The 51,174-nt window shown below is 41.1% G+C and overlaps 1 protein-coding gene across 1 annotated transcript; it reads left to right on the forward strand.

Annotated features, from left to right (window-relative positions):
• The first annotated feature begins 2,258 nt into the window (after window positions 1-2,258).
• On the forward strand, window positions 2,259-49,156 carry LOC135250263 (delta-sarcoglycan-like). The gene is made up of 8 exons (XM_064326373.1): window positions 2,259-3,307; window positions 29,411-29,596; window positions 38,025-38,126; window positions 38,600-38,687; window positions 39,110-39,229; window positions 41,505-41,577; window positions 43,738-43,861; window positions 44,995-49,156. Exons 2-8 carry the CDS (start codon window positions 29,411-29,413, stop codon window positions 45,166-45,168), a joined length of 867 nt encoding a protein of 288 aa, XP_064182443.1. The 5' UTR covers window positions 2,259-3,307; the 3' UTR covers window positions 45,169-49,156.
• The last annotated feature ends 2,018 nt before the right edge of the window (window positions 49,157-51,174 follow it).

Below are 51,174 nucleotides of genomic sequence, written 5' to 3' on the forward strand. Positions count from 1 at the left end.
CTTACTTCACGATGAAAGACAAATGTTGATTGAATCCAGTCTTTGTGTGCTAAATATCTCTCATAGGCAAAAAGGGGAGGCATAGAAACAAATAGCCCAAAAACCCAAAGCAAAGCCTAGTTTATCAATAAATAACTGCAACCAGGGTAGCAGAAGTTCCATTAAGCCCCCATTATGCATGAGGTCTCATGACTAAGACTGTAAGTATGTGCATAAGTAAACTGCTCTTGCGAGTTGCACAGACAAACGGATACCTGTCTATCCATGAGAGCCAGGAAATGTGCACCAGCTCATGCTAGTGCATCCAGTTCTGTCTACAGCCTGATCTTGAAACTCGTGTCTCAAGGTCAAAAGGCTGCAGTAAAACACAAGGAGTGGAGTAAAATGGTCGATTAAAAAACTTTATATCAACTCAAGTCTACATTGTACACATCTCTGGCTCACATTAGTGATTACAGTAGAAAAAGGTGGCCAGATATGACATGACACAATGAGCTAATAGTTGTAGACACTCTAATGGAAACAAGGTCTTATGTACAAGAGGTTGTGATATGTCACATGTAATACTACCTATTAGTTTACACACATAAGGATAATATTTTTGATACCAAAATTTTGTGGCGTTCATTTAGTGATATTTCATTTAATGATATTTTGAGTCTATGAGTTCGTAGCAAGCAGCCATACCACCCTGAACCTTTCTCTTTCCTGATGTATCTAAGCAGAGCTGGGCTTAATTAGTTCTTGGAAGGAAGTAGAGTTGGTGGGCCACAAGGGGGCAGTCTTCTTTCTGGATCAGTGACAGGAACAACCTTGAAGGAGAAGTGTATTCTACTGATGGTATGGGAATGAACTTACCACCCTGAGTGCTGTGGATATAAAAATCTCTCAAAGAATTTGTCTTCATATGCCCGGGTCTCGGCTAATTCACTTTCTTTCATAGATCTTCTGTGAGCCAGCAGTGTTATGGGAGTTTATGAAAGGAATAATGCATACTTGAGCGTGGAGAATCGTTTGTGATTGCAGTAACTTTAGTGTTTGTGTATTTAGTCCCGATCACACCTGGGGATAAAGAAAGTATACAAGCAGTGGAGATTGCTGGGATTTAATTAAATCACGGAGATGCTACTTGGCTTCCTTAATTCTAGAAAACTGTAATGGTTTAAGATTATCACCCTGGTTTAGATACCATTTTATTTTCAGTACCAGTTCTGCAAACTGTTGTTTATTAAAGAATGTTAGGTGCTTTAAATAGTTTTGCTCTGGTTTCAAAAGAAACCTTGATGAAAACTGCCAGATGCCATTTTTGCCAACAGATGGATGACTTTCTGTTTGCCTGCAGGCTTTGTAGCATTTTTATAACAGAGTTGCATTAGGGGGCTAAACTTATGACACAGAGGAGCAATCTGTAGTGTATTTACTATATTTTATTATGTCCTTGCTTGGCACAGTCCCTCAAAAGGGGTGCTATGTCTGCATTCTCCCCCACATGTAATAGTGAATGGATGAAGCATAAACACAAACATGACAGAACATGGCACTTTATTTCTTTAAAGAAGCGCCAACACATACACACACACACAGGCACACACACACACACATGAATGGACACACACAGACACACACACGCATGCATGCATGCAGACTCAAAGAGACAAAATTCTGCATCTCTGAGCGCACTGTGTCTGCATTGGAAGTTCAGGGAAGAGCATTGGGCAGTTACACTGTTGCTGCAGTCATCCAAGCCTGCCAGGAAGCTGTTGAACAGCCCCGATGAAGGCAACCAGCCACAGCAGGGCCCAGTATCAGTCAGCCTCTGCCGTGTATGCTTTTAGCTGAGGCTGAGGCTGCTGCTGTCCATGGTCCTGAGGGCTTCCCCGGCGACAGGAGCTCTCACTGTGGCCAAAGAGGAGATGCAGCTCAAGGGCCTCATACTAACATAGTTAATATTTTATATATGATCTATTTATAGAGCATGATATTTGCTGTGTCTCAGTGTGTGAAGCAATGACAGCGTCCAGCTGGGGTTTCTCGCTTGTAATCTTTGGGCTACATGCCCAGCCCAGAAAATGTTTTTTGTTGTGCCTAATCTTCATTTAATATTTCTGTGCACTTCTTATGCTGATGGAGACATATGCTAAAATCCAATCTTGAATCTACTACTGAATACATGCATGTAATCAATTACTACCTTCCACTGATCAGGAGTTGGATCTGGGAGCAGTGATGTTGCATTTTCATAACATGCACACATATGGTCTGGCAAATTATCACTGTTGTTTTTCCTTCATGAGAAATTGCAACTACAGAAAAAAAAAAAAAACTAAACAAAAAAATAACTTCCCCCTTTTGATCATCCTGATGAAATGGGCACCGTGCCTTTAAATTTCTGAGTCAAAATATTTGCCGCCTCCTGTGGGATTCAGCTTGTCAATCTGCCAACTTCATGGCAGCTGCAGACACTCGACTGATTGTCTCTGCTTTTTCTCCTTCCTCCTCCACCCGTCTTCCCCGCTCTCATCCATCCTCTCTCTATGCTGCCCTCTCTCCCTCATCCCTGTTTCCCCCTGTCCTTCTCTCTCTTCTTCAAGCCATGACTCTTTCTGCTGCAAAGAAGAAGACTCTTCAGTCCTGTGAGCTGCTGATGTGGTTCAGTCCTGCCAAAGCCGACCACTTTCTCTTTTTCTTTCCCACCGTCTCCATCTCCTTCCCTCTGTCTTCCTTGCTCCTCTCATATTCCTTCACTCCTTCTCCCTCCCTCCCTCCCATTCTCCTACCCTCCCTCCCTTGCTCCCCCTTGATCTCCTTCCATCTCTCTCACCCTCGCTCTCCCTCTCTCACTCAGATGAGCCTGGAAGGCGGAGAGCCACAGAGGTGCGAGGGGGAAGAGAGACTCAGACTCAGGAAAATTAGCAGCTCCCACCTCTTTCTTTACTCCCTGTCTTCTTCATTTATCTCTCTCTCTCTCTCTTTCTCTCTCTTTCTCTCTCTCTCACACACAAACACACACACATACACACGCAAGCACACGCCAGAGGATTAAAGAAACTTTGCTGGAGGATGCGCTCCTCTCTCTCCTCTCTCCTGCCGAGTAAGGGAGAGCGGGAGCGGCTGGCGGAGCGATCTCCGGCGTGGGGACCGTGAGACTCAGCACCTCCCCCCCCCCCCCCCGGAGCCTCATGGAGCGCGCCTCTCCTGTGGACCGCTCCGACTCGCAGCCCAGCACATCGCCCGATACAACTCACTGAAGGAGGGAGAGAACCGCTCACCCCTGTCATCTCCTGACCTGCTGGCATCTGAAAAAGAGGTAGGGCTCCTTCCTTTCGCTGCTGAAAGAGTTTGCTGGTGACACTGAGAGAGAAATATGAACGATCTCTGAGCGTTTCGTTTGAATGCTGAAGCGTTTGGCTTTGACTATCGCCCTCTTTAACTTTCTGGAGAAGATTTTTAAAAATATATATATATTTGCACTGCTGCATGCTCAATGAAAGGCTTAGACTGGAAAACAGAACAAAAAATAACATTGTTGCAATTTCAGTAGCTGCATTGCAAGTTATAACTATGGGACTGAAGTGTATCCTGTCAATTACCAAGTGAGAAAGTGAGAGCGCAATAGTTATAGCACCTTCTGAAAATGCATTGGATATAATTAATCTATAAAAATAGCATGAGAAAGAGAGAGAGAGAAAGGAAGAAAGATGTGGTGAAGTTTCCATGTGAATAGAGATGACACCTGTCTGTGAGTATGTGAATATAAAAGTTAATTTGGTGCTTCTGGGATATTCGGTTTTCAATTCCTCTCTCTTCTCTTTCTTTCATTCTCTCTCCCACTCTCTTTTTCTTTTTCACTGCATGAATATTAAAGCACAGTGATAAGTAATACTTTAATAATTTTCTGAGCTCTGCTGAACCTGCTCTAGATTAGCCCACTGAGAGCTATATTGGCTACATTCATTAAACCCCTGACTTTCAGCATTATCTACACCATTGCTGCTCACTGGCTTGACACTTGGCAGGAAAATGAATGTGTTTGGTCTCTCTCACGAGGGTGAGCATGTTTGGTTTCTAATGAAGGTGAACCTGTTTGGTCTCTCATGAAGCTTGAACGTGTTTGCTCTGTCAGGAAGGTAAGAACACGTTTGGATTCTCAGGAAGGTTAATGTATTTGCTTACTTAATGAAAACCTAGCCAAGTCCTTGTTTCAGCAACATTCACTGCAAGGATATGCTTCTGCCTACAGATTCTGCAGTGAGACTGATTGGAGGTGTGCAGGTGTACTTAATATGTGCAATTTTGTGCGGTATGTGCTGGTATCTGTTCTACAGTATGTGCAGACATACATTATATATGCATTTTTTATGAGCTGAATGTATCCACATTATTCCAGCCTGTTCAGGCTGTCATAGCATCAGAAAATATTAGTTATGTATGAGTGCAAGAGACATACATTTAAACAGAACTGATAATGAGAGAGAGAGAGAGAGAGAGAGAGAGAGATGGACAGACACACTGGTAACAAAGGTTAATGTGGCAATGGTACCTAATATCAGTAAATCATTATGACCAGGTGAAAAAATGCATAAGATAAAATTAGTACCAGAGAGAAGTCTAATGCAGAGTTGTAGCTGCAGGAAGCTGTCAGATAAAGGTTAACAGACTGGAAATACTGACCACTCTTTAGTCTCACATAGTGCCTATACCAAAGGAGTCTCTCTCTCTGTCTCTCTCAGCATTTTTACTGTGCTAATTTCTCTATATCTGTTTCATAGAAGTATTTACTGAACTACTCTTTCTGTATCAGCATTTTTTAAACTATGGCCTGTGTGTGTCTTTACTGAGCTAATGTCGATGTATCAGTTAAACATAACTCCCTATATCACTTACGTACAGTCGCCTGCACTCAACGTTTGTCCATAACTTTGACTTATGATTAGACAGAAGTGTTCTTTTCATTCTTCACAAACGGCTTGATAAATTAATTTTGTTAATTAACTAAACTCACCCAATCTGTGTCTCTGAAGAATTAAATGAATGCTTGCATTTAGTTGCAACTCATAGCTAAGGATAAATACTGAATCTGACTGAATCTAGGCCGTTGTGTTTACTGAGTTGCTTTTCTGTACCAGTGTTTTAGCTGAGCTGCTCCTAATCCCTCCCCTCTCTCCGCTGTCGCTTTAAGGCCCAGCTGGAAGGCGGGCCTGCAGCAGGGGCCCAGACCAGTGAAGGGAGTTCATTCATTATTTGATTTCCAACTCCCGGAGTTGCGGGTCTCCCAGAGTCCCAGAGACTCTACTGGTAGGGTTGCCAGATTTTAAATTCGTCAAAACCGGACACCATGCGCACGCACACATCGGTGGAGTCTGGGTTCACTGGCCAGGGGTCCAGTTTGATGCGAGATTGCTTTCCGGTACAAAACCGGAATCTGGCAACCTTATCAGTAGGAGGGACTGCTAGCCTGGCTCATCATATTCACACCCAGCTTTGAAGTGGGAGTGAAGGTCAGCCGTTGCTGTGGATTATCCCACCTGCACTCCTGTGTGCAGTGATTAATGTGCAAACAATCGGCCCAGAAACAAGGCCAGCACCGTCCGTGTGACGGACACTTCGCTAAAGTACCTCTGCAGTCAGAGAAGTTTGTTCAAAAGTAAACTTTAGCAGAAGCAGCAGTCCATACTAAAGTGAGCACTATGCATCTGCCGGATGAGCATATCTTAACAGGATGAGCATGTCTACCTAGTGCTGTTGTATTCACTGCTGCACAACCAGTTGCCCCTCTGGGGACAAATAAAGTTCGACTAAAATAAGCACTGCATTTAACATTAAGTAAAACATTCTGTACTAAAGTATTGTATATTTACTGTAAGAAAGTGCAGTTGGAACAAACATGAGTATGGTATGCTTACAGTAAGGGTAGTCTGTACTAAAGAGAGTGTTGTACATAAGCACTGAGAGCAGCCCAGACTGTACAGCCCAAGTGTGTGCTGTACAGAAGCACAACAAGCAGTCTGAACCATAACTACTGTACTTTAAACCTGCATTACAACCTTTAAACCCTAGTAGAGCTAGATCGGTTGTAGATATCTATAGTGGAGTTTCAGGATTGAGCTGAGCTGTTCCCAGGGAAGAGTTGTAATGATTTTCTCATATATTTAAATGATACCAGCCCCCCCACCCCAAGATGATTTTTCTCAAAGTAAAATATACTTCCCAATAATCCCCCAAGACCCCCCAAGCTCTGATAGTTCAACTCCAGATTCCTACTGTCAGTTTTAAGTAGCTTTGTTGTTGAGAGTGATTTTTCCAGAGCAAATCCATGTCTGACACATTCATAAAAATACTTTGACAAGTATGAGTTTGTGGGTGCTAAAATGCAGTGATATCTGATAGTCTCAGCCAGCTCTTCTGTCATAATGGAGCTCCAGGATTTGCTTTAGCTGAAGGGAATTGAAATATCCACAGTGACAAGAAAAAATACATTAATTAGCACAAGAAAAATGATAAATGACATTTAAGAATTTCACAACAGTTTTTCCTTCTTTCCTTCTAGAATTAATTTATGCATCCATGCGTTCATGTGTATGTGTGTGCGCGCATGCGCGCGTGCATGTGTATGTTTGTGTATGTGTCCATGCGTGTGTATGTGTGTGCGTGTGCACGTTCGTGTGTGTGTGTGTGTGTGTGTATATGTATGTGTGTGTGTGTGTGCATGAGTGAATGTGTGTGTGTTTGTGTGCATGCGTATGTGTGTGTGTGTAACTTTTTATACACTGTTTCTAGTAACATCCAGCAGGGGGCAGACTGGAGACAGCACTCAGATCCTCAGGTGTAATAACGGAGCAGCGATTATTGGTTCTCCTCTCACCACCCTTGTTTACTCAGGGGAAGATCCCCTCCAGAGAGATTTTCCTGTTTGCTGTCCATTGTCCTGCTGCCAGCTCATACAGCTCTCATCCAGGATGAGTGGGTCTGATTAGCCAACCTGAACCTCCATAAGTCGGATGCTCTGCACGTTATGAACTGAAATCACTTGTGTCCAGCAGGAGTTGAACCTCCTTAGCCGAATTTTCATCTCTTCATTAATGCTTCTAACTGCTTTCTATGGAGCCCTTTGCATGAAAATCAACCTTATGCTTTCTAGAAAGACTTTAAAGTTTCTGGGAACTGGGCTGTAAAAATGTTTGCATCTATTGAGTGGTTCTCCTCATTGAGACTATTGGCTGACCCCTAGCCTTGGCATTGTGGGCTCAACCCAATGGGCATGTCTGCAGAGGAGAGACAGAAATTCATTTCCTCCCACCAAGACTAGGATTTGATTCAGTGCTTTAATCAGATTTAAGCCCCCCCCCCCCCCCCCTCCGAACCCATATAGTATGTATATGATCATTCTGCTGATTATTATTTTTATTATTACATTTCCTCCTTTACAAGGTTTCAAGTGGCATAGGTAATCATGAGACATTCCGTGATTCCATTCTGAAGTCTTTTAGAATACAAAAATGCATTTCATCATTATTATATTTCATCAGAGAGGACACATGGTCTCATGCTTTTTTAGAAAAGTATTTTCCCTGCACCCTTGTGCTAAAACAGAAGGCTGTGAGTGGTGATTTGAAAAATAACGTCAGAAAAAAACAAAAAAACAAACTCAAATCTGGCCACATACTTATTTTTAATGTAAAAATAATTTCAAACTTAGAAGCATAATTACGCGCCATGTTCCACTCATTAACTCGTTACCTCATTTACTCTCTCGCTCACTCACACAAACATATACACTTACTCAATCACACTCAATCATTCAGACACTCATTCGCTCACTCACACACATTCACACACTGCATTTGGCATGTCTCCTTGTCACAGTAAGAAACAGAAGTACACAACATGACAGCATATCACAGCTTGCAACAGGTGTAATAATACCATCTGAATGTATACAGAAACTATTTGTACCAGTTATTGTGAATCTGTAAAAAATTCTGTGTACATTATGATCATACCAGTGTCCTGGCATTGTCTTGAGCTGTGATTTGCTATCATGTATATCTGGTTATGGCAATGTCATGCAGGTATATGGTATATAGTTGAAGTGTCACCTTAGTGTCTTTTTTTGGGTAACGGATCATTTCACAGGGTGTGATCCCGAAAGAACTGCCTCGTTATTTCAGCTGCCCAGAAAGCCTGAACTTGGGAGTTTAACTCTCTGTGGGTCCATGGTAGGGTGAGATGTAGAATGTGGTGATTTGAGAGGAAATACTGTGGTTTCGCAAACAGGTACAGTATGGGTCATCATGAAGCTGAAAGTTTCCTTTCTCCATTTTTGTATTTGGATTTAATTTATTCACAATGATTTAATTTATTCATAAAGCTTTAATTTATTCATGAGTGTGCTTATGCGTGACCTTTCCATGTACCTCACATATCAGGCTTTTTGACAGAGCAAAGTACCTCAGTGGGTATGCTGCTTAAATCCTAATGTCCCCAAAGTTATTATCTGAGATCGTAATTTGGTTTGAGACTCTCGCTTTGTAATGTGATCTGAAATTAACGAACAATGCCTTCGAGCCCAATTAAGGAGTCTGGAGCATTTCTCTGTGAAATAATTACAGTGAACACAAGTTTTCTACAGGCACTGTACAGTACAAAGCAGTCAGAACCTGAACGCAACTGGTTTCAGGAGAAGGCCACTGGAGCAGAACAGCAGAATTTTAAAGACTTGTCAATATTCCATGAGGAATTCAGCGCATGATCCATTGTGAAAAATAATTATTATTTTATTTATATTTTAATACTACATAGTTGAATGAGTGCATATTTTTGTTTCATATTCTATTGGGTTTGATTTTTTCTATCCAGACGAAGAGCTACACATATTGAAATATTCATGGCGTTTGTGTTTTGAGTTTCCAGCAGGCTCTATCTGGAACACCTAGTGGAGTATTGGTTGGATGGGAGAAGCCTGGCAGAGGATTGAATTGATAGAATACTGGGAAAGAATTGAATGGGTGGGAGGAGCATGGCAGAAAATTTGTTTGATGGGAGGAGCCTGTGAGAGAATGTATTGCTTGGGAGGAGTATGGTAGAAGATTTTCTGAGTGGGTGGAGCCTGGCAGAAGATCAGTAGCTTAGTACTGCAAAAATTGCACTCAGATTTTCATCAGGTGAAATTAGCTAAGCAACATTTGGATTAATGGCCAACTCCCTTGTCTCTATCATTTACAATGAGGAAAACAAGTAACTTAATAATTGAGAAGCTACAACTGAACTCACATAAGTTCTTCATGGTGTAGCTCGCCAACATTAAAAATGCTTAATTTACTGTGAGTTAAAGCCTTCCCTCTCGCCGCATCCAGAGTTAACCATCAACAACTATGCCAGTTGTGGTTTTTCATGAGCCAAGGAACTGGTTAAAACTCAAGAAGCAAGAAGCTTTAATAATTGAATTAGACCATAGTGCCATTGCAGGACAAAAACTTAAATTTAATTATTTTTTTAAAAGATCATTATTAAGGAAATCATTATGATTCTGTCCTCCAGCAGCTCTGTGGATTAGGGGTCCAAAGAGCGAATGGAAAACCCTGCTAGAATGGCATTCTCTTTGACTGCCTTTCAGTTGTGATTTTAATGCCAACATGAAATATCCATGGCAACAGACATTACCTTTCATTTCAAGCGAACAGAAGCTATTATATGTCAAGCCTAATGAGACTACTCAGCCACTTAACAGTCCTCCAATAGTGTCAGTGCATGTACTGAATGGGGTTGATTGCTGTTGTGTGATTTAGATATAATTCCACTGTAATTACCCTACAGTGAGCTTTACATTTCATATTACATTAACATCTTGTATGTGTATGTGCTCCACTTAAGGGCTATCTTGATACAGGTGGTGCACACACACACACACACACACATACTGTATATATACATAATCACCCACCCATGCATACACATCACACTCACCCACGCACACGCACACACACACACACACACACACACACATACTGTATATATATATGTATATATATATAATCACCCACTCATGCATAGGCCAATCACACTCACCCATGCACACACACATGCACGCACAAATACCTGCAATCCTCAGAGAGAAATCTTCCATGTCCTGTTTGCCATGCAGCTCTGAAGAAGTGGCATCTCCATGGAGATGTGTTGTCAAAAGGGATCCTTTCTCCCTCATGCGATCATGCCGCTTTTGACTTCTCAGCACACAGAATGATGTGTTATGTTCATCCCCCTGAGGGGGGGGGGGGGTGTGAGAGGGCAGAACAGAGCACAGAGGCACAGGTCTTCACAGGCACTGACAGAGATGCCTCCACAGTCATAATCAGGACCCCTCACTGTCCGCTGCGGTCATTCTTTTCAAAGGAAAGTGCCCGTCAACTGCAGAGGGGGGTGAAAAAGCACAAGGAAATCAATGGATTTTGGGTAAAAGTGCAGTGTATTCAGGAAAACAAAGTGATTCTCTCTGCTCCGTTGAAGCTTACTGGGAGATGTTAAAGGTGCTTTTGTAAGGCCTGGCAGTTTGACAACGGCAAAAAAATGATGACACTTGGCATGTCTAGCTGTTTATTTAGGGATAATATCACAGGTTAGGTGGTAAGTCGACTTTAGAGCTGACAGAACTCAAGTTTAAATCACATCTGTAATCCATTTTATTAATCCTTTTGAATTTTAAAAACCTCAAACAAACCCCCACCCATTAGTCTTCTTTTGCCAAGCATGGGGGATTAAGTGTCTTAAATCTTACTGCAAAACTTAAGTTTGATATCTGGAACCAGTCTTGTTTCATACCATGTTAATGATAGCTTAAAAACTGGTATAATGTTGGCTGCTTGTAAATTCCATGATTAATGTGACACAACTCATCCTTCTCACCCTTCTCAATTCTACAATTAACTTCAAATGCAGAGAGATCTTATATTGCGCTCAGTAGACCCCACTGCCTGTGTGGTTGATGTATGGATCGATGTTAATATCTGAACTCCTCATGACTTGATTCTCGTCTCTGCAATACGCTATGCGATGCAGAGCATAACCTCTACCTTGACTCCAGGAATATGTATCCACTAGCCTGGTCATAAAATAAATTAACTTGCACCCGTCCCACTAATTGACTCACATAGGCACTGGGCATGGCGAATGAATCTTTGCATCTTTATGACCAGAAGCGAGGAGAGCACAGCTTGTATCGTGCAGCGTGCAACGCAGGTGGAAAATGGGCTGGATTAGCCAGAATATATAATCAATCGATGTGTTACAGCTGGATTCTCACACATGCCATGTGCGGGCCAAAAAATAGAGCCCTATGACTTAACAGACAATCAATCTGTCTCTGACTTAATGGGTTTTCATGGTCTGCCACTGTCATTCTGGCACTGTCATATCCACTTTTACTTTTAAATCACTGTGATTATAGAAATAGGGCAGCTTTTTACATTTATACGTGTAGTTTACTTTTATTCATACATGAGCAGTTTTGCAGGCAGGTCAGGGTTGTTATGGGTGTCCGAAGCTCTTGCTATGCACATATTTCCATACTGTGAGACTTTTTTTTAACTGTGACCATGACTTCATTTTAAAACCAACCCAGATTGTCATGACAACCATGCAGACCTTTTTGACACTGAGGAAGAGGAAGAAGTGGGGTGTGAGAGGTTCTGTTTGACTGGAGGGGTTTTATGGCTGTACTCACCAGAGCTAGCCAGGCCCGGTCCAAGGCAATGACTATACAAATCCATTTGAAGTCAAACCAAGGACACAGAACTTTGCGTTAGTACCCAGCAGATCGTGCCCACTTGAAAAAGAGAAGAAAAAATCAAGCTCAAATACAAGGCAACATCAGTTCTTTGGGACATGCAATAAAGGAACAACTACAATGTGGTCTTTTTTTTTTTGCCTGTGTGTGCATCTGAGGCCTGCCCTGACTTGCACAAGTTCAGCCCAGCCAGGTCTCCAGTTTCCCTGTGAATTCCCCCCCAGGTTAGCTCTGACGGTTGGTCGATACTCCCGTGCACCGTGACCCGGCGTGGAGGAGGTTTTTGATTAGCAGGGTTCACTGGCAGGGCCGGAGCAGTGACTACCCGTGCTGCTCTCTGCGCTCGTCCCATGGGTAGGGAATAACTCTCCTACTCCTGCAGGGTAGCCAGCAGGCATGTCTGTATTTTTAATGTGACTTCCTTCTGCCTCAGCTGCACATAAACTGCTGGAAAACAACTATTTGCAAAATGCATCTAAACAGTAGGGAATATAAGCCAAGCTCTGACTTTCCTGGTAAAAGCTTAAACATGGCAGCATAGCAGAGCATGGCACAGCATGGCACTACTTATCATGGCAGAGCCTGGCACTGTATAGCACTGCACAGGTGTCTGTGTTATTTACCCCCTAGTGGTTGGCTCTATTGTGATGTGAATAATTGGTGTTGAACGCTATTGCATTGTTCATGATCGTGCCTGTGCCAGCTGTGGGCAGCAGCCAATGCCAATCCACACAACATCATTCATTTTTATTCCAGCGTCATGCATTCCAATAGTGTAGTTAACACAGACTATGAAAACAGATGCAATAATTTGCATGTATTTCTGTACCAATTCTGCAGGTGCTTTTGTTTTAATACTTGATCAGATGGATCAATAAGCATCATGGGAGTCATGCTGTCTCACCTGTATAACCTGTTCACCTGTCCACCTGTACACATGTTGTCACACACACTGAAACCAAACGAGAGAGGATCAACATCATTTAGAACTGTAACAGTACTTCAAGCTGGCTCAAAATGAGATGACCTGAAACTCTTCCTTGATCATTTATGCTCAATAACTTACTATATTTAGAGAGTGCCCTTAACCGTGAATGTTGCAGCTTTCATAAATTTTGCCCTGGAGACATTCTGAGCTGAAATGGGATTAATAGTGGATGCAGGACCCTTTGTGCTAGACTCCAGCAAGATGGATTCATTTACGCTGCTCTGTCAGACTGGGAATCAGCTTATTTGTTGATCTATGTCCTTTGGGTAAATGCAGGTGTCACTCTTCACACCGGAGGACAGTCAGTCTTTGTGAAATCTTTGGTCGGCATTTGAGTCAGTCTTTCCGACACGGCTGCGTGACATTTTGTTTGTGAGTCTGAATGCTAAAAAAAGGGACACTTTTATGTATTATGTCATCATAATAAAAGAAGTGATAATGAGCTTTGTGTTCAGTTAGGGCTGGAGAGTATAGAAGAGAGTGAAATGGTAGAAATCAGCAGCGATTCTGTAGTGAGAGATCTGACCTCTGAGTGTTGGCAGAACGACTGATAATGTTTTCATTATAAGGTCTAGCTCCACTCATTAACAATGCAGTGGTAGAGAAGTCCAGACACAGAACTTTCAAAGGCATATAAATCTTCCTCTGTAATGGTCATTAGCACACCACAGTAGCAACTAATTCTCACCTGTCTGCTACTGAGTAGCAAACCAATCACCCACATTTACAGGTATGTGTTATTATGCTATGACTACAATTCAAATACTGTACGTGCTATTGGGCAATGAATACTTTTTACATTACATTAAATTTATTTAGCAGACGCTTTTATCCAAAGCAACATACAAAAGTGCATATCAAGGTCATTGGAGAAACTGAAAAGCTAATTTCTTATAGTGAAGAATACATATTTCTAAAGTATGTGCTATTGAATAAGGAATAATTATCAGAAATGTGCTATTGAATTGTGTGCTATTAAGTAACAGATGTGTTACTTATGTACAACTGAATAATGACAATTGCTTACAAATGTACTACTGAGTAAGAGCTACATCTCCCTTACATGCTACTTCAGTGTTGCTTGACTTTGTGAATTTATTGCAATCTGGTCACTGCCTGACTTTCCAATTTTCCATTGTTCAGACTGTTGCGGTATTGGCTTGCTTTCATATGCAAATCAGGGTTCGGTCTTTAGCTTGGCACATATCTATGGAAACTCCAGCAGATGGAGGGTTAGGTTGTAGGGCATGTGGATTTGGCCTTGGGGTTGGGGGTTTCTGTCCACGACTGGAACATGACGATAAAATTATGAGCTGTAAAAATGATTTATTTCCTTCGCATTTACTTCAGAAACACTGCTTTCCAGTTTCAAAATGCTTTAATCTCAGTGTTACAACCTAACATGGTCCTTACAGGTAAACTGAAATATGTTTCATGTGTGCACTGGTAAATGCTGGACATATGGAATGCTCAAGGTGAAATAATGAACTTGTACAAAAGAAAAATAATGGTTTCAGTAGCATGAAATGTGGTCCTGCTGTGAAGCAGACATACAGCAAGGATTATACAAAATATATGTATTGAGAAAACATGCAAAGTTTTGTATGCACGTGATCTATAAAACACTTAAAATGACAGCAGGTGGATGGATAGATTAAAGAAGGTTTTGGTGTGAAATGTATTGAGAAAACTCTGTATGGATTCTGCGCTGTATTATTGGATAATTGGATAATAATGCAGTGGAAATAATTCCAAGGTTAAAGCAGTTTTGATCATTTTGTAGCTGTTAATAATGAGAAATCCTATGCAGGGTTTACAAAGGAGGAAGGATAGTGGATAATGAAGTGTGTGTGTGTGTGTGTGTGTGTGTGTGTGTGTGTGTGTGTGTGTGTGTGTGCGTGTGCGCGCGGATGTGTGTTGGCTTATGGATGCAATAAATGCATGGGGCTTTTCTGGCCATAGCAGCAGCACACGTTGTGTTCACGGGGGAATTTACATTGGTAGATTCATTATCCACCATATCTGCCAACACTCCAGCACTGTAGACATCAAAGGTCAGTTTAAAGCTTTCATTAACATTAGACTAGTATTAGTATTTAAACTACACGTGGCATTAATCACCCTGCCCCACTGCTGGGAGGTCTTTCTGGTCTCCCTCTACACTGTGATACACTTGGACAACACCTAAACTGAGACTGTACACTCATTTTTATTCCAAAAGCATATGTGTATCATTTTAAAAACAATGTTTTGACACAAAAGTTTTGTGCCTTCGCCAAAGAGTCTGTGACACAGGAAAGTGTGAGACCTCAGTTTTTGAAGAAGGTTTTTTTGTCAGCCTGCCTGATGAGCCGCGCACAGTGTCCGTTTTCCATTTCTTTCACTCGACAAACACGGAACAACTTCCACAGTTCGCTGTGCATAACTGACTGACAGGCTGGTGTAGCTGATATAGCTGTGTGGAGAGAGGGTGGGTATATATCTACCCCCTCTCCAGACATGGGTGTTGTGTGACAGGCGAGAGTGACCTATCAGTGGCCCAATTAATGGGTCAGATTATTAACGTTCATGGCTTGGTTCTGTTAGATCACAGGTGTTAAACTCCAGTCCTGGAGCGCCGCAGTGTCTGATGGTTTTTGGGGTGTTCTCAGCGCAGGTGTTTCATTTAAATGGTAAATGGACTGCATTTATATAGCACTTTCTTATATATCCTAAGGGCTTTACAGTTGATGCCTCTCATTCACCCATTCACACACACACTCACACACCAACAGGGAAAGGCTGCCATGCAAGGCGCCAATCAGCTCGTTGGGAGCAATTAGGGGTTAGGTGTCTTGCTCAGGGACACTTCGACACACCCAGGGCGGGGGATCGAACCGGCAACCCTCCAACTGCCGGACAACCGCTCTTACCTCCTGAGCTATGTTGCTAAGTCGTTGATTGGCTAAGGAATCCACACACCTTTCTCTCAAAACCTTTATTGGCAGATGATTGAAAGGAAAACACAAAAACCCGCAGCCCCCATGGGATTCACTTTTACACCCCTGTGTTAGCTGAACTGGATGTATGTGTGACAGAAGTCTTTTTTTATTTTTTGTAAAAAAATAAAGACTGATCTGATCTACAGTGCAGCCCAGCTCAAGGAAACAATATCCAATGTGCAACAGGGATAATGAATGCACATCCTTTGTCTCCACAGGGCATTAAGCTCTATTCTGAACCCCATGTGGACATTGAAAGCCCACCCCCCTCCCCTCCCCCCAACCGCCATACTGTTTGATGTTTATTTTCTTCTGTCGTGTTATTATTCCGTCTGCTTTATGAGCTGCCATGTTTCTGCACCTCACCTGGAAGATTAAAACCTGTGATTGGAATTGATCTCATTAGCAATATTGTCACTTCCTATTCTAATCATATTGAGGAATGAGGAAAATTAAATCAACAACTGCACTGTTTTAAAGGCACAGCCTTGCCCTCCCTGTGTTTAATGACTCTGTGTTTAATACCCTCTGTCTCTGATTGTGTTACTTCTCAGCTCCTCCCTCTCACTGGGCCTCATTCCCAAAACTTTTCTTAAATCATTCTTACTTTTGTTCTAAAAATGTTCCTATGAAAAAAACAATATTGAATTCATGACACATGTTCAGACTTTTGTTTTGTGTGCATATCCCAAGTGTATGAGATGATGAATGCTGACTGTTTGTAAATTTTATGTGAAATCCTGTTTATGTGATTAGCATAAGGAAACCGACAGATAAGAAAAAAATGATGAATGTCGAAATGTTCATGGAAATGTTTTTACACACAGTTTATGATCAAATATGATCGTACACATGTTTCATGAATGAGACCCATGCTCTCTCTATGTGTAATGAATCAGCCACACCCTTTTTTGCAGTGTGTATGACTCCTTAAAGTGTTTGTCCTAAAAGTGTACAGCAACACCAGCTTTTGGCCTGCCTCCACCCACTTCACAATATTAAAAGATTTGAAATGGAGTGAAGAGTGTGAGCGCATAGAATAGTGGGAAGAAGGGAGAGGTGAAAACACCAGTAATTGCTAATTTATTATAATGTCACAAATATTTTTCTTTTTTTTATTGTTGTTTTCAGCAAAGCAAAGGTATTTTCGAACAGAGCAAGACTCGAGTGCTGTCCCTGCGTGGCTACAGAACAGACAAATGATCCAACCGTATCGTTATCTGGCGTTATCTTCTATCTTATTTACTCCTCGGTAATGAACTACATCAACTACATTATGATCCATGACCGCGAGAATTAAACTAGCATTAGCTAGCTGAGCATAATGCATATGCATATGTCAATTATATAATAGGGTTATTTGCTCATAAGGATCTCTGCTGTGGCAGGCAGCAGGTGACTTGCAGAAGTGAAGTGCCCTTAAGACAAAGGCGAGTCTCAATGTGTCGCACGTTTAATGCGCAATTCCGGAGTGACAATCCGTGGAGCGCTTCGCTTTGCTAATGATCTCAGCTTTCAGCCTCCTCTCTGCCGGCTTTCCCAAGAGCTGTCGGAGGGTATCATTCCCCCCCGCATTCAACGTAAGAGCAAACAAACACTGGGGGAGACAAACAGACCAGACACCAAACCCTCGCTGAGCACCGCCGAGCACTAACTCACAATACCGTGCGCAGGGATGAGAAAATGTAACTGCCGAAAAGGGAACATAAACACTGTTTGTCTATCTACAAAAGCCACATAGTGAGCAGCCATTGTTCTTTGCTTAATATAGTGCAGTAATTTGTCAGTGAGGCAGTATGTGAAGATTTTGTAAGATTTAAAACAGTTTTTGTAAATGCTAAAAGTTGTTAAATGTAGATGAACTACTATTATGTAAATATGGATACATTAACACTATGGGTAGATTTTCACAGAACATGGAACCATTTGAATAAAGCCGCGTTTCCACCAAAAGTACCCAGAACTTTTAGTCCCAGGAACTACTTTTCAAGGAACTAAAAGGTTCCTTCAGCCCATTGTCGTCTGCGTTTCCACCGCGGTCTAAAGTCCCGCAAAGATTAGGAAAATTAGCCCACTGACGTATGAAAAAGCGACGTTGTCGTCGGTCCATCTGTCCTATGATTTCTTCTGTAACCCCATACTACCACCGAAGTAGCCTACATTATTTTCTAATAACCGGGACGTTATTCCACTTATATACAACGGGTTACCAACAATGACTATATATGGTTATTTTTGTATTTATTGATTTTTATCGATTTAATCACCCAGAATTGAAAAATTATTCTGCAGCCGTTGTCAAGCAAAACTATCGTTGGTAGTTGAACTTGGACCGTTGTTATGCAACGACATGGCTCAGGAGGTAAGACCGATTGTCTGGCAATCGGAGGGTTGTCGGTTCAAACCCCGCCCTGGGCATGTCGAAGTGTCCTTGAGCAAGACACCTAACCCCTAACCCCTAACTGCTCTGGCGAATGAGAGGCATCAATTGTAAAGCGCTTTGGATAAAAGCGCTATATAAATGCAGTCCATTTACCATTTACCAAATAGGATATAACAGGCCAATAGTCAGATTGTAACTGTTTTATATATCCTCTCAAACACACTCATTATGTTTTTATGCAAACATTCCCTTTCATGTCTTGACATCCGAGGCGACAGAATGCATTCACATTTCCAATATAACTGGCAACAACAGCAGAAAACATGCACACGTTGTAAACAATTTGCTGTTTGATTACTTTCTCATCGTCAATTCCATATAGGCTATCGCCTATATTTCCTATAAATGAAAACTCGGACTTGCGTGAAAATTTAAATTAGCAGTGGTACAGCCACCGTTTGCTTTCCTTCGAAGTTACTGCTAGCCGAGCAGCAAAGTGTGCCCTCCAGATGCGAACCATGCACCATAAATTAGTCCATAGTCTTCCTGGTCTTTTTGTGGAATTGGAGAATGGCAGAGTAAAATTATGGCAGTCTGAAAAAGCTAAATAGAATTAACCTGTTATTTTACCCTGACAAAAAGTGCGGAAGGTGATTTCCAGTTTGCTTTTACTGTATCACCAATGTGAATTACGCAGAAGTACCGCATACCTCACATAACTGTATCAAACGTTTTGAGTCAATTACAACGAGCTAACAAAGAAAATCCGGAAGAAAATATTCAGCAACTGAATTAATCCGTTTGAATGTTTTGGTACGTAATATGCTGTCCCAGCACGAATGCTTAGCATTTTATAAAACGAATACTAAAGCAAGAAAAGAACAGAAGAGCACACGTTATAATTCCAAGACGTTGGCAGGCTATAACCAAAACTAGGCTACTGTTTGACATACAAGTTTGATTTGAAGTTATTATGAAAATAAATCGCTTTGCGGCTGCGGTTTTAAACATGGCGGTTGAAATAAAACACTGCAAGTAGTCAACCAATCAGCGCTTGCGCCCCTCCCCAAAGGTTCCGGTACTTTTGAAAAGTACTACCCCCCGAGCAGCTGGGGGTAAAATAAAGCCCCCAGAACTAAATTTAGACCCTAGTTCCTGCGGTCGAAACGCACGGAGTTCCTCAAAAGGTTCCTAGTTCCGGGGTAAAGTTCCTGCAGTGGAAACGCGGCTTAAATGTTTGCAGAGTGAGAAGTATATTGGTTCATACAAGCACATATTTAAATATATAACTTTTTTTTGGTAGGTTGGAAATTGTGGGTACTTTAGAAAATGTAGAACTATTTTATTGCAGTAGATTTGAGACTACATGTGCCAGTTTTCCAGAGATTTGACATTTTATCCTTTTAAAGCATTTTTTGTTTTCTTTGCTTAGTGATTTGAGCTAGCTGTGCATGTTCAGAGCCTTGAGCAAAATGCTGATTTTATTCTGTGAGTTGCATGCCCTGTTTGCTAAACAGATAAACCAGCCCTAAAGGCAACCAGATACAATCAGCTCTTAAAAGCCTCTGTAGACTAATGATGGCAGTTTCTTTTCTGTCTCTGAAAATATATAAGGAAAGACATCTTTTAAAACAAGCCGAGACCTATAACCGCATACACATACAATTCTTAGGTTGTGAAAATTATGTGAAAATTAAACCTGCATTTACACACACATTTTTATTTTATTTCTTTGAAAATTGTCATTCATTAATACACAATGTTGTTTAATTGCATGATATAAAATAGTAAAACCCATGCCATTGCTTTCATGTCAGTCTATAAATTACTACAATGAAAATATAGTCATTTCTAATCTGTTTTGACAGCTTTACATGTTAGCTAAATTAAGCAATTAAGGAGTGAAATGTAGACATCAAATGGTAATGCTGCTCTGCCATGCAGAATGATTCATGTCTTTATTTCTGTTTGTGACAACATGAGAAATTCCACCAGGCTGAACACAGACATACACAGTTGCAGAGTTTTTGCACAAGTTTAAAGTTTAATGCAATTTTCCCAAAGTTGCTTTTGTAGATGTGAAAATAAAAAAGTGAACACAATCACACTATCAGCAAAGGTCAGAATAAAAAAAATCTCACTATCTCACTTCTCATTATGTTGCATATCCAGGTAACCTTACAGGTTATAAGCCTCATGTACTGACATTTAACACAGAGCACAGAGGTACCTGTATTCCCCTTTAGAGAGACAAAGCATAATGGAGGGAGAGAGAAAGAGAGATGATAATGATGATTATGAAATGATGATGATCATGAAGAGGAAAAGGAGGAGGAAGAGGAGGAGGACATAGATGTTTTTAACACTGTTACTGCACTGCTCTGGTGTTTAGGACATGAAGCTGTAAACAGCGACTGTGCCACGGTTTAGAATCAGTAGGAGCGGCATTCTCCCAGCTTCCTAATCACAGATAATGGACTTGAAGTCTGGAAACATCTCCACCTTATAAATCCATTTATTAGCACCGCGACGCCCTGGAGACACCTGTGACTCCTGCCGTCTGTCAGCGTTTATTGTTATTGTTTCCCTTACGCCCATAACGTCTGAGGGGAATATCAATAACTCCGATCCCTGCATCAGTAAAAGAGTTAATGCTGAGGGAGATCTAGGCTCTGAGAATTGTTGTCGGAAATGCAGGGATTTTAGCATCACACTGGTGCACTAATATGCTTTCTCAAGAATTTATTTTTACTTTCTGAGCAATGTATGGTAAACAAACTAAATTAAAACCTTTAAAGGTTGCTTGGGCATTTTTTATTTGTTTCCATACACAACACTGCAGTAGAATTATATATTATCAGCTAGTTGGTTGCGGTATAGTGGTGTTTGTAACGTAATGTGTGCTGTTGTGGTTACAGTATAATGTATGGTGTTCAGTCACTCTAGCCTTTGGAGAATTGCATGGAGGCTGATTTTTGTTATTTTCATCTTAAAATCAAAATCAATTCAAACTCAAAGAATGGTGTGTTCAAAATAATTTATTTAAATTGATCAAATTAGTGTCAAATAACATAAAACACAGATCCTGCAAATATTAAAGGGGAAGATGGTTTAATGTATAGTGTCATGGTGTAGCCTGCAGTGAATACTGCATGTGCTAAATATGGCCTTGAACGGCAGTTCCAAAGTACCTCGTTAGCCTATGTGGATGATAGGCTGGACGGGTACTGGGCATTATGCTGGCAATAGTTAATTGGGACTGCTGCTGAGCTAGCTTTATGGGACAATGTACCCTCTTTCAGTTCCCTGCTGATTGCTAGGCTCAAAGCCAATCATTTGATGGTAGGACTATCAGTTTTTTTCTTGAAGCAAGATTAAGGAGTTGACTGACTAACTTATGGAAACATTTTCAATTGGATGGATTCTAAATAGAATAAAACCTTTGTTATTTCAACACATTTAGACACTGATATTCTCCCAGGATTAAAATTGACACAAATATATGGGAAAATTAAGGAAGCAACAAATACCTGCACATAAGTCTCCATAAATATTATAACTCAAGGAAAGCAGCTTGGCATAAACTATCATGTTATTTCAGTTATATCTTTCCCACTGCTTCTAAATGTAACTGACAAGGACATCAACAGACCAATCTGATTGTTCCATCTATCCATTATCTATACCCGCTCATCCTGCTCACGGTCACAGGGGGTGCTGGAGCTTATCACAGTGTGCATTGGGTGAGAGGCAGGAATACACCATGAACAGGTCGCCAATCTATCACGGGGCACACACATACCATTCACTCACCATTCACTCACACACTCATACCTATGAGCAATTTAGAGTCTCCAATTAGCCTACCTGCATGTCTTTGGACTGTGGGAGGAAACCGGAGTACCCAGAGGAAACCTATGCGGACATGGGGAGAACATGCAAACTCTACACAGACGTGCCGCCCCTCCAGTCTGGTTGTGAGAGAACCAATAGACGAGTTTGATTGTGAAATCATTAAATGTTATTGCAACATTTCCTTGCCAAAACATGACCGCACAGGGGGGTGGGGACTTTGCTTATGAAATTGGTCGCTCTGCTTGCATGGGGCCTAGGAGACCACACCTTGCCCTAAATTGCATTTTATTTCTGGTCTCTCGGAGCTGGTGTTTGTTTAGAAGTTCATTAGGTCAGTGGAGATGGCTGATTCTATTTTTATTACGACTTTGGAGCTTTTCTGCTGAACAACATCAAATTGTCCTTGGAGATATGCATAAATTATGGGGAATTTTTATGGTCTGTGATTCATTACTTCAGAGGAGCTTATTATGCGCTTATATTGTAATGCATTTATTTAGCAAGTTTATTTATATGAAACGCTTATCCTTGATTTAACTTTGTAAAATCATTATGTTTCTCATTCAGTGTGTTTATGTGCTGAATACCGGGGTTTGAAATAAGCGATCATTAAGAAGTGAAATATCTACAGGATGTTCAGATACTCCTACATTGTTGATCATCGTGGGTTCACTGTATTTGCTACTATTTTGCTTTTTAATCATTTAATTAATTGCTGAATGTTTAGTATGCATCCGTTCTATATTCAGTGTATCGAAAACCCTCAATAAATCAGACCTGACATGTACTTTAGGATGCATTCTACTTCAAGATGAGTGACTCAACCAGTTTGTGTGAGCGTGGTTTTGATCTTGAATTTCTCCAGAACTTTCTTTCCTCACAGACGCTAATGTATCTTCACGTGTTAAGGCTTATGTTTACATTTTTAATGAGGTCATTGAGCAGAGAGAGGTCAAGTTAAACTCAGAGGATCGAGTTAAACTCAGAGAAAAACAACTCAATTAAATAATTATTTTTAAAAGCTTTCAAAGAATCTACAAATTTTTACTCATTCTATAGTAGTGGATTCTATACAATTGCATCTTATGATAGTAGATCTTACAGTTCTGAGAGTAGATTTGAATAGAGTGGATTATTTGTGGATTATTTGAATGGAATCCTGTTGTAATGTATCTGTGAGATTGCATCATAATAGAGTAGTTTCTGTGTGATTGTATCTGTGCGAGTGCATCATATTATGTGGTTCTTATGTTGTTGTATGTGCGAGAGTATATCGTATGAGAGTAGATTGTTGAGAGTGGAACCTGTGAGTGGGTTATGTGATCCTGTTTAAGTGGATTCTCTCTCCCACTCCTCTCTCAATCACTGTCCCTTCTCTCTCTCACTCACTCCACCATCTCTCTCTCTCTCTCACTGCCCCCTTCTCTCTCTCTTTCTCTCTCTCTCTCCCTGGACATACGTCTTTTCATCCCTCCATCCCACTTTGTGGTCTGGCACAATGGCTAAGTGAGGATGAGAATATTGGCTTGAGGCACAGGAGCAGAAAGGCCGTTTGAAGCCATGTAGCCTCGGAGGCCGGCGGATTCATTTCCTGGATTTGTCACGCCTCCTTCAGAAACGGGGGAGGCTGTATCCCTGTCATCGATCTGCGCAAAGTCGCTCCACTGTAAGATTGAATATTAGAAATCATTACATAATGCCTCTCACTCCTTTAATAACTTTCAGAGTTCATTAGCGAAGGAAATTTTTAATTAAACGGCCTGACAGCTGCCATAAGACAGGGAAATTTAATTATTAAAGTGAGCGCATCATTAGTATAAGAAATAATTTGGTGCAGGCACACTTAATCTTGCCCCTGTATTTTTCACAGATCTCTCCGTAAAGCAGGGTCAGATGGCTGTTCCTGGAAATGTATTAGCGCTGCACTTTGTACTTCAAATGTCTCAGAGCTACAGGAATACCCAGCCTTCCTTTTACATGTTATTTATCATAATTGTAATTAAAATCTGCTCAGCCTCCCTGTGGAGAGGGGGGGCTGGTTTTATGTGTGCCCCAGTGTCACATCAGGTTTTCCATGGAGGATTTTTAAAATAATTATTTTATGTGTCTCCTGCTTCTCTCAAGAACTCAGAAGCCTTGCCAATCTGTAGACCTGAGCCAAGTACTCCCTTGAAATGCTTCTACCCTTTCGACGCCAGTAAAATTCCTGCAGATTACTGACCATTTTTAAAACAGTCTGTTTTCAGAAGGAAATGTGTCTGTCCTTTAAATTGTATGCTCTGGTTAGTAATGCATTTCAGCGACAGCAGGAGTCTGTTCAAATTTTACTGGCAGATAGCAACCCAGGTCTGCTGTCTGCATGATAAGAATACAGTCTATGCTATGTGATCTCTGAGAAACTCATATCACCCTCTCCATTCATTTTATGAAGAAAATATTAATGTGTGTTATGAGAGATGGTTATATAGTAGTCAAAAGCTAACTAATGATGACACATGACTGCACAGATTTGTTACTCTATAGGTACTATATGGTAGAGTAACAATGTGTCGATATGTGATGGATCCAAAACTAATTACAAACTGACATAAGGTAAACATAATCTGAAATATTACCTTATAGCCTAGTCGGCGTTTATATTCTAGCAAACACTCTTAATAACTAGTAATTGGGATAACAACCCCAATTACCATGTGTAGTGTTATGCTGCTGCGGCTTGAACCATAGTGCCCATTTTCACATCAGATGAAAGTTACAGTACATTTGTTACATCAATTTAGCAGACACTTATCCAGAGCAAAGTCAGAGCAAAGACTTGCAAAGTCAATTTAGACGCATAAACATTTTTTTTTTTAATTCACTCAATCGCTTGTGTCATTATAACTAGGGGCACCAGTTCATCTAAGGCAGCCTTTTCACCTTCAATTCAGTCATCCCTCAGAAGGACACAGATAGAGCCTTCATATCAGTCAATTATTACATTACCCCTCCCCAGTAATCAACATAAATTGCCACTAATTAAGCACAGATGATAACTGACAACAGTTCCACCACACGTGTTGTGCGCTGCTTTCAGTTTATAGAACTGTAGGCATGCGGCAGACATTTGCATAGTGCTGGGTCGAAGTATAAAACTCTGAACAAAAAAGATATAAGACATAAATTACCTTGCACAAAAAAGTAAAACAAAAAAAAACAAAACAAAGAAAAAGAAAAAACTAAGAATAACAATGAAATAATTCATTGCAGCTCTGATGGATTATAAATGTAAATCGAAGACTAAAACAGATTAACTCAAATGAAGTAAAAATGCAGGGATTAAACTTTGTGATTAAGTTTCATCATAGTCGGTTGTTTAATCACCTCCACTGTCATTCTTTGGTGATGCTTAGTGTTAACTTGCTCATAGGAAGAGCCACATCTTTCTCCATCAACAGAGTATCATTTTGTCTTCTGCGCAAAATTTGGAATGATTTCTTCCGTCAGAACTCTCTGAGTGTCAGTACAGCGTCTTTTTCCCATGCCAATAATTTTTAATTAACTAGTTTGGAATCTTATTTAGTTGTGTGCTTCGGAAGCACCGTGGAGCGCAATTTTCTTCTTGGACAATGCTTGAAAAAATGTTTGACTTCTCCCACTAATTTTTTAACTTTTGAGAAATTTCTAGCAGTATGCTTTCCCAGTGTTTAAGTTGCATTTTTCAAAACAAATGCAGTAATGTTAAAACAAATATTGAAAAAGTTCAGTTAGAATTTTTTTTTAATGTTGTCCACAACCCAGCTCTAACTTACAGTCTAAAGTTACACAGGGTCGGCAAGAATAGCTTTTAAATTGGATGTAATTGAAAAATAAAACATGCAAAACAAAATTATCTGTGCCATCTGTTGATTCATCTGTGGCCGCAGACATGCTGCCAGCTAACTCGACCAGCTTTTTTATCTTTTCTTGATGCAAGTAAGCAACCTACGACATTTACTTCTGTCAAAGTTGTTTTGTAGAGACAACAGCCCTGCCATTTGTACCTTTATTTAAAAATGCACATAATTTAGGATTATCAGCTCTTTCAGATCGAATGTTTGCACTCAAATATATATCCATAAAATTTTGGGTGACCTCCACCTGCTGCCCAATTCGGTTTTTTCACTGACAAAAGATTCTCCCTCATTGTTCTTTTCAGACCGTGATAGATTTTATTAATTCATTTATTTGGTATAGTAGAATAGTACAAACATGTAGACACACACACAAACACACATGCATGCACACATACACACACACATACCACAAAATTGTAATACAGCATTGAGGATTAGAAAGTTCCATTACTGGCCGCAGAGTGTAGTGTGTGTTTACTGTTTTGCCAATGATTAATGGTGCCTGCATTATTTAAGGAACTAATGTTGTCCAATAAAACACTCCGAGGGCATCACCTCTTCACTAAACACACGTAAAATACAGTTTAAGTACTATTAATGGCAAACAAATACTAGACAATGTACTTTACAGTGTTCATCTACAGAGGGTGTTACTTTTCTTGATGAATTTCAAGATAATAGTTATCTATTTGCAGCAGGTACTGTGCCCATGCATTAAATAATCCTGGCCAGCCTCATGGACAGCACCTGTCAGCCCATTAAAAAGTGTACAAATAAATGTTTAAAATGGTCGAATGGTTTATCTACAATTCGGGAACAGTATTTTACAGTTATTCCAGAAGTCTTCAACGTGACAAGGCCGGAAGGCAGAACCATTTCTATAGGAACCATAAAATAGTATATAATCTGTGTGGCCAAGATGAGACTTCTTCTGCATTCAAAAAAATGCAGATTGTACTAAAATGTAAAAAAGTAAAATAAATAAAAAAATGAAATTTTAAAGAAAAATAAAAAAGTGAATGAACCAGAAACAGAAATCAAACAGGCCTTAACAGAATTTTTTTTTCTATTTTATTCTATTTTTCTATTTTTTCTGACTGCTTGCAGATACTGCTGCATATGTTTTGCATTATTAACTAGGGTTTTGCCTTAAATTGGGGTTTGTTTGTAAATGTGAATTTGTTCTTTTTTCTGCATGCTTCAGAACAACCATGTCCTGTTAAATATCGGCTCTGTGCAAACTTTGTGAAGAAGTTTTGCAATCCGCGATCAGTGGTTTTTTAAAATATGTAAACTTCCACTTTTATCCTGATATAATGTGCGTCTTTCTGAGTAGGATTCTTTCCAGAAAGCTGTGGGAGCCATATCTGATCTCTGCAGGAGAACGTTAAGAGAGCATTGCAGACTTTCAATAAGGCGGGAACAACACATACATTTGAACCCCCACCTGCACTTGTCAGAAATACAGAAAAGAAATGTGCTCTTTTTTACGTCTGGTTTACAATAAAATCCTGTCAGGAGACTGCCTACCGCTAACACCAGCATCCAAACTCTCTGCTCAGATTCTAGCCTCAATGACCTCCTTTTCCAGTGGGACAAGAACTCATACACACGGTTACAAGTCCAGAACAAAGCCTTTTCTTTCAAAACACTTCAATGTCTAGACAAGAAGTGAAAAGATTGATTAAATATAGTTACCCCCATCTGACAGACTGGAACACTGAGAATAAGAATAAAATATTGTCCGCACTTACAGAAATTCAACTGTGACAACAGGTTTCTTATCACTTAAATCCCATGATCCTTAAAGTGTGGCCAGTCCTATAATGTTATAACATAATGTTTGGTTATTTGTACACTAACTAATAAGTCATTTATGTTTCTCCTCTTCTCACGTCTGTATTTAAAGAAGAATTCAGGAATCAGGGGCACAGGTTCTGAACGTTCAGGCGGTCAGAACAGCACAAAGAATCTGAGCACAATACAAGAAGCTAAATAAGTTCTTGGTCTTGGCCTTGGCCACACGCGCAACAAGTTTTCAGAAGACTAACAAATTGGAAGGTTTCAACTTCAAGGGCAGAGAGACAGAACTTTCAAAGCTGATTACATGGAGCTGAGTATCAGGAAATGGGAGCTGCAGCACAGTGCCGGCACTATAGACGGAGAGAAGCGTTTGTTCTGTCTCTTGTATTGATTGGGCCATGTCTAAATTCTTGTAGGCTTTCCACTGAAAAGCTTAAAAACTTTAAAAAGGATGTCTGTGCACAAATGGTTTCAAATTGACTCTGTTTTTATATTGGCAGACAAATCAGGTCTGTGGTGAGGCATTCTTGTATTGACGTCAAGAGCGTTTTAACTTGCTTGCTGAAGTTTGTGCAAGAACAAATCGATACATAAATGGTATTAGAAATGATGTTTGTGATATGGTGCCGAATGAAAGAAAAGCCTAACATCGCATAGTGAGTTAGTCTGCATGATGTGAAAGGATTAAATTGATCCGTTGTAAAATGTAAAAAAATGGTGATTGTTTTGCTGGATGTGGTCGTTGGAGAAAAAGAAAAACACTTGCAACTCTTGTATTCCTTACATCTTTATTGGATACATGACAGAACATATTCAGCTGTGAATGCACTCATTAGTTCTCTACGCTAAGTGCCTTAAATCCAGCCTGCTCAATAGCTGCATTTCCACAGTCAGGTCAGCAAGGGCGAATCAAAAGCAAGAGTGAATTTGTGTCTATATCCTCACGCCGACCTCTGGTCCATTTGCTTGTTCACTTGTAAACCACATCCCCCCCACGTCTCCTTCTCTTATTGCCAGGAATAAAACTTTAAAAAAAGAAACATGATGGCAATGGACTGTGAGTATGGACTGTCTCTTTATGGTACTGAAAGCAATACATTTTTAAGCAATACTGAACCAGGGAGCGGTATGGTGAATAGATGTGTAAGAAATGTCTTCCTCTGGGTTTTACACTCCTCACAGCCTCTGGAGTAGGGACCGAGGCAAACAATGATCACTCATGTGCATCGCTCAGGTAGCCTCGAACTGTCAGCATGCAACACACCAGAGCTCCACGAGAGACTGCATTTAAACTGATGCATTTAAACTGACACGGAGAGGCGCCACACACCTACTTCCTGCATTAAGAATGCGCACACACGCACGCATACACGCGCGCACATACACACACCCACACGCACGCACACACACACGCACGCACACACACACACGCACACAAGCGCACACACACATGCACAAACACACGTGCGCACATACACACACCCACACGCATGCACACACACACACACACACGCACACAAGTGCTCGTACATGCACATGCACACATACACACACACACACACACACACGCACGCACACAAGCGCACTCGCACGCTTGTACATGCACATGCACATATGCTCGCATACACACACACACACACACGCACAAACACACTCGCGCGCATACACACACCCACTCACACGCACACACACGCACATACACACGAGGCCTCACTGCCGTGTCTCTGTCTCTGTCCTGTTTCTCAGATGACCCAGGAACACTTTGCTCAGAGAAACGACGTCCAGGCCTCTGAGAAACAGCAGTTCTGCCCAGCGGGGATTTCCGGCTGGAGGAAACGCTGCTTGTACTTCTTCCTGCTCCTCCTCATGATTTTAATCCTGGTCAACCTCGCTCTCACCATCTGGATCCTCAAAGTCATGAACTTCACTATAGTAAGTGCTTACATCACCGTCATGTGACCATGTGATCCACAACACAGCTGCTAGGGGTGTGCAGAAACAGAATATCCTGTTTGGAAATGTACCAATAACACACTACCTACACATTTAATTTCTTCCTGGACAAATGATATTTGAAAAATAAGAATAGCATAAATGTTAAATCGAAAATGAAACAATGGTCATTTGTTGTACACAGAAAGCCACATTTATGCATTTCTTATCAAGCAGATCTCCCATACAGTTCAGTGCCATCAAAGCCATCACAAGTCATTAAAAGTTAATAACCATTGGTTTATTAGGAAAGCGCATCTCTAAAAGTTGGGCAGACTAATCTGACATCTGTGTCAACCTGGTCAGGATTATAGTACCATAACGCCATGCGGCGAAAAGATAAAGGTTGGATGAACTGTGTTCTTATCAACATCAGAGCTCTCTGATTCCACTCACTCTCCTGTCTGGGTGGCGAAAGGCAGTCTGTTCATTTACATCAAAGATATCACAGCTTCACGTCCAATCGACAATATTTATAAAGCTCTCCCTAAAATCACTGAGCATAATCTTCACGCTCAGTGATAGACTGGCCAAAGCTCTGCATCTACTCAGATTTTCAGTGTCTGCTCGATATTCCTGTCTCATAGCCAGCCTGCACTTCAACTAGAAGCAATAAACTGAGTGATGATAAGTTGCAGGGTGGCGCCACATTAATGTGGCTAAAAAAATATTCTGCAAACTGCTGAAAGATTTCTGGAATGAGGCCCATCCATTATTAAAACACAAGGGAAACAGAATTAAACATGGATTTGTTAAACATCTCTGTGGTAATGACTTTGTCGGTCTCGCGTTGAACATTGTGAATCAGTTGTAATGCTACAACGCCATTTACAGTATAATCACCATGGCCCCGTACAATAGCGTACAGTGCAAAGAAATTCCTTTCTTTGCACTGTGAGCCATGGTGACTTTGGACGGGCTGCAGATTTGAACTGTCTGAGAATCGCAGGTCAGGTATTCTCACTACAGTTACTGTGCCCCAACTCTCAAAAACAGAACATTAAAACAAAGCTGTATGCTGTTTTCCCATGTCCTCTAACAGCATATGGAAATTCCTATAATTCTGGAGCACAAAGATTCCTGTCAGATTTATATTCACCTGATATTTGGCCCAGAAGTCCACGCTGTCAGTGATGGTAGAGGGTTCAAATGGGCTGATTGCAGGATTTGGAACAAGAGTTGCTATTGGCACAAACAAACAGAAGGTTTAGAACTTAACTGCTTGAATGGTATAGCACAGGGTTTGAAACGACAGATGAGATGACTGCACAGAGAAACGTATCACTTATAGATTAACTGTTTTGCGTAGTGTCTGCATGCATAAAATATGAGGGCCTGTTGACTGCACGCTGGGGTGCTATGAAAAATGAATGAACAAGTCAACTGCAGTCACCAGTTCTGTCTGTCCACAACATTGGTTTTAGCCCCCCTCTTCATTTATTTATTTGAAAGTGTTTATTTTTTTATTTGAAAATGATTGCAGGATTCTCACCGAGCCCAGGGGGGTGACAAGATGAGGTCCTGAATGCCTTGTTTAAAGTTGCGGAGGGCATGAGGGACAGCTTCAAGTAAAAACCAGCGTTAGACATTTTAGCTATTGGGGTTGATAATGTGGATGAAATTGTTTGACTGTACCACCCAACCCAAGAACATGTCCCACCCTGCCCCACCCACAGCCTGTCCTGTCCCACTCACAGCCTGCCCTACCCCACCGTCACTCTACCCTACCCCAGCCACAGCCTAACCTACCCCGCCAACAGCCTACATTATCCACACCCTACCCTGCCCCATCCCATACGCTACCCTGCTCCATCCACAGCATACCCTGCCCCACCCAATGTCCTATCCTGGTCCACCAAACTGCCCTACCCACCCCTACCCAATGCCCTAATCTGCCCCACTGGCACCCTACCCTGCCCCAACCACACCCTACCCTGCCCAACCCACAGCCTACCCTGCTTCACCTTCAACCTACCCTGCCTTATCCTCAACCTGTCCTGTCCATTAATCTGACTGAAAGTCTATTAATACAGTGCTATGTCTGAGTACGCAAATCATTCTTGATTGGACCCACCGGAGGCAGTGAAAACTCATTTATACCCTTTGCCCCAACAGCTCTCCCTGAAAAAACTTCTTGAATGTGTGTGAGTGTTTCTTTCATTGGTGTTGCTACTCCGTGTTCAGTGACAAGGACTGTAATTAGTTAGATTTTTTTCATGCAGTTTATAGATGTTGGGAGGTCACAGAGATGGCCCTTGTTTTCTGCAAGTGGGAATGTTGTCATATCGTATTAACCAGTTTAACATGTCAGGCCAGGAAATGCCTACTGTAGTCTTCCTTCTCAGTATTTGTGCTGGTTACACTGGCATGCTACTGATAATTATTTTCAGTTTTTTACCTTATGAAGTCTTATGCATTATTGCACGCATGCACATGCACATTTACATACACACGCACACGCACACGCACACGCACACGCACACACACACACACACACACACACCTGCACACACACACACACAGTGCTGCCATATGGAATAAAACCCAGGGTCATGGCCTCATTATATGGAACATAACTTGTGGTTGTACCCTGGACTGATTGTAAGAGATGCAAACTGTCAGGATGGTCGTATGGAACAGGAACCATGATCATGGTCAAATCATATAGAATGACATTTCCACCATGGCTGTCACATTTAAGGTGCAGAAAGGACAGAGAACGAAGTGTTGCTCTGGTGATAGGAACAAAGTGGTACATAAAAGGGAAAAAAGGATATCTCCCATAGATCAAAGAGACTGTGAGGATGAAACAGGGACTGAGAGAAAGAGAGAGGAAGATACAGAGAGAAGGAGAGAGGAGTGAAAGGGATGGAGAGATAATTAGTAATTCACTTAAATGAAAGGGTATCTCTATCTCAGTGATAACAGAAAAGACAGTATAAGCAGAAAGGACTGAATCACGGTAGACCCCCCCCTCTACCCCCCAGCCCCAGCCACAGAAATGTGGATTAATGGTGCTTTGACTCTGCTTCCCAAGTCTCACCCTTAACCTCTCTGAGTTCAAAGCCTCTGTGCTCTTGCACAAAGCTTCCCCTTCATTAGTGTCCAGAAGACACCCCCAGAGCAAGAGGGAATGGGACACATTCACACACACACACACACGCACACACACGCACACGCACACACACACACACACACACACACACACACATTCCTATGGGTGTTCAGTTTCAGCCAGAGTGAATTCTTGTAAACTTTAAATTCACAATTTGGTTCAAAGGACCAGGAACAACAGCAGTAGGGGAATTCACTTTTGCCTTCCTCAAATGTGTGAGCCTTACACCTTCCAAGTTTCTCAGAACCTTGGGCGTCAGTATAATTTCTGCCCACAGGGTCTTCTTCAAAATGAGATGAAGAAAAACACAGCAGAGTGGTGTACGGCTGAGAAATAAATTCAGCCATTTCAGTTCAACATTAACATTCCTCCTTTCCATCTGCAAAACAGATTTCATTCATCTAAAACTTTACTAAAGTCACACTAGTGTAAATAGTTTGGGGGACAGATTTGTGGCATTTTAGGATGTTTTGGGGGTGTTTTGTTGGGGCCGGGTAAACCATTAAAACTCCCCACTAGAATTTCACATAAAACTCCCAAGGACGCCAGATTTATGGCGAATAATTGCAAAGCGAGGGACGAGGAACCCAATCAATAATAAAAAGCGACGATTAGAAATCACAGGGGAAAAAAACATAGCCAGGGACACTCTGTAGAAGTGGACTTTGCTCTTTCAGTCACAAGCTGTGGAGAAGCAGTCCGCACCAGCGTACTGGAAAATGGGGCCCGCTTATCACTTAGAGGTCCGGCTGAGCATCGTTCCCCCAGTCCTCGTAAATGAGAGGAGGATGAGTGCAGAGGGACTGTGCCCTGACGCCGACATGATGCCCTCCTGGCTCCAGGAGGCGCCATTAATCAACCGGACAGCACAATCAAGAGCTTGCGGGAAAGCGGCACTTTAAACAGTAATAACATTTTTGGGACATCACCGTACAATCTCGATGACAATCAATATCTGGCACTGAGCTTGCGGTGGCTAACCTCATATTGCTGGGTGTCAATGTGCCTCTAACTCAAGGCATGGATCGCAGACATATCCCAGATACTCCTCAATCCCACCCCCACCCCCACCCCCCACCCCCTCCCCGGGTCAAACAAATCTCCAGGTTTTACTGCACCAGTGTTTGCTGCAATTGAACACATTTAATCTTCCATTGTACCATTGAATTAAGGTTTTCTTGCTTTGTTCTTTGACCTCCTACGACTATCAAGGATTTCACATATGGTTTCATAAACCACCATCAAGCAAATGCACCTGTGGGAGCTGAATTACTCCAAAAGTTACCACAGTGTCTAACCCAGATGTTCTAATTCGTGCGGCCAGATTTATTTAGCCATGCAACCATCTGGTCTCCCCCGGTCTATTTAGCAACATAGTTGGCTGATCTCACCCTGATATGTTTTGCTGTACAGCCAGCTGGTCTCACCCTCATCTCAACTCCAAACATATCTCCTGGGTGTCTGGAATGAAAGTTGTGAGACAAACAACTTGTGAGATTTACAATAAGATTTGTTCAAGCACGTTTCACTCAGTGTTATATTATACTGTAGGTCCTTGATTGAGTTGGCTGAAATAGCTAACCCCAGTAGGTGCCCTGCTAGCACAAGATCACGATTCCCCAAAAGAAACAACTGACCTTTGTTTTATTGGAAAAGCACATGCCCAGAACCTGGGCGGATGTAAGTTTCTTCAGTGTCAGCCTGTTCAGGCTCATAGGAATGTAAGGTTACAAGTCTGACAAGTGAGGTTAGTCAGATCCTGATCTATACCCTGATTCAATCTATGTAATTCTGTACTGCAGTGTTGTGATGTGGTTCATGGTGGTGGATGTTTTAGCCCACCCAAAAAGTGCCTACAAGATGCTCAGTCTCAATATTCACTTTCAGAATTTCTTTTTATTATATATTTTGTTACCATGCATTGCATTGTTTTTCTTTCAGTTTATGGATTAAAACACACACAGCAGGTTTTTTTTTTGCTTTCCTTTAAAAAAAAAAAATCAGAGCAATAGAATAAAACAAAAAAGCTATGACAACAGATTATGACAGCATACATCACAAGTCACGTACATTGCTAGTCACTGTAATGTCCAATACGAAGGCCCCTTCAGAAATAAGAAGCACATAAATTAAAATTGGGATGAGTCCTAATATGGACTTCTGGGGAACTCCACACATAATGGGAACCTCTGAGGACACATACTCAAATATAGCATTTCCTACCAGATTTGAATTAAACCAACTAAAACTAGTACCAGAAGAACCCACCAAGCTGCAACAACGGTGATTTATAGCAATCAGTATACTGCATAACAATCAACAGCTACGTTATGGTCTTAAGCAGGGCTGCCCAATCCTGTTCCTGGAGATCTACCGTCCTGTAGGTTTTCATTTGGCACACCTAATTCTACTAATTAGCATCTTAACGAGCTCTCTAGCTGTTGAATATAGTGCGCGCTTTGTTAGGGTTGGTGTGAAAGCATACAGGATGCTAGATCTCAAGGAGTAGGGTTGGGCAGCCCTGGCCTAAAATAATTGAATAATCCCCAGAGTTGGTATTCATTAAAGTATAATTAGCTGCTCTGATAAATGCAGTTTCTGTGTGGCGGTGAGTTCTAGAGAGCTTTAAAAGTTGCAGAGCCAGTTTCATTGGTGGGTCTGGAGTAAACCATAGCTGGACAAATGTTTCATCCATTTTAATACGACCATGGACATATTTCCCTTTTTAAAAACACATTATTCCATTGTTAGTTTGGTCTAAACATATAAGTCTTTGCTTCCAAAATAAAAATAGAAATAGCTGCATTTGAAGGGCCACAGATAATAATAAAAGTGTATACATACAATGAACAGTTAGGACTGAAGGCACATTTCCATAGAAATGGATCCAATAGGATTTGTCTTTTGGGAAAAAGTCATCATTTTCTCTCTTCCTGGCTTAAACCCGAAAGGGATTAGATGCTTTTGATCTCAAATGTATTTAGATTTATCCCCCAAGATTTTTTTTTTTTTTTTTTTACACACTATTGAATAAAGCTTCTTTGGTGTTTGTGAAGTGGTTGCTGTTTTTAAGTCGTACACTACAGCAAGGTTGGAGCTTGGTGCTGGAGTACGGGCAATTTCTGTATTCCCATGACTATAAACACAGCACTGAGACTCTTTGTCTCTGTCTCAACTGGCCTTTCATTTTAAAGCTTATTGACCAGGCTGCAGAATAAGCAGTAACTCCCTGTCGTGGTGACCTCATTCAAGACATTATTGCTGCAATATTATTACTGCAATGTTGTCAACTTATCTTATGAACACATCTGAATTTTCTCTGCGTCAGTTGCAGCAGAGTAAACCAAATTTGCATTTGCGGAATAAGAATTGCACACTTTCATCAAATAATTATTTTCAACATCCTTGCTTCTTTGAATATGTGCATTTAAGGTGAATTTTGTGAATGTTGTGTGGTTCTGGGTTCTGTAAACCAACATGTGGATGTGAGAGCTATTTGGTGCTACAGTCTTCTCTGATAATTTTTTTTTAGAATATTTTCTTATTTGATGCAATGCTAAAAATCACAGTAGTCCCAGTAGATGTGACAGAGGGTTAATCTAAATGTTTTTTTCTTTTTAAAATGAGAACACTGTATTTTATTCTTTAAAAGTATTATGTGTGTACATACAGACCAGCGTAGTATACTATGTTGTGCACTGTAATAAGGAAAAATATTTCTACTAATGTAAATTTTTGATTTTGGACATTTGCTGTGATACATCTAATGAATTACATTAGAGGTCTAGCTTGTCTGTGTATCAGTAGGCCTGTCTATTTAATTTAGTAAATTCAATTTTGGCAAATTTGGGGTTTGGCTGGAGGGCTACTTGTCTGTTCTGTCATGTTTCTCTGAAAGTTTCATGCTCTGAAATTAAAATAAATTGCTATCATTGGAAGACACTGTGCAGAATTGATTTCTGACGACTAATTTCCCCAAAATTGGCATTGGTTGATGTCCACAGCCCCCAGTGTAAAATGGTGTAAATTGTTGAGCAGTCGTAAAATAATCATAGCTTTTTTATTGGAGTGGCTTGCACATACTCGTTTGGGATTGTGGGTCTCCAACACCATGAATAAGCATTCTGCACATAAATTCTCAGTGGAAAGTCCAAGGCTGGCTGCTGATTGGACAGAGGTGTGTCAGTACATCATAGCATTTTCCCAACAAGGCAGACGGAGGAGAGTGGACCATAAAGAAACACTGCGTGGAGGCTACAACCAGATATGGGAAGTTATTCGGTATAGGAAGTTATGGGGTGTAGGCTGTTATCAGGCACTGGATGTTATCAGGCGTAAGATGTTATCGTGTGTTGGGCATTATCAGGTCCAGGACATTGCAGAGGGTAAGATGTGAGCAGTAAACTGGGGTTTTATCTGATAGCGAATCATCTGGATTCAGGATGGCCTTATTCCTCTAGAGGAAAGGCTCAGATCACTGCACACTCTCAGCTCCTCAGCACAGTTGCTGTTGTGGAATTCATATGAGCCACAAATGCTGTAGAGATCATAGTATGGCTGAACTTCATATTATGTGAATAACGGCAGTGTTTCATGATGATGTGGATGATGATGACGATGATGATGATGATGTTGATGATGATAATGATGATGATGGGAAATGTACCCTGTGGAAAGAACAGGAACCACAGCAGTGCAAAATTCTCTTATGAAATGCCCTTTTTTAACTTCAAAGATTCCATACAGCACATGCTGATTGATGTAAAATTATTTTCTGTGAAAGTAATTCAAAAAGCATCACCTCAACCTGAATAAATGAATACATCAACCCTCCCAGGACTCCTAATGAGGAAGGAAGACAAGTGCATGAAGAAAATGTCATGATTAAAACAATTACAATCTTTGGAGTTCCTAGCCTTTATTTATTCATTATATCCCAAAATTATCAGTGTGAGATAAAATAAAAATCACTGACATCTCGTAATTAATCCAGTCTGTTTGAGTTCTTGATGTTTGTTGACTTCCATATTTTAAAGAGAAGCATTGCATTCTTACCATAGAAGGTGACTGCTGTGGGTAGTTAGTCAGCTGACATGTCAGAACCAGATTTGCTTTTGATCAGGTCTGCGCCCTGGGTGTGTGGAATATGCATACAATTCCCATGAAACTCTTTAAGTCTGTGACATCTTATTGTGCGCCCATTTGGGGGAGCTGTGAACACAGTGATGTTAAGTGAAATTTTCTGTCTCACAGGATGGCATGGGTAACCTCCGAATTACACCAACGGGCCTGGAGCTGGCGGGGGACTCTGAATTCCTCCAGCCCCTCTATGCCAAAGAGATCCAGTCAAGGCCAGTGAGTACAGTGGGCAGAGTCTGGGGAGGTCTGTCTCGGAGTGATGACATCACAATTGGTGGCATGCAACACTCTGTAGTTCCACTGGGCTGGACAGAGGGGTGGTAGGCGGGCAAGGCTGCTGAATAGAAATTTGCTCATTACTCATGATGGCCCCTTATCAAGAGATGCAAAGAGCAGTCAGTCCTGCACTGTAGGACTAAGGAAAGTACATTGTCATGGTTATGATGTGTGTCGGAGAAGCCCCAGAGTCATAAAATACACATATAACATACTTCATCTCTTAATAAAGCAAATATAAAACATTCCTGCACATCCCTGTGAAACTAAACAGAACTCCATCATCTGAATTTTAAATTTTAAGAAAAATGTTTTGTTTTATGATTCTGTTTAGTTGCATGTAGTGAAATTGTGTATGGGCAGTACTATATGTATTGAATACCAGTGTGAATATTTTGCTTTTTCCCCAATAGGGTAGTCCTTTGCTCCTTCAGTCTTCCAGAAACGTGTCAATCAACATCCTAGATGGCAGAAATGTGCCAGTCACCCAACTAGTAACAGGTACGATGCTACACAAATACAGAGCCATGGTACAATGCTTCAGTAAAATTGTAATAGTGCACTGTTATGGGACCACAATACAAGACTACTACATTACCACAGTACTAAATGTCTTCAGCACAAAATTCTATAGTTCTACCGTAATGCAATATTATAATGCTATGCAAGTACAGACCTATTATACTAAATTATTATTGTACTAGAGTACCACAATGCTGCAGTACTGCAGTGCAAAATAAAAGGACTATGGGATTATGGTACTCCTGGAGTGTGGTACCACAGGGTGACAGTACAGGTAGTGAACAACAAAAAGAAATGTTCTAATGGTTCCATAATGGTGCGGGATGAATTTTCCTGTGTGTTCTGTCTCAGTACTCTCAGGCACTGTGCATAAAAGTGTGTTTTCCAACATCTCTCGACAGGGTCAAGTGGAGTTCGCGCGTGTAGCAAGCTCCTGGAGGTGAAATCCAACAGCGGAAAGCTGCTGTTCTCCGCTGACGACCGGGAGATCGTGGTGGGAGCAGACAGGTTACGGGTCCCCGGTGGGTTGGACAGTCTAAGATGGGATGGAGTCTGCTTTGTGAATGTCCTCTGTTTAACACCACATATAAAGAGCTGCTGTGTGAACCGTGAACTGTTAAAGAACCGTTCTAGTCTGTGGGTGGGTTCGGCAGTCTCAGTGCCTTTGGAACCCATGCCTGTGCAAGTTCACCTGGTGCACTGTAGAGTGAAAAGCAAAGGTTGCAGCAATGAGCAGGAACCCACGTAACCGGGGCATTCCAGGTTACAAGAAAATAAGGATATATATGGATATGTGTAGATACTGTATATCACACCTGCCAGCTCCTGGGAGGAATTTTCATAAAGTTCCTGCTGACATTATTACTCTACAGAGAGAATATAGTATGCTTGCGCTATTTAATGATTTCATTTTAATAATGGCAGTTAATTTTTCTTCTCAAAACTGATTATGCTACCAAAGTGACCGGGAGGAATGTACCAGCCTCCATAAGACAGCCCTGTTTATAACTTTGCCTGTGACTGCACATTTAATTTTGTTCTGTTTTATTTAATTGTGTTTGGTTGGAGGCCAGCCACCAATGGTAAAGGCTATGGTACTGTTCATGTGTTTTTTTTATTCTTCCAGAATTTTGAAAAAAGATTACTATATCTAGACTGTAACCAGAATTCAACCAGTATTTTTTTTATTTTCTTTGCAGTCAGTTTGGCATGTCAGTTTTGTTGATTGCAGGACTCACAAAACCAGAATGAATAAGCATTTTCTTTTAATTTTTCAAATTCTCAAAAACAAAAAAGTTTTTTTAAAGGATCTGCAAAGGGACCTCCTGAGTGAACTCGGTCCAATCTGGTGTTACACGCCCCTCTATAATATTAGTGAACTACATCACAACTACAGCCTAATCATACTGTACCCATCATATTTGCAGCCTAATTATTGTATATCCATCCTATTTACAACCAGATTATATAGTCAAATTAACTGTTTACACCAAAGTTATTTCAGCCATATTTTTACCTGGAATTATACCAATAATATGTGTATCAATAAAATTAAGAACAACAATATTACTGTAAAGATTTATGAGTCTGAAGATGCATGGGGTGAGAGCAGGTAGACAAAGACAGCAGACATATAGTGTTTACAGGGCATTGAGTCCATTATACACACTGCACAGCACAGCTACTCAACCACACGCTCGTGCTGCTGGTTCATATTTTTTTGCAGAGTAAGATGATATTCCCAAGAATCAGCAGTATTTTACGACAGGACAGGCTCACCAATGCCTTGTGCTTTTCGCGAAATGGACACTTTTCATTTAGCTAGATGATTGATAAATGATCAGCAATCAATAACAATGTAAAGTAACAACAGTCACATCAGAGAATATCCATTAGCTTCAAGGTGAAATCTGGATTTGATCTCATCTGCATTTTGTGGGAATTTCTGCTTCGATCTGTCATGAATCACACGCACATCTGGAGACATCCCTGCCCAAAGAGGCATTCAGAATTTGACAAGGGTGAAACACCCTTTTTTATTTCACTGTGGAGTTGTGTATTTTTTTTTAATTTTTTTTTTTATAATCTGGGAATACAAAGCTGAAGTCAGAAAGCTTTTAAAAAGGATTTTTGTCATTCACAATGAAAAGGTTAGGCGTGGCCTGGGGGGGGATTGTGATTGACAGGACCTCGGGACCGTCTAATGGGCGCACTTTGATGAAATCATTCCTGCGGAGCGATTTCTGTGGGGCCTGAAAAACTGGGCTAAAATGGCCGTATTGATTTTCACTCAGCATGTTTATGAATGTTTACTGCAGGTGAATGAGTGCTTGTCACAGGACGCTGAGCGTGGCGTCTCTGGAGGATGAGACAGAGGACAAGCGAGGCTGTGAAAGCCAAGGGTTTGGGATGTAAACAAAGCTCTCAGCGCCAGACCAGGGGATATAAATGGGACAATGTTACACCCGAAAGGCAAACGTCTTTCTTTTACCAGCAAAGACGAATGAGAATCAACTGATCTGGGATCAGCTGTCAGAGGCCTGTGATGTTGTAGATATATCACAGACAAAATTTCTGAATCCACTGGGGGTGAATTAATATCCAATCAGGGGCCAGCGGTCATCAATAATTGTCCAATTCATGACTGGGTGCAGCTGAATGGCTGTTTGACCAGTGCCAGCTGTGGCTGAATTGCTGTGTAATGTCTGGATCTGCTCCAGACCCATCTGGTTTTCCAGAGGTATCAGAGGAAACAGCGCGGTGTGCTCAGGGCTCACCTGTGGCGTTTGGTTTCAGGTGCTGAGGGAGCCGTGTTCAGCAGGTCTGTGGAAACGCCGCACGTCCGAGCAGAGCCCTTCAAGGAGCTCCGGTAAGAGCGGAATGTCAGCACTGTCTACAGCTTCGCACTTCCTGTATTTATAGTCTACAGCTCCTTTTGTACATTTTTACACGGCAGTTTATATTTCAAGCATTTACCCGACTCTCCTATTGAAAACTCACACAGCATACACGATTACTTACCATCCTTTTGTACAATTGAATATTTTACTGGTGAAATTCAAGCACCTTGTTCACTGGTCCCATAGCAGTGCACCACCTGGGCCTTGAACCTTGAACTGTAATGAGTCTGCTCGTGAAGCATTCTGTTACATCTGTGCCACTCACACAAACTAACTGCAGATCACAGGTAATCGCTAATAGGTGTCCTTCCTCTTTAACTGGGAGGCTCGGTATGGGATTTCAGAAGCTCTTTGAAGTGGCCGAGAAGGCAGAGGCTTGATAATGGACTCAAGGCTGTTTGCCTCCTCCCGGTAGCGGTGCGTTTGGAAAGAGTTAAAAGGAGAAGCCGGCCTCTTAACGAGATCGATGCCCGCAGTTTTGGCGCGTGCCGCTCTTGGGCGGCCACTTCTCTCGCGGATCAATGCTGGATGCTCATCAGAAAGTAATTAAAGTGGATTCTCATTAGCTAAAACAAACACACGGCACGCAAAGCCGATAGCTGAGGGGAGGAGAGGCTGGCGAGCGGATGAAAGACAGCGGCCTGTGTAATAATGAGCAATAAGGACCACACTCTTCACACCCCCCCCATCCCACGCTTCTCTCAACACCCCTCATCCCCCCATGCTCAACCGCCTAGCCTCTCTACACAACAGGTGTCAGAATCCAGTCCTGGAGGGCCATAGTGTCTGCTGATTTTCGGTGTTTTTCAGTACCAGTGATTCATTTTAAATCATTGATTGGGTAAAGAATCCACAGAAGAAGACCTTTATTCACTGCTGATTGAATGGAAATAAAAGTACCAGTGACTCTGCAGCCCTCCCAGACTTGAGTTTGGAGCCACACTCCTCACTAAGTCATCCTTCCTCTAAGCACCCTACCATGTTTAACCATGTTCCCCAATGGCCCCCCCCCCCTCATTTTTTTTGCAACCACGCCAATACCAACCCCCCCCCCCCCCACAAACAATCTCATGCTCAAGCACATCACCAGTATGCTACTCCCAATATCTACATTTATTAAGTATTCCTCAAGATCCCTTCATTTGTAAATCTGAGGTTTTCCTGGATTTTCAAGGCAAATCACATCAAATCTGTTTTGTCACGTGAAAATTTCACATATTCACATATGAATTAAAGTATCCACATGAAAAAAACTGTGAATTGTGCATTTTTACATGTGTTTGGCTTTTTGTGTTTGGTGAATCGAGAATAAGTCACATTGAGTCTTTTGCATCATTATAACTTAGTTTTTAAAATGTGAACTACAATTTTCACATGTGAAAGCAAAATGTGTGACTTAAAATAGTATTGATTACCTTTTTCTGCTCTCATTTTATAAGTGGAATTATTTTTATTGTTCACATGTGTACTCTTCACATGTTGGGTCTTTACATGTGGTTTGTTCACGCACGGTTTTTGAACATCGTAGAGATATCCTATTTTAATCTTGTTTTGCTTATTGCATCTGTGTGTGTTTTTAAATTTGTGTATGTTCTGTTGTGAGAGTTCATGCATATCGGTGATTGTGTACACATCAGCATGCGTGAGTGCGTATGCAAATACAATATAAGTCATAAACCTTTTTATATTCGTTTTGCGATTCAGCCCATGGAGTGTGCATTGGTTGTGTTTGTGTCCAGCTGGGCAGTGTGCTAGTAGAATATTTATGCCTAAGCCTCCTTTGTTTGATAGAATCAGACCAGCTTTTCATTTCCTGCAGACTGCTCTGTCTCTAATGCTTCTCAGCTCAAATCAGAAGCCCCGATCTCAGCCTCCCGTTCACAACAGAGACCGCCTCGCATCCGCTATCACCGTGACAATAACAATGATCGACAACATCGCTGTCACCAGTTTTGCACTACATACAAAACTGGTTACCGTCATCATTATACGTGATTTTATTGATAGTATTATAAATGTGTTGCTCCGCTGCGTTCTGGGATGCACTTTATGCGGGTGTTTTTTTTTTTCATGAGCGCAAATTAATTTACGTACAGGAAAAAACAAACAAGCGAACAAATGAGTTTCAGGTTGGAGTCTCCCACTCGGTCTCTTTTCATGGAGGCACCCAAGGGGGTCCAGTTACTGGCAGAGGCGGGGGACATCCAGGCCACCTGCCGAAATGAGATGCGCCTGGAATCCAAGGATGGACAGGTAGGGCTCCACCACCACCCGCAAAATCCCTTCGAATGAATGCATACATCATCATAGGCTATCAATCATGGCGTAGTCTACCTTCATTGTCTTAATACTGCTAGATAAAAGCCACAGTGTAGGAGGTTCCCAAGGGCCACTTGATGCAATTTACATACAATAAATGTTGCATGCCATAATCATGTGCGATGTGATCGCATGCAGTTTTAATGTCACATGATGTGATTTGAGGGAACTTCAAATGGAATTAAAATGGCAAGGAATTAAAGCAATATCCACTCTTACAGAGACCACCATATCAATCCATACCCTTATGCACTTATGCACAAGTTGTAAATTGTGACAGACTGGAAAGCAGACCAATTACTTGTTTATTTAAAAAACACATTTATACAAATCTATTCATGAAATGATAACTGTTAAATAATGAGCAATTGAACCTGTAATAGTATCCTAGCTAGGTATGTAGCAGCTTCAGGAATTTACTTGGAAAGTAATGCTGCTTTGTCGTACATTTGAAAATTTAGCCTAACCTACATTTTCCATTGTTTAAATTGGGTTTTTTTTAAAAACAGGGCCTATAAATTTGAGAGAAATGTTCAATTAAAGAGTTGGCCCTATACTATGGGGTGCCTGAGCAAACTTGGTCACACTTACATAGATAAATATCCTCATTACTGCTGCCTTCTCTCAATATACCTGACTACTCTCATCAACCTGAAAGGGAATCGGCAAGAATTGTACAAAATGCTGCCGTGTTGTGTGGCACTGTCCCACGGGTACTGTTCAAAACAAAAGGCAACGCTTCATTTGTAGTGATTCCCCTTCCATTACACGGAACAGTGAGTCATGTACTCTCTCAGTCGGCCTGAGATTTCCAACCTTCCCAGCATCCTCTTGTAACCTGCCCTTCAAACTGAATTAACATTGAAGTTCAGGCACACGTGTCTCCTGGAGATTTGTCGAGGAGCAGCAGCTCTGAAAGCTGTGCCAAGACTCTTACTGTACTTTGAAGTGTTCCGTGTCAGTTGGTGGGAATGTTTCCTTTGTTATGTGCATATGGGTGAGCATGTGTGTCCACCCACGTGTGTACATGTGTTTGTGTGTATGTGTATACGTGTCTCTCTCTCCAGATAACGCTGGACGCCAGTAGAATCAAGCTCCCTCGCCTGCCTCAGGGTCAGTCATCGTCAGCCGGACCCAAGCACGCGGCGTTTGAGGCGTGCGTGTGTCCCAACGGGAGGCTTTTCATCTCACAGGCCGGAACAGGCTCCACCTGCCTGACCAGCACCAGCATATGCCAATGAAACTGATGGGCGGAGTGACAACCAGACTGACTGACAGGTGGCCACGCCCCCCATTCCCCTCACCGGTGGAGAGAGACGGCCAGTTGTTTGTGATTCCGACGGCACAGATGCCAGGATCGTACGCTTTGCGACCCGGTCAGCAGACGGTGCGGTCAGCGTTTCGTGGTCAGCATTCGGTGGTCCTCATTAGTTGTTCAGTGATTCCTGGTGAGTTCATCGGTCAGCATGGGAAGAGGCAGATCCATGAGGATGGCGATGATCAGAGCTCTGCTGGGCGGAAGGAGGATACCAGAGGCTTTCTTTCTTGCATCCACCTCACCTCTCCCCGCTTTCTTCTTTTACACTCCATCTGAAGACTAAAAACAGCACACAACTCTTTCAATTGCACTTAGCTCACTTCCAGTAAAGCCACCATGACGTTCCTGTGTTAAGGATTAAAAAAGATTCCTAAACAAATTGACAAACCCTGTCAATCACTGACTTGCTTGTGGCTAGTAACTTGTAACTTGTTTGTCGCTCACAAGTAAAATACTTCACCATGGAGATCATGAACAAAAATAATATATGTGATGTTGTTGGTGGGATTGATATGTATACTGATAGGATAATGAGTGAAACAGCACAAGGAACCAGGAAGAGGATCAAAAACATGGGCCATGTTCAGGAACATAGAACAGAAGCACCATGCCCAGCTAAGTGTGGACCCCACACAAAGCTATCCAATGAAACTGAAATGCTCATTTCATATGGAGCTCTTCGAAGTTTAAAATGAAAGTTCATTATTTTTGGCTCCACCTATTACCGAGTGACATTGCCAATACCCTGACATTGTACAGTGTAAATCAGATAATCAATCTTCAATGTATCTGTTTCAGAGTATCTGTAAAGTGGTTGCTGTACAGTTTTTTAATGCCCAGAAGTCTGAATTTTTCTAATACATCTGGTGTCTCAGTAATGCTAAATGTATTTGGCAAGCCATGAAGCATCAAAACTACATTTTAATTTCCCTGCAAACTGTGGATAATCAGAATCATTCAAGCAAATATTCCCTGTTAGGTTTGATTACCAATGAGAAGACGATCTCCCAAACATAGCCACAAATTTCCATAGTCTGACCAGCTGTGACTCTTTCAGATACAGCTTAGATCAGCCTGTGTCATTATCTGTAACATCACCTCTTTCCCTCCCACTATGAGTCTAATCTCTGATCTGCGCCCAGATCTGGATCATCCTCGGTCTCTCTATGTGGTTACTCTCATTCTTGCCGGGGCTCGAAAGAAACATTCTGGGTCACAGTTAAAGCAGGATAACGGGCCCAGGAATGAACAGAACCAGCCAGGTCCACTATGGTTAACGGGAAACAACAGGGCCAAGTAATGAAATAGAACCATTCAGGCTTAGTACTAACATAAGCAATCTGGACCAGTACAGTTGAAGAGGGCAATGGCGTCACTGCCTTAATCTCAGGGCCTCTGTTCAATCTGTCACAGACGAGATGTCAGATTATATCCTCACTGCCAGCTCTAGCCAAACATTTGCTTCCATTTTATTATCAAATGAGTCATTTAATGAGTCATTCCTCCATTGGAATGTTCTTCTTTGTTTTAATATTTTTTCTCAGAAGAAAAGAACGATCATTTTATATTGACTCGTAAATGCAGTCTCATATGTGTTAAATTTGATACACCCAGGAAACAGTCCATAAAATACATAAAAATCTATAAAAATGAATGAGTATTTTGAAAATATAATATGTGAAATGTTGCAACAGAGATGGTTGTACATAATGAGGGCATATTTAAATGAGAAATGTTTGTGAAATGGACCAGCATTTAGAGGAGCTGTGGAAATGAAACTAGAATATTACACTCTCTTATCATATTTTGCCGTTTTTATATATAAAAATGTTTGCATTTGGTGAGTATCAATGTGAACTACATGAAAGTTTTCTGAATATGCTGTTGTGAGAATATGTCCCATAGCTCATCATATTCAATTAACTGGCCACATATGAAATATTTATTTCTTCCTTTATTTCCTTTTTTGGAAGGTGAGTGGGTGATAAATATATACGAATATAGAAATCTTAGAATTTCCCATTTTAAAATTTACTTTTTGTGTGTGATCACGTGTGGTTTTCAGTCAAATTCAAGATTTTGGATTTGAATTGAAATTTTAGAATTGAAAAAAGATGGAAATCTCCAAGGCATAATACTTACAATGTTGTGATATATTGAATAAATATATTTTTACAGAATAAAAAACTCCTTGAAATAAAGTTTGTGAGTGTGCCACACATTTTGAACAAGGATATTATTTATGTAATTTTACATTGATAAATTTGTGAATTTGCAGATTGCCGAAGTAAACAAAGAGTAAAGACAAATCTGGCATAATTTACTCAAAGTATGATTGAATTCTTCATGAAGCTTAGTCAATAATTAAATAATTAACGTAGAACAATGTTTTTATAAGCCGTCAATAAGCATTTGATCATGAACATTAGTCAGAACTTACGTCAAGTGGCATATCACATGTGGAGAACAATACTTCATAAAATGTGTTGCATCAACTCACTTTCTCTCTCCCTCTATCTCTCTTGCATTGTCTTTCTTTCTCTGTCTCTGTCTCTCTCACAGACTCACAAGCTCATACATTTATTCACTCACATCCTCTCCCACACTCAGATGTATATCAGATGATGCTGGATTCTAGGTTTCAATGACAATTGCTGGTGTGAACTCCAAGATGGACTGATTAAAGGGGGTCCAATAGGACGTCCGGTTCCCCATGGTTCACTTGATCTCATGCCACTGTTCTGTTCTCCTTAGAGAAACTCTCAGAATGTTCTCTGATCTGGGGTCAGTGTTCTTCTCAGTGAGGCTTGTTCTGAGTTTCACAAAGAAATGTGTTCCAGAGCCACAGAGAAGTGGAGTATTCATAAGCCTGCTTCACCCTTGTGTTATTGAAAGCCAGAAAGCCATGGCAGCATCTACTTAAAAATAAAATATGAAATGATTTGCGTTACAATAGATTTGCGTCATCTAGTACATCCATGTGAGCCCTTCAGTGAAACAGTAAAAGTGAAAAAAGGCTAGATTTCATCATTGCCGATACAGATTTGCAGATTTTCATCATTGCTGCACTGTACCTGCATCATTTAGCCACACTTGACTGGTCTTATTTTATCATAGAAATGTGTATACATAAAAGTTTAGAAGATTTTTTTTGTTTCTGTTGTTTTTTCACATTTTTCACTGATTAACAGGGGATCTGAAAGATTTTGTTTCTATTCTTGGTTGTGTTAAAAAGTATTGAGATGTTGTTTTTGGACACTATGGCTTAATTCAAAAAGGATATGGTAACAAAGACACAAATGCTGTCAGTCTGTAACACTTGCAACTCAAATTACATGTTTATGTCAGATGAATGGCAAATCTATAACATTATAAAAACAAATCACTACACTTGAGTGTGCTACATCAGATCTGGAATATGGCGTATTCTGTTTCCTACAATAAAGGCAGTTCAAATGGAATTTGGAATACAAAATAAAAGAAGATTCACTTCAACCAAAAATGAAGGCGAGTGCTAAAGAGGAAAAATTATTTGTTGTACGTGCTTGCATGTTCTTTCAACTGCATGGGACTAAAGGTGGTATTTGTTTCATATTCACCTTCAGACTGCAAAAAAAGTTCAGCTGTTTCTAAATGGCTCTATATTCCTCCATAAAGCTTCATGTTTACAGTCTCCCATCATGTCCACTGAGTTTACAGATCATTTCCTTTGTTAAGAAGTTGTGATCAAAAAGACGATTGCTTCTGACCATGAATAATTTTATACCTTCTATGCAAACTGAAAAGATATTCAGAGCATAACATTGCAGTAATGCCGTGTGTGTGTGTGTGTGTGTGTGTGTGTGTGTGTGTGCGCGTAAAATTTGTATTCACTTGCAATCTTGTGAATTGTGTTCTTTAATAACATGAATAAAAACATCCAGAGTTTTTGAACACTGTGTTTTGGTGACTATCATTTGCAGAGTTCGAACAAACAAGTATAAAGTTCTTTCATCCCGAGGTTCAGCCTCTGATCTATGCAGAACTGTTCTATATAGGACCAGAGGACACGAGTGGAGCAGAGTGAGCATTAACTTTGAACCCTTTATAATCACTGTTCTGTGTTTAATGTGCCACCCGTGGGCTGCCACCCTTCCTCCCTCAGATCTGCTGCCTTGTTGCAGTCTTTTAACCACCCGCTACCTTTCTAGAAAAGTTCTTCTTTTTAAAAAAATTTTTTTAAATGTGGTGCTAGAGCAAACAACTTATTCACACTCGTGTATACATACACATACAGAGCGCTGATATATGCAATGCAGAGCAATATCTTATTGACTTATGCAAGATAGATTTGGAGGATCTGATCCACGTAGTAATACAAGATATATGCGCTACGTGACCAAACGTATGTGGACACTTGACATCCAACATCTCATTCAAAATTATGGACATTAATATGGAGTTGGTCCACCCTTGGTATTGGTACACCCTGCGGCTGTAACAGCCTCCACTGTTCTGGGGCGGCCTTAAACTAGATGTTGGAGCATTGCTTCAGGGATTTGCTTCCATTCAGCCAGAAGAGCACTCGATTGGGCACTGATTGGGCGATTAGTTCTGGCTTACACTTGGCTTTCCAACTGGTCCCAAATGTGTTGAATGAGATTGAGGTCAGGGCTCTGTGCAGGCCAGTCAGGTTCTTCCACACCGTTCTTGACAAAAACATTTCTATGTGGACTTTGCTGTGTACCCAGGGGCATTACCATGCTGAAACAGGAAAGGGCCTTCCCCAAACAGTTGGGGAAGCGTAGAATCATCTGGAATGTGATGGTATAATGCACCATTAAGATTTCCCTTCACTGGAACTCAGGGGCCCAGCCCAAACCTGTATAGGATTTTACTGCATAGGACACATTATCACACTCATAGTCCCTGCTATTTTCCCCCACGTGCTGCCCAATTTGATGTGCATAGAAATCAGGCCATTGGCACCAAGTTCAAATTGAAACCTAATAAAAGTGTGGAACTGGGATTCATTAATTGAGCTAAATTATGCACTTTATATATGTAATTAGTTCCCATTTGCATGGTCGTAAACTGAAAGTATTTAATTTGCACAGCAACTAAGCAGTGAACTCATGTCAATGTCATAAAGTTTAATTTGTCCTCATCATACATTTAAGTACAGTAGATAAACTTAATCAGGCATAATGCTCAGAGGTAACCATGCAAGCAATATACTGTACTGCTGTACCACAGTGCACTGACATAGGACTCTTTGTTTAAAATACGTACTGTGAAATAACAGGATTAGCCTTGCACAAATCAGTGTCCTGCAAGGTCCCTACTTTGAGGATGTGCATGTGTGTTTCTGTGTATGTGTGTGTGTGTGTGTGTGTGTGTGTGTGTGTGTGTGTGTGTGCATGTGCGTGCTAGTGTGTGTGTGTGTGTGCCTGTGTGGTGCTTTATTTGAGACAGAGATATAGTTTGTGTGTGAGTTGCCTTATCTCAGATTGTGTGAGCCTTAGCTGAGTTCACACAACATATCTGTTGTCATTCGGAAGATGCATGTGCGCCATCAGTATATTACAGTAAAGGATGCTGAGTTAGAGGGATTTAACATTTATAGACCCAATGGAATGAATGCAAACGCACCTCTCTACAAACCCTTCTATTTATTATGATGGCCAGATGCCAGACTACAAACCACATGTTTCATCCCCCATTTGGCATCAATTAACCTTGGTGGTATGAGGAAGTATTTCAGTGCACAGCAGTCTATAATTGCATAGTATGACCAAGGCACAAATATGATGTGAAACTGCATGAAGGACTTGAGAACTAAATGGAATGTAAAATGCCCCAAGGTTATGTTATTTAAAATAACTGTTTATGCAGAATTTCTGAGCTTCTTGTCATCAGCAAACAGGAACTGGTGGGACCAGACAAAAAT

This window comes from Anguilla rostrata, chromosome 3 (genome assembly GCF_018555375.3).
Source record: "Anguilla rostrata isolate EN2019 chromosome 3, ASM1855537v3, whole genome shotgun sequence".
NCBI classification, from domain to species: Eukaryota; Metazoa; Chordata; class Actinopteri; order Anguilliformes; family Anguillidae; genus Anguilla; species Anguilla rostrata.

What these genes read in the sequence shown, in the direction of transcription:
- LOC135250263 (XM_064326373.1), top strand. Translation starts at nt 29,411, where the DNA reads ATGACCCAGGAACACTTTGCTCAGAGAAACGACGTCCAGGCCTCTGAG. An exon ending in AGACAGGTTACGGGTCCCCG is followed by an intron (nt 39,230 to 41,504) that starts GTGGGTTGGACA and finishes GTTTGGTTTCAG; the next exon opens with GTGCTGAGGGAGCCGTGTTC. An exon ending in GAGCCCTTCAAGGAGCTCCG is followed by an intron (nt 41,578 to 43,737) that starts GTAAGAGCGGAA and finishes AATGAGTTTCAG; the next exon opens with GTTGGAGTCTCCCACTCGGT.